This window comes from Podarcis tiliguerta (assembly GCF_965153285.1).
Source record: "Podarcis tiliguerta genome assembly, chromosome: 2".
Classification (NCBI taxonomy): domain Eukaryota; kingdom Metazoa; phylum Chordata; class Lepidosauria; order Squamata; family Lacertidae; genus Podarcis; species Podarcis tiliguerta.
This window is the reverse complement of record NC_139535.1, coordinates 3,373,776-3,443,731: the sequence shown is the minus strand read 5'-3', so window position 1 is coordinate 3,443,731 and position 69,956 is coordinate 3,373,776. Positions and strand designations below refer to the sequence as shown.

Genomic DNA, 69,956 nt, shown 5'->3' with positions numbered 1-69,956 from the left:
CAGAGGGCCTTCTCGGTGGTGGCGCCCGCCCTGTGGAACACCCTCCTATCAGACGTCAAGGAAATAAACAACTATCTGACTTTTAGAAGACATCTGAAGGCAGCCCCGTTTAGGAAAGCTTTTAATATTTGATGAATTATTGTATTTTAATGTTTTGCTGGAAGCCACCTAGTGTGGCTGGGGATATTGGACTCCATTTTTTATGAGCAGTTTTGCAAGTGTCTCCACAGCCTGGGAAGACAGAGCATGAAAGGAATCTGCCTAGAGATAAGGAGACCCAGCAACAGCTCTGTGATTGGCTGAGGTCTCTCAGGCAGCATGACCTATGATACTGCTTGTTAGAGTGGTTAGTGTTGGTGAGTGTTGAGGAGTTGCTGAGAGTGAAGAAGTTGTGTTGTAAATAGTAACTAGTAGATAGATTTGTATTTTTGCTGCTGTATAGACGCGGGTGGCGCTGTGGGTAAAAGCCTCAGCGCCTAGGGCTTGCCGATTGAAAGGTTGGCGGTTCGAATCCCCGTGGCGGGGTGCGCTCCCGTTGCTCGGTCCCAGCGCCTGCCAACCTAGCAGTTCGAAAGCACCCTTAAGTGCAAGTAGATAAATAGGGACCGCTTACTGGCGGGAAGGTAAACGGCGTTTCCGTGTGCTGCGCTGGCTCGCCAGATGCAGCTTTGTCACGCTGGCCACGTGACCCGGAAGTGTCTCCAGACAGCGCTGGCCCCTGGCCTCTTGAGTGAGATGGGCGCACAACCCTAGAGTCTGTCAAGACTGGCCCGTATGGGCAGGGGTACCTTTACCTTTACCTTTATAATAAACTACAAGAATCAAGTTGCTAGTCGTCGGCCTTGTTCCTGATTGTTGTCTTGACTAAGAAATCTCAAGAGTTGCCTAAAAATGCTGCAGTGCTCTGCTATACTCTGCTAATCTGTGCAACAGGCAAAAGCACTTAAAAAGTTCACCAGGGGAAACCCAGCCAGCTGGGAGGGGTATAAATAATATATCATCATCATCATTATTCAATGACAACACCAGTCAGTGAAGCGACATATATTGTATGCCATAGGAGTTTGATTGATCGATTGAGTTTACTTCTGCACTGCTATTTTTCTAGAAAAAGAGGTGTCACCAGTCACCATGAACGCCTCCCTCATTCTCTTATAATGGCAATGGCACCCACTTGAGAGGAGCCATGACTGAGTTCCGGCAAGTTCCGGCTGATAAAAATGCCATGTTTATATGTCATTTTCCCACAATGAGCTGTGCCCAAAGCTGCTTACAGCCAACATTCAAAACATCAAAATACAAATATATACAAAATGCAGAGCATGCCAGCAAATTGAAAAACTGCCAAAAAACTGAAGGATTTTGAAGAGATAAGGGATTTATTAACTGATTGGCAACAATTTCATCAATTAAATGATAATTTCAAGGCAGATAAAAAGAGGGGTTTCAGTCATGAGACCTCAAGATTTAAAAAAGATTTGTTTGGGGGGGGGAATACTGTTAAAAATGTATGAATTGCTTTTGGAATGGCATACAAAGGATGAACAAGTTAAATCTGTAATGGTACACTGAGTAAGGGATTTGGGGACACAATATCCAACTTTCGGATTGGGAAAGGTTATGGAAAACTGATTTGAAATTCTCGGCATGTTGTACACTGAAATAAAACTGTATGAAAATGATGTACAGATGATATTTGACTCCCAGTAAGTTAGGAAAATTGTGTAAGAAAGGTACAAATATCTGTTGGAAATGTAAAGAAAAAGAAGGCACCTTTTTTCATATGTGGGGGTTTTGTGAGGTAATAAAGGCATTCTGGGAAATGATATAGTCCAACCCCTTGCTGTGCAATTTTTACATTTTTAAATTTTTGCTTTGTGTTTTTTAAAGCTGTGAACCAACCTGAGATCTTCAGGCGAAGGCTGGGCATACAAATTTAAGTAAAAGTAACGATGATTATGATGATATTTTGATTTAGGTATTTTGTGGTTTTTGTATATTCTGATTTTAACCTGTGAACCACCTTGAGACCTGCGAGCATAGGGCGGTATATTAATAATAATAATAATAATAATCAACTTTCTGCCAAAAGAGGGGATATTGTTCAGTATTAGGACTAGAAAAAGAGAGAGACCGGGGCACAATTGGGACATACAAAATCAGAACCAGCAGGAATTGCAACAAATCCACCACTGCCCCTTAATTAAAGGTAAAGGTACCCCTGACCGGTAGGTCCAGTCACGGACGACTCTGGGGTTGCGTGCTCATCTCACTCTATAGGCCAAGGGAGCCAGCGTTTGTCTGCAGACAGCTTCCGGGTCATGTGGCCAACATGACTATGCCGCTTCTGGCGAACCAGAGCAGCGCACGGAAACGCTGTTTACCTTCCCACTGGAGTGGTACCTATTTATCTACTTGCACTTTGATGGGCTTTCGAACTGCTACATTGGCAGGAGCTGCGACCAAGCAATGGGAGCTCACCTCGTCGCAGGGATTCGAACCGCCAACCTTCTGATTGGCAAGCCCTAGGTTCTGTGATTTAGACCACAGAGCCACCCGAGTCTCTGCCATTACTTATGCCCCTTAATTACTTACGGGTAATATCTCGTAGAGGGAGTTTTGGAGAACTTGATCGGGAGTAGAATGACATTGGTGGCAGATACAACCCCACTAATGATGTAGTCTGCTGCTCTGTAATAATTCAAGGGGTCTGTCTGGTTGTTTATGAAATTCAAGGGGCATTTTGCCGCCGGCATCTCACAGGTTGTCCGGGAAAAGAGTATCACCATCAGCACAATCTGGATATACCTGCCACAGCTGCCGCCTCTGGGGCTGCTCTCCATGCTCATGAGAAGCAGCCAAGACCCTCGGGCAAGGCTGAGACTGCAATGAATCACAGAGGGAGTCTAGTCATGGCTACAGGGCCACATAGGATGTCTCAACCTGACTCAGCCCCCTGCACCCCACCCCTTCCTAATTGTCACCCGAGGCTCTCGGTGGTGCAAGAGGTATTTATGCCGCAGGGTTGTTGCTGCAAGACGTTTCACCTCCTTGCTGTCAATTCTGATGTTTCTGTTATTGCTCTAAATTGTGGTCTTTGGGAATGCCCTTGAGCATTGGCAAGGCGATGGAAGATAAATCACTACAATTTTGATAACTAGCAGCCTCTGCAGCCGCCTGGACTTTCTGGGCGGGTTCAGTTGTGGAACGGGTTGGGGGGTAGGAATCCTGCCCCCCAGAGGGGCAGGCTGGACCTTTAACCAGGAAATCTTCCAAAATCATCCATCTTCCATCATTATTTCTATGAATTATTATCTTTTTTTTAATAAATATTTTATTGAGTTTTACATAAAAGATGAAATGACAAAAAAGCAAAAAACAACAGCCAAAACAGAAAAAATACATAATTACACGAACACAAAACGACAAAAAAATCAAAGAAAAAAACAAAACAAAAATAAAAACAGTTTTATCTTCATAATATTCCTTGCGTTAACTTATTTCTCCGACTTCCCCAGACCTCCCTTCCCTGTATTCCGTCATATATTCAAACAACAAATCCCTTCCCTCTGTCTTAATTAATTTTTATCTTAATTTGAATATCTTAATATAACTTAATCTTCTTGTATCTTAAAATATTAGATCTTTTAATTTTTAAACTTTTTACTAATAACCTTTTACATTCAATCTGATGTCATTTTAAAATTCATTAATCTTATAGTATTTCTGTAGATAATCTTTAAACTTCCTCCAATCTTCTTTCACCGTCTCTTCTCTTCTTCATCCATCTTCCATCATTATTTCTATGAATTATTATCCATGTCCCAGTGACATTACAAGAAAGGAATGGAATGAAACCTTCCCACTGGCAGAGTCCCTGCCTGCCCCAAATCACAGCCAAAGGTCTCAATGTGCAGTTGGCATTTCAGGCATGTGAAATGGAGTTGCGTCACGCTGCCTCATTTTTGATATTACTGTTATTTGTCTCCAAGTGAAGTTTTGACCAGAAGAAGAGTAACAAACAACTGTGATTTATTTACTTTTAATTATAATTAACAGCTCTGTACTTTCATGGATTCTCCGTGTGGCTCTAGGCGCAGCTGCAAAGTTGGAGGAAAACATGTTGGTGGAAACAAAGATTCTGAGAAGGGTCAGGGAGGGGAAAGGTGAGATTGGGCTGACCTTTAGTGGAGAACCACCATAAGATGATGGCGGTTGTGGTGGTGATTTTATTATGTGTCCCTACCTGTCTGACTGGGTTGCCGCAGCCACTCTGGGCGGCTTCCAGCATACAGTTGTACCTTGGAAGTCAAACGGAATCCATTCTGGAAGTCCGTTCGACTTCCAAAACATTCATAAACCAAAGCGCGGCTTCTGATTGGCTGCAGGAAACTCCTGCAGCCAACCAGAAGCTGGCGAAGCCCCATCGGATGTCGTAGAAATAACGGAGGATGACACAGGAGTTGGATGCATGTGAGTTGTGCAGGATCAAGCAAGCTAGCAAGCTCCAAGCAAGCTGCCGGCTAGCTCTGCCGTGGCTCCTTTTATTAGCAGTGCCAACTGTAGGGGGCCGTGCCCCCTTGCCCCCTAATAAGTTTCTTCTGGGGGGTCAGTCCCCTCAATATTTTCTCCCCCATCACCCACCCACCTACCTGACTTCCCACCTGCTTGCTTCCCTTGGTCTCAAGAGCGCTACCTTGCCACCATGATTAAGGGGGGGCGACGCCACACAACATGCACAAAGATGTGCTCATATCAAGCTTATGTTGCACACTCTGCTCTCGCTGTGAGCACATGTCGTCCAACCTGCTGACGTGTCACTCGAATGCTGCATGGGCTGCTCAATTAAGGTGAGCATGTCACATGGCATGTGCACACACATCCGCTGTGGATTTTGGGGGTGTTCTGGTCCCCTCCTTGAATTTTTTTGGGGGGCCTCAGCAAACACTTCCCCAAAACAATGACTTGGTATCTAAATACCAACTGACTGTTGTGGCGTTTGCCCGTTCTTTTGGAAATGTCTGTACAGGGGGAGAGAAAGGGTTAATAGGTAGACCAATAGAAAAGCCAGAGGCGGAGCCTACCTGGTTATAAAAGGGCTTAGCCCCAGGTTGAACTAGTTGGTTGGTTGGGAAAGGCAGTTGGGAAAGCAGTTGGCAGACAGTTGGAAACAGAGAGACAGGGCAGTTGGTTCTTTTGTGAGGGGAGGTAGAAGAGTTAGAGACAGGATAAAATAAGACTAAGAATATAAAGGGTAACAACGTTTTGAATGCAGTTAATTTGTGTTTGCTTTAAAAAGTCAATCCTTTATTAGGCATAGCAAACCACACATTATCAAACAAACACCGTATACAAATTGTGCAAAATACGAGCGCAGCATAACAAGTTTTGTCCCAGTCAGATCTTTAACTCCAGAGAAAATCAATTTGCATAAATAATACAATATAACACTACCGCATCACCGATCAACTAAGAACCACTAAATCTCTTTATAATGGCCCAATATTTGTGTTTGCAATAAACTACACAAGGGAAAGGAGAATGTTAGCCGCTTTGAGACTCCTTAGGGTAGTGATAAAGCGGGATATCAAATCCAAACTCTTCTTCTTCTCTTCTTCTTTGTTAACTTAAGAACCAAACTGTGACTAAGTGATTTACCGGAGAGCACCTTGCTGGTGGCAGCAGATTAGTGGTGTACGGGTCAATGGTCCGTGAGATGGCCAGGGGCTCCGTATGAACGCCACAACTGTTAACATGCAAAGTCATAAAACGTGTATCTTACAGATACCATTGGTTTTCCAATAGGGGCCATGTAGCACACAGTACACTCTTTTCCTTAACACCAGGGATGTCCAACAGGTCGATAGCGATCTACTGGTAGATCCCCGGGAGGTTTTGGTAGATTACGTTTGATCGCTGGGTCCCTTTTGGAGTGCCAGTGATTTGAAACCCTTAAAAACAGGGCTTTCCTCCTCCCTAAAAAAGGTCAACAACTTTGCCCTGAACCCCCCAAAAACAGGGGTAGATCACTGCCAGTTTTTAATTCTGTAACTGGATTGCAGTCTCCTGGGAGTTGGCCACTCCTCTTTACACCAATCCTCATCATGCCCTGATTTCTGGAAAGAATTGCATTTTGTGAAATAGTTTCTACGTTCACATTTTACTTCTTTATCAGAGGCCAACTATGAATGTCTACTTAGATAAGCGAGACATCTGCAACATACCACACAGTTTTTTGGCATATTTGATACCTACAAAATATTAAAACAATAGAACCTGTGGGCATTCCATGGTCACCATAGCCTCATCTTCATTGGCCATGACCTATAGCCTTTGGTGGGACATTAGTAAAGGGAAGAGAAAATATTTAAAATAGCAGTTCATAATAACCACTCATAAGTGAAAAGGCTTTTTTTATTACTTCTTTACTGACCACAGGTGTGTAAGATGGGGAAATAAATCTACTAAGAATCAGATGCCATCTTTAGTTTTGTTGTCAGATTATCCTTTATATTCAAGTTAGGCCTGAGTATAATAATGTAGCACTTAGGAATGAAGATGCAGCCCAGGAGCCCAGCACTGGAGGCCAACATAGAGAAGACCTGCACGGCTACCATGTATTTCCCCTTGGTGCTCAGGTAAGTAGGCACAAAGGACACCCAAACATTGCAGAAGACCAACATGCTGAAGGTGATCAGCTTGGCTTCATTGAAGGCCCCAGGAAGTTTCCTAGCCAGGAAAGCCACCGTGAAGCAGATGGCAGCCAGAAAACCCATATAGCCAAGGGCAGTATAAAACATGGCAACAGACCCTTCATTGCATTGCAAGATGATCTCTCCAGGCTGAGAGTTCATGTCGGAATCTGGGAATGGGGGAAAGAACCCCAGCCAGATAGTGCTGATGAGAACTTGGACACTGGAACAGGAAATGACGATAGAGTTGGCCAAACTCTTCCCCAGCCATCTCCTCACTCTGTTCCCTGGCTTTGTGGCCAGGAAGGCCAGCACCACAGTGATGGTTTTTGCCAAGACGGAAGAGATGGCAACAGAGAAGATGATGCTGAAGGCCATTTGTTGAAAGAGGCAGGTCTCTTTCCTTGGCCGGCCGATGAAGAGGAAGGAGGTTAAATAGGAGAGAAGGAGAGAGACAAGGAGGATGTAGGAGAGGTCCCTGTTATTGGCTTTGACTATGGGAGTTTCCTTGTATTTAATGAAAACTCCTAACACAAAGAAGGTGGTTAAGCACAAGAATAGGGCAGAGGAAGTCAGGATTATTCCCAAGGGTTTTTCGTAGGCCAGGAAGTTGATAATTTTGGGAACACATTTATCTTGATTCTTGTTTGGATGCTGGTCTTCTGGACATTTGGTGCAATGCTTTGCATCTGAAAAGAAGAACAATGACTTCAGCATCATTCATATGTGCACAATTACTGTTACATTCCACAGAAGACATGTTTTGTTGTGAAAATTTACATTCCAACTACATTTGAAAAATAGGCTGATAGCCTGTTCCAGTCACTGTAAGGCAGATTAATATTTTAATTTAATTGCAAAGGGCTAGTGGATACATCAAAATGGCAACCAATCACATGTAAAACACTTGGGGAAGTGGTAATGGAGATGATACAAAAAATGACATTATGGTGGCTGGGATTTCTGGATCCTTAAACACCCACCAAAACAAGAGTCAGCAAAAACAAGACCTGGAGCTGACTGTGGCTCAGATCATCAGCTTCTTATAGCAAAATTCAAGCTTAAACTGAAGAAAGTAGGAAAAACCACTGGGCCGGTAAGATACAATCTAAACCAAATCCCTTATGAATACACAGTGGAAGTGAGGAACAGGTTTAAGGATTTAGAATTGCTGGACAGAGTGCCTGAAGAACTATGGATGGAGGCTCGAGACATTATACAGGAGGCAGCAACGAAAACCATCCCAATGAAAAAGAAATGCAAGAAAGCAAAGTGGCTGTCCAATGAGGCCTTACAAATAGCGGGGGAGAGAAGGCAAGCAAAATGTGAGGGAGATAGTGAAAGATACAGGAAATTGAATGCAGAATTCCAAAAAATAGCAAGGAGAGACAAGAAGGCCTTCTTAAATGAGCAATGCAAAGAAATAGAGGAAAACAACAGAATGGGAAGAACCAGAGATCTGTTCAAGAAAATTGGAGATATGAAAGGAACATTTCGTTCAAAGATTACCATAATAAAGGACAAAAGTGGTAAGGACCTAACAGAAGCAGAAGACATCAAGAAGAGGTGGCAAGAATACACAGAGGAATTATATCAGAAAGATATGGATGTCTCGTACACCCCAGGTAGTGTGGTTGCTGACCTTGAGCCAGACATCCTGGAGAGTGAAGTCAAATGGGCCTTAGAAAGCATTGCAAATAACAAGGCCAGTGGAAGTGATGGCATTCCAGCTGAACTATTTAAAATTTTAAAAGATGATGCTGTTAAGGTGCTACACTCAATATGCCAGCAAGTTTGGAAAACTCAGCAGTGGCCAGAGGATTGGAGGAGGTCAGTCTACATCCCAATCCCAAAGAAGGGCAGTGCTAAAGAATGCTCCAACTACCGCACAATTGCACTCATTTCACACGCTAGCAAGGTTATGCTTAAAATTCTTCAAGGAAGGCTCAAGCAGTATGTGGACCGAGAACTCCCAGAAGTGCAAGCTGGATTTAGAAGAGGCAGAGGAACCAGAGACCAAATTGCAAACATGTGCTGGATTATGGAGAAAGCTAGAGAGTTCCAGAAAGACATCTACTTCTGCTTCATTGACTATGCAAAAGCCTTTGACTGTGTCGATCATAGCAAACTATGGCAAGTTCTCAAAGAAATGGGAGTGCCTGATCACCTCATCTGTCTCCTGAGAAATCTCTATGTGGGACAAGAAGCTACAGTTAGAACTGGATATGGAACAACTGATTGGTTCAAAATTGGGAAAGGAGTACGACAAGGCTCTATTTTGTCTCCCTGCTTATTTAACTTATATGCAGAATTCATCATGCGAAAGGCTGGGCTGGATGAATCCCTAGCCGGAATTAAGATTGCTGGAAGAAATATCAACAACCTCAGATATGCAGATGACACAACCTTGATGGCAGAAAGTGAGGAGGAATTAAAAAACCTTTTATTGAGGGTGAAAAAGGAGAGCGCAAAATATGGTCTGAAGCTCAACATCAAAAAAACGAAGATCATGGCCACTGGTCCCATCAGCTCCTGGCAAATAGAAGGGGAGGAAATGGAGGCAGTGAGAGATTTTACTTTCTTGGGCTCCATGATCACTGCAGATGGTGACAGCAGCCACGAAATTAAGAGACGCCTTCTTCTTGGGAGGAAAGCAATGGCAAACCTAGACAGCATTTTAAAAAGTAGAGACATCACCTTGCCAACAAAGGTCCGTATAGTAAAAGCTATGGTTTTCCCAGTAGTGATGTATGGAAGTGAGAGCTGGACCATCAAGAAGGCTGATCGCCGAAGAATTGACGCTTTTGAATTATGGTGCTGGAGGAGACTCTCAAGAGTCCCATGGACTGCAAGAAGATCAAATGCATCCATTCTTAAGGAAATCAGCCCTGAGTGCTCACTGGAAGGACAGATCGTGAAGCTGAGGCTCCAATACTTTGGCCACCTCATGAGAAGAGAAGACTCACTGGAAAAGACCCTGATGTTGGGAAAGATGGAGGGCACAAGGAGAAGGGGACAACAGAGGATGAGATGGTTAGACAGTGTTCTCGAAGCTACAAACATGAATCTGACCAAACTGCGGGTGGCAGTGGAAGACAGGAGTGCCTGGCGTGCTCTGGTCCATGGGGTCACGAAGAGTCGGACACGACTGAACGACTAAACAACAACAACAACAAAACACCCACCAGTTCACACATAAGGCCATTTCTTTCAACTCCACAAAAGTCTAATTAATCCAAAAATATTTAAATATAATTTACCCATTCCTTAAAGGCTGCCCTTTCCTGTGTAGACACTTACCTTCTTGGGTAGAGATTGTCCCTTCCTTGCAGGGAGCGCAATCATAGCAGCAAAGCTGCTCTCCTTCCCGGATCACCTTGACAGACCCAGGCTGACAGCTCTTGCTACATCTGGAATGAGGCACCATCTACTCATAGACAAAGGATCGATAGTGAGGGCTATTGCTATCTATGCAAAGTCACTGGAAGTAATAGGAAGGGAAAGTAAGGGGATTGTGGGAGGTATTTTCATCAGGACTGTGGTATCATAAGCAGTTTAGACCTTGATTTTGGCTAATTATATGTACAAAAATGCAGTTTAGTGACTTCTCTGCAAGAGGCTGGTTCATTCAGTTTGCTGTTCTCAGCCTAACCTGCTCCATGGTATTCTGAATCTCCTGACCTCATGGATCCACTATGAGAGCAGATCTTACTCGATCCCTGCCTCGTCTCTGTATTTGTTATTTCCTTCATGTTTGTTAGGAATCTTAAGTAAAACTTAAGGTATTAGAAGATATCTGAAAAATCCATGTTGCTGATATGGAAGCCACACTTTTGCAAAGCTCAAGGGTGACCTTCAAAGGGGTATCCGTGAGACCCTGTTTCTCTCCAGCCTGTAAGCAGGAAAGAAACCCAGTCTGTGTTCTAAACTGAAGCAGATTAACAGTCAAAGAATTTACGATCAGGTTCCTTCTTGAGCATTACCTTTACTGGTCTATTGTATACTTATTTAATAATAAGAATAATTTTATTATTTGTACCCTGTCCATCTGACTGGGATGCCCCAGCCACTCTAGGCAGCTTCCGGCATATGTAAAAACATAATAAAACACTAAACATTAAAAACTTCCCTATACAGTAGAACCTCTACTTACAACTGCATCAGGTTACAAACGCTTCAGGTTACAAACTCTGCCAACCTGGAGGAGTTACCTCGAGTTGAGAACTTTACCCCAGGATAAGAACGGAAATCGTGTGCCAGAGGCGCAGCAGCAGCAAGAGACCCCATTAGTGAAAGAACGCCTCTAGTTAAGAACAGTTTCAGGTTAAGAACGGACCTCCAGAATTAATTAAGTTTGTAACCAGAGGTACCACTGTACGGGGCTGCCATCAAGACCAGTGGGCTTACTTCTGAACACAGCTGCATAGGGAAATCTACTCTGATGTAACCATGGTAAAAAAATGAAGTCAGGCCATTTTTATTCCAGATTTGTTGATCCAGAATTCTTTCATGTTTTGCTCTGCCCACCTTCAGTATTGATTCCACCCTCAGCCCTGCCTGCAGCTTCCTTGAGAGATTCATCCTTCATTTCCTTCTGAGGGAATGTGACCCTTTGGAGAAAAAATGGTTGCCTGCCCATGATTTAACATGTAGCTCAAAACAGAGGAGCTCTGATTTGGAATTGCCATGGTTTTTAGAGAATGAGTGAATATGGAAGAACCTTTCCTGAGTATTTTCAAAGCAATGATAGCTTTCTTTTTTCGAGGTCTAATCAACAATACCAGAAGTATTGTTAGAACTTAACAGATGATCAATAGAATAACATTAATTGAATGGCTCAACCCACCTTGTTAAACCAAGGAGGCCACACAATGGCATCCTGGTCAATGGTGACTTGTACGCCTTGGGATCCCCGTTTCTCCACACGCCCAACTTTCCCTTCATGAAGGGAGTTATTGGGAAGAATCACAAAGTTCACAATATCAAAGTCAGCTGCCAGTTGCCCATTCTCATCCAAATAAACTCCGTCCACAGAAGTATTATAAAATCTGACGTTTCTCAGGAAAGGGTGAAGCTAGAAGGACAGAGAAAATCCTGGCATTTATCGAAGTTGGTTCTTTCCTTTTCTTTCTTTTTTGTTTGAATAAACTTTATTAGAATTTTAAAGAGAGATACAAAGATTATTATCAAATATCACTTGATCCAAACTAAAATGTTAATGTAGCTAAAAAGACAGATCCAGACAAAAAGGAGGGGGGGGAGAAAAAGAAAGAAAGAAAGAAAGAAAGAAAGAGAGAAAGAAAGAGAGAGAGAGAGGGGGGGGTAGATAGAAAAAGGATTAAAATAGACTCATGCTCTAAGAATCATGGCTGTTGTTGAAAATAACTTTTGTAAAAAACCCAGATGCCTTTTTATAAGTTATTTTAAGCCAAGATATACCGAAAGAAAAGAGGACTATTTTCATGTATGCGAGAATGTTGATTGCACAAAACTGGAGGACTGGAGAAATACCAACTAAAGAACAAGAGGAGTTGATGAACTATGCAGAACTGGCAAAAATGACAGACAGATTAAGAGAAAAAGACAACAGTGACTTTGGGAATTTATATTATACTTGCAGAAACAAAGAAAGTCTATAGACTTGATGGCAGGATTTAAATAAACATTCACACTATTAGTGTTAGAAAATGTGTAGAAGATAGAGAAATAATATGGTGTATTCATTGTTATTTTTATGTTTTTAGGTTTGATATTATTGTATAAATATGTTATTAGTAACTTTTTCTTTTAGTAAAGGGTAAAGGTACCCCTGCTCGTACGGGCCAGTCTTGACAGACTCTAGGGTTGTGCGCCCATCTCACTCAAAGAGGCCGGGGGCCAGCGCTGTCCGGAGACACTTCTGGGTCACGTGGCCAGCGTGACATCGCTGCTCTGGCGAGCCAGAGCCGCACACGGAACGCCGTTTACCTTCCCGCTATTAAGCGGTCCCTATTTATCTACTTGCCCCCGGGAGTGCTTTCGAACTGCTAGGTTGGCAGGCGCTGGGACCGAGCAACGGGAGCGCACCCCGCAGCGGGGATTCGAACCGCCGACCTTTCGATCGGCAAGCCCTAGGCACTGAGGCTTTTACCCACAGTGCCACCCGCGTCCCAACTTTTTCTTTTAGGAGGCAGCAAAGTGGGTGAAAGGAGAACCAAACCAGAAGCGGAAGTTGGGGGAAGCCTAGGAGGGGAGGGAGGAAGGAATGCACAGCAAATGTTATCAATATGAGATGTGTGTAATGGATGAAAAAGAAAAATGATTAAAAAAAAAATAAGACTCATGGCTGTTGCACATGGCTTAGGGTCATAGAATCACAGAGCTGAAAGACCCTGAAGATCATCTGGCACCAGCCCTCTGAAATACAGGTATATACAGCTGTCCCTTACGGGGATTGAACCTGCAACCTTGGTGTTATCAGCACCATAGTGGCCACACAAGTTTTTTTTTTTTTTTAAGTGGCCCCAATTTACTTGAGGTCTTGGAAAATGGGGCCCTCTTTCAAGCAGTGGAATCTAGTGGAACGGACTCCTTTGGAAAGTGGTGGAGTCTCCTTCCTTGGATGTTTTTAAACAGAGGTTGGATAGCCATCTGTCATAGATGCTTTAGTTGAGATTCCTGCATTACAGGGAAATGTAGGAAGATGACTCCCAGGGGTCCCTTCTAGCACTACAATTCTATGATTCTAGGTTTCTGTGATAAATAGGCACCAGTAGAAGCTCACATGTTGCAGCCGAGGAGGAGTCGGAGGAATCAATGTGACTTCAGAATAGGTAAAATGTTGCCTCAGTTCTCCTCTAATTCTGAAAGCACCTCAGAGACTGGCTCCAAGATAGTAAGCTGCCTTATACATAAGGAATCTCTTTTCTTAAAACTTGTAGACATTGGTGTGAGTCCTACCCTTCAGAACAGGAGAAAACGAGCTTGTTCCTTCTTCCATGTGACAGCCCTTAAGATATTTGAAGATGGCTCTCATATCTCCTCTCAGTCTCCTCTTTTCCAGGCTAAACATACCCAGTTTCTTCAAGAATTCCTCTACTGCTAATAAGCCCCATGTCCCCAATCTTATATTTGTTCATCTGGTTCTTCCTGCCTAAGTGCAGAACCTTACATTTGTCCCTATAGAAATTCATTTTGTTAGCTTGGGCCCAGTTCTCCAATCTGTTAAGGGCATTTTGATTTCTGATTCTGACTTCTGTGGCATTAGCTACCCTCCCAGTTTGGTATCATCAGCAAATTGGATGAGCACCCCCTCAATTCCTTCATGCAAGTCGTTTCTTAAGACGTTGAACAACAACATTGTTCTTGGAGACCCCAAGGATTGGATCTGTTATATAAGTAAAATAACAATTGCAGAGTGGAAGTGATTGTCAATTCAAGTGGAACCATATACAGCCACGTCACTAGAATAAAAAGGAATACCTGTGATGACTGGATTCTTTCACCTTCCGATCTCTTTCTGCCCACCATCTCCACCCACTTGGCTCTGGATGAGTCTGCAGCATTTAAGGCACGTGCCAGAGATCGGACAGTGTTGTAAATGCTGTAAGTGTCTTGAAAAAGGCTTCTTTCCAGGACATTTTGAGGGTAGCTCTTCAGGTTCTCCTTCGCAATGCATCGGTTCTGGCCTTTCACAGATAACACATGCTTTGAATATAAGCAATGATATCCATTTTCCCATATCGTATTCATATCGAGATTACCATGATATATAACTGGCAGGTTATGCTTCGATTTTTTTTTGGTCTGGATAAATAATGATAAATAACCATAGATGTGCTTGTTCATAAGCATTGTGGGAGATAGGTTGGAGTTGAAGTACGTCAAAGCTATTGTGATCCAAATTTTCCCTGTAATTGGAGTCAGGGTTGCACCCACCACGTCAATTGTTGTTAATACATCTACCAAAGACAGAGACTCCCCATAGTACAGAAATACATGGATTCTCCTGTCCATGGAAAACAAAATCTTGTGCAGGATCTTGTCAAGTAAATCGGGCACAATGAAATCCTCTCGTGAGATTTTTTGTGAGAAGGCAACACAGACACTGCTCCTAATGAGAACGGGGGTCAAGGTGCTCAGAAACCTTTCTCCATTGTCCGTGTCAGGAGCAATGAGCCCGATCCACGTCCACCTGAAATGCAGGAGTAGACGAACAATCCCTTGGCTTGGGGGTTCTTCATTTGGGATCACCCGGTAGATGAAAGGGAACTGTGCTTTGCCAAGAGCATGATTAACGGAAATGTAACTTACCTAGTAAGGAAAGGAGAGATTGAAGGGTTTCTGTTGCTCTCAGGGCAAGCGCTGATATTATCAATCAACTGGGAATACTGCTCAGGAAGGGTCATGATCCTGCACATTTCTCTGTGTGCACGGGGTGCTCCTAAGCAGCTTTTTAATAGATATTTCACATCTTCCGTGTGAGGTCAGTTCTATAGATTTCTTTTCCTGCCCTATATTTATCAGCCTTCAGCATAAGGCCCTACTGCCTGCACTCATTTCACTTTCTGCTTCGCACCTGAGCACTGTGGAGAAACTACCTGGTGCATTGCATTTATATATGCCATTTTGAACTGTGATGATATCTCACAGAGCGATTGGTACTCACAATGGAAAAGGGCTCCATTGGCAATGAGAGAAAGCACCACACTTTTCTGGGTATTTGGAGCAGCTCTGAAGCAGGGATCACAACACTGATAGGTGATTTCGCAAGGGGAAAGTGTAAATGTGCCATCCCTCTACTTCTGCCAAATCAAAAAGGAAGGAAGGAAGGAAGGAAGGAAGGAGAGAGAGGAGAGAGAGGAGAGGAGAGGAGAGGAGAGGAGAGGAGAGGGAAAAGGAAAGGAAAAAGGAAAGGAAAAAGGAAAGGAAAGGAATAGATGCAGCTGGAAGAAGGCAGTAAAGATATAACCTTAATGGATCTGAAGAACTCTTCTCAGAAGATCTACTCCGAAATTATTGGTGCCAGACAGATCCCTAAAAGGTTGCATTTTTATCATGCCCCATTTCCCCTTGTACCTCCCCACTAAGCTACTAAGCAGTGTAGTTCTCATGAGTGTTCTGTTTATAGAAACATGAAATTGTAAGGGATTCCGAGAGTCATCTAGTCCAAACTCCATGCAATGCAGAAATCTCAACGCATGGTCTCCCATCCAATTTGAAACCATACCGGGCCCTGCTTAGCTTTGCAAATGTGCTAGCAATGTTACTGCTGCACCACTAGGATTGTTTCCCTTCTTACAAGGGTGCTCTGGTGAACTCTCCTTCTGGGACTTTTCTTCTCACAGCTGGACAAACCCTCCACTAAGGGGGGGGAGAGCTTCCCTAACCACGTGCCTACTATTTACTGGAACAAGGGTCCAGTTGTGATTCCTCTGGTGGAAAGGGCAGCCTTTACTTCTCTGAACAATTCCTGGCATTTTCTCCAACAAAGCAGTGCTTTCCTGCAGGCTGCCTATGCTGTTGTTTTCATACCTGGGGGATTTTGTAAATTCCCAGCAAACTTGAAATTTGGGCAGAGGTGTCCGAATCAAGCCCTTCAATGAAAACCAGGGGTTTGCTCTGTCTTCCGCAATTGTAGTTTGGAACATTTGCCCTGCCAGGAGAGAGCAGATCTATCATCGTGTCGTAAGTCATTCTTGAATTGTAATAGTTCTCATAGAGGTCGTAGCCCAGGGTGACATTGGGCAAGATCCCAGGATCCTGATTTATCTCATGAATAGCAATCTGCAAGGACAGGAGATACCAGTAGGAGACATCAGTCCTACCATAAAACAGTGTATTATTCTCATGTCATTCTCCATTCACTGAAATCATATTGAATCCCTGCTTTCTTAATCTTCAGCCTCTGGATTTTACTCAAAGAATGACATCACAGCTTTCGCACAGATCTAAGCATGAAGCAAATCGCCATCACGTAATCTGCCATAAGTGTGCTTGATACAAGGCAAACAGCTGCTTGCCCCCGAAGCAGAGACAAAAATCATCAAATTGTAGAGATGGAAAGGACTCCATCCCCCTAAAGTGCAGAAATCTAAACTAAAGCATCCACAACAGATGGCCAATACATTTGGGCACCTGAGCACTGTAAAGAGGGAGTGTGCAATATTCAAACATGTTAAGGAAATGTTTGTGGAATGATGGGGCATTGGATAAAATCATAGCTGAGTTTAACAGCCTTATTCCGACTGCTTTTCTTTCTTTTTTTAATTTAATATTTATTGAATTTTCATGGTATAATATAAACAAAACATAAAGAAACAAAAAAGAAAAGGAAAAAATACAATAGAGGAAAAAAACGCATTAACATATAAAAAAAGAATAAACACACAAAATAACAACAGTTAAAAACAGCTTCATCTTTCAAAAGAAATCTTGCATTAGCTTTTTTCCTGGACTTCCCCGTACCTCCCTCCTTTGTATTCCATTTCCATTGTTCGATCAGCAAATCCTTTCCCTCATTTACTTTCATCTCAACTCTTATCTTAATATTTTGGCTTTACCCTTCCCTCTCTTTTACCATTTTCCCATAAACTTCATAGCTTTTTTACTATAAGCCACTTAAGCTTAAATCCAGCATCGTTCTAGCATTCATTAATTTTACAATATTTCTGTAAATAGTCTTTAAATTTCTTCCAATCTTCTTCCACCTGATCTTCTCCCTGGTCTCGGATTCTGCCGGTCATTTCTGCCAGTTCCATGTAGTCTATCACCTTCATCTGCCATTCTTCGGCAGCACATATACTAAAATTCCGACTGCTTTTCAAGTGCTTACCGTATAACCCCATTTTGTGGGGGCATGCTAAAATTGTACGTTGACAGCATAGATTGCACTGTAGATATGAGCCCGCTTATGATGTGGTCTCCTGGCTTGTAATAGTTCAGCGCATCTGGATAGTCCCTCCTCAAGTTCAACGGGCATTCTGCCTTCAGCATCCCAGAGGCAGCGCTGGGTAGCAGCTGAAGGAACAGCAACAGCAGAAAGAGCATCACTCTGGGTCTGACGGCTGTCGTGGCCGCTATTGTCACTGCTCTTAACTTCATAAGCAGCTAGTGAGAAGAAGCCCAAAGTCTCCAGCAAGACCCCAGTGACATTTCAAAACAGAGGGACGATATGGGAGCTCCACATTGGCAGAGTCCCTGCCTGCCACAAAAGCCCCCAGTGACACATGAGAGACTTAAATACAGACTTGTTGCTTGAAGTTGCCTCATGCTGCTCTCTGCTCGGAGGTTTCTGTTATTCAAAGGTGATGTTTGGCTGGTTGATCCTTTGGGTATTTGCAGGGGAGAGAGGAATAAATCACTGTGATTCTGGTAATTGCGAGGGGGAGCATCACCTCTGCTCTGTCAAGGACTCTCTTGGTGGGGCTGGAGGAACAGGCGCAGAAGGAAAGCATGTTTGCAGGAACTCACCGATGCCACTGCATCTTCTGACAAAGTTCAGGGAGGGGGAAAGTGACCCTGAAAAGTGACCCTTTATTTCAGAATGGCCGTCTGTGTTGAATTGTTTCTTTAAATGTAAAGGTTCATCATTGTTTCACCCGAGGTGTATATCTTTAAGGGGCCAGAGCAAGGGCCAGAGCAAAATAACAAGATCCAGCTTTACAGCTGTGAAACATAGCAGGTGCTGCTGAGTTGCATTGATTAAGCTGTGTCAGGAATTGGGTGTAGTACAGTGGTGCCCCGCAAGACGAATGCCTCGCAAGACGGAAAACCCGCTAGACGAAAGGGTTTTCCGTTTTGGAGGTGCTTCGCAGGACGAATTTCTCTATGGGCTTGCTTCGCAAGACGAAAATGTCTTGCGATTCTTGAGGGGTTTTTTCCGCTCCCCACCCCCTTTTTCTAAGGCGCTAAGCTGCTAATAGCCTTTTAGCAGCTAATCCGCTAATCCCTTAAGCCTTTGATAGCCGCTAATAGCCGCTAATAGCCGCTAATAGCCGCTAATAGCCGCTAAACCGCTAATAGCGCTAATAGTGCTAATCAGCTAATAGGGTTGCTTCGCAAGACGAAAAAACCGCTAGACGAAGAGACTCGCGGAACGGATTAATTTTGTCTTGCGAGGCACCACTGTATATAAGGAGCAGCAACTCCCTCTCCCATTACCCTGGGGGATGGGTTGGTGGTTGGCTCATGGTTGTTTGTTGTTATCTTTAGTGTAAATGGAGTTTTTGTTTTTGTTATTAAAACCTTGTTTAAGTTATTTTTGAGTCCCTTTTTAATGCATGGTCTCCCCAGCAAGCTCTCTGCAGCGCTACCATACTGCAAATAGCCAACAGTCTGATGAGCTGGGATCAAGCTATTCTTTTAGGCTAGGTGTTACCACCACTTTTGAATTCATAGGCCTCTTTGCAAACCAAAGAAACTGTCCCCCCCCCCCCACAACTTGCTACCACATGATGCTTATTTCATTAGGTGAAAGATGAACATTAGAGTTTGCCCCTTATATTCCCAGAAAAATATCTTTAAACGAACCATAAGGGCAGTGGCAACTAAAAATGAGCTATTCTCTATGTACACATCTACATGCGCCCCATTATATTTTAAACTTAGGCCTATGAACATACACCTTATTTTAATGAATTGACTTTTGCACAACTTTGGAAAGCTTTTACATAGTTACGATGAAATACAATAAACTCTGCTTATAGAAATGGGAGACACAGAGGCATACCAATAAATGAACTTATTTGCATTAGGCCGTGTCCTGAAGGTAGAGGACCTTATGCATTATATGAGCCAGTGTGGTGTAGTGGTTAAGAGCGGTAGTCACGTAATCTGGGGAACCGGGTTCGCGTCTCCGCTCCTCCACATGCAGCTGCTGGGTGACCTTGGGCCAGTCACACTTCTCTGAAGTCTCTCAGCCCCACTCACCTCACAGAGTGTTTGTTGTGGGGGAGGAAGGGAAAGGAGAATGTTAGCCGCTTTGAGACTCCTTAAAGGGAGTGAAAGGCGGGATATCAAATCCAAACTCTTCATCTTGCGCTGCCCCTTATATAATAAAGCAAGAGAACGATTACGAGGCACTTGTTTAGCGAATGGCTGTGGGGCAAGTCTTGCCAGGCCACCAGAAAAGTGTTCGTGGTGCAAGGTGTTTTCTTAGCACCAAACCGCAAGCCCCACATACTGGCTCCCTCCAATTTTGGACAAACTGTGACACCCCACCCCTACCAATAGTCGTTAAATACAGTAGTTTCCAATGACAAGACAGGATCAGGCCCTATGTAATTTGAGCTGAGTTCTTTGAGAGCGTTTCCTTCCCCTCCTAATCAAAGCTGCATTCTGCATATCAGAACTGAAGACAGAGCCCCCACAAATCTCTGGTGGTCTTTGTAGCTCTTTTCAGAAATGTAACGCTGTACTGTAGAATCCTCAGACTGATTTTATGACAATACTTTTCAAATGTGAGAGTATTGTAGGCCTTCAAGCTAGGAGACACCTTGATTTTGAGGGAAATAAAAAGACTTTGTTTTTCTGTCTTCTCCATACTGTTTGTCCTATTATGTCTTCTAACATCCCGGCAGTGACTGTGGTTTTCGAATAGAATTTGATATACTTTAATACTTAGTAAATGACAAAAAAATCAACAATTCTGTGGGTATTTCCAACTGGTTAGGTTGATACTATTCTTTGAACCGCTCTGAAAGCCCTGGGTATAGGATGGTATATGTGAGAAGGAGTAATCAATTGTGCCTCAAACCCAGTGGAAATTTACAGAAGACCATGTATGCAGGCAGAGTCAGCAGCTTGAGCGTGCTTCCTGTCAGTTAGACCACAAAGACCACAAGAAGCTTCAAAATGCACAGCTCCCATATTAGGTAAAAACTTAGACAATGAGTGTAGATTGGTCTATGTATTAGAATTGTGTTAAATTGCAATAGGTAGATTGTAAGCCAAGCCTCTAAGGGAGGGGCGGCAGCAATAGGAACAAAAGTCACGACCCGAAGCTTGCTCGGGGCTCTTCGTACTCTTGAGTGCGGGGGCCCGCCTTTGCAAACGCGTTGCAAATAAAAGGGTTATCCTTATATCCAGGTTTCCTTGTCTTGTTTGGTGACCACGTTCAATATACCACAAATTGGCGCCCAACGTGGGGCCCTCGACGAGCTGCGCAGCGACCCCCGGTGAACGGGTAGGCGCCACTCCGATTTTTCGGAGAAGCCCGACCCGGGGCGTTGTCTGTGACGGTCCACGAGGGCTGATTGACGGAAACCTGATATAGGGAACTGAATCCGAGACTGAGAGGGAGAGATATCGTGGTCGGGGACCGTGAGTACCCAGCGGGGACGCCCGCCTGTTCACTAGTCGTGGGAAACGGCGCTGAACTGCATTGGGTGAGTAAGCTTTGGGATTGGAAAGAAGGAGGGGGTGAGTGATTCGTCTCCTGAGTGAAAGAGAGGCTCCATACGGACGCGTGAGTGTGGATCAGGACCTAGTCCTGACGGGAGGATTAGCTTGCGGTTCCGTGGTCCCGCGAGGGAAACGGCCAGGCGAGTCCGCGTGAATCTGTGAGTGAGCGGTTGTGAGACATTGTAACGATGGGCAAGGGACAGAGTACGTATAGAAAAGGGTCTAATGGAGGAAAGCAGGATCCCATCAATCCGAATAGTCCCTTAGGGCAGGTCCTATTGGAATGGAATGAGGATGGGGTGAGACAGTATACTAGGGGCTTGACCAAAGTAAGGATGGTTAAATTCTGCAGGGTGGTTTGGCCCCAATATCCAATAGGACCTGAGGGAGGTTATAATTGGAACCCAGAAGGAGAGACTGATACATATTGGATGAAACAACTGCAGTACTATCTGATTAGGCAGAAGAAAGAGGGTGAGAAACCCTATTTGGAAGTCTGGTTCCACGTTAAGTTTTTTGGACCAGACCCCCCTCCCTTGGCCAAACAATACCCGGTAAGGACAAAGGAGGAGGATTCGGAGGATGAGAAAACAGTACCCTCAGCCCAACCTCCCCCTGCTCCTGCCCCGGCAGCCCCAGTGAACCCGGAAAATCTCTCTTCCCCTCCGGACACGCCAAAGGCGGGACCGGGGGACAGAGAAGTACAAACTGGTAAAGATTCAACAGACCGTACATCTCCTGGGCGTAGGTCGTGTAGGTCGTCCCCTTCGTGGCTGGCCCCTTCGTGGTCGGGAGAGACAGGCGTTTCACTCACTCCGTCTGCTCCATCTCCACCCCCTTATAACGACAACCGTTATTCGCGTTTGAAGAGGGAGGCGGGCCAACTCGTAAAAGATGTGGAAAGTCTGCCCTTCCAGTCAGCTGGGCCAAGAAGGGAAGATAAGACAATTGATAGTTTCCCCCTCCGTGAAACCCCAGGGGGTATTGATGCACAGGGACGTCCAGTTATGGTATACGTGGTGAGTCCCATTAAACCCTCGGAACTTAGGGAACTAAAGCAGACTTTGCCCAAGTTACATGAAAATAGCCAGGAGGTGGCGAACCTCTTACAGATGTGGATGGGACCCCACCTATACACATATACCGAACTAATGTACATTTTAGGACATTTATTTACACCTGAAGAGAAAGCACTAATAAGGAGAGCAGCCATGACTTATTGGGACGAGAGGCAGCTGGCAGACCAGGCGGCAGGGGATAACCAGGTGGCAGTAGTGGCAGGAGAGCAGAAATTCCCTCTGAGGGATCCCCCCTGGAACCCTAATGAGGCAGGCCATCGAACACACTTGAAGGACTTGAAGGACATAATAATAGAAGGAATCAAACGGGCGGTCCCTCAAAGTACTAACCTGACCAAGGCTTTTGAGGTTCATCAACAGAAGGATGAGTCCCCAGGGGACTTCGTCCAGAGGATCAGGGAACACCTGACCAAATATTCAGGTGTAGTCCCGGACTCGGTGGCCTTTGATGGTCTCCTAAAGATGCAATTTGTGACAAAGGCCTGGCCAGATATACAAAAGAAGTTACAAAAGATGAATTGGCAAGAGGCCACCACCTCAGAATTGGTGAGGGCTGCCCAGCAAGTTTATGTCAATAGGGATGCAGTAAAAAGTAAACAAAAGTGCCAAATGATGGCAGCTACCTTGCAGAAGGCCTGGGAGGGTCCCCAGGCAGGCAAGATCGGACAGGGGCAGGCCAGGGGAGGTCTGAACTACAGAGGAAGAGGGGGAAGAGGAGGAGGCTTCCGGCCCACCGGACTCATTTGCTACCGATGCAACAAACCTGGACATTATGCCCGAGAATGTCGTACTCCTAGGGACCAACTTCCGGTGACTCACCCTCCTGAGGGAAGACCAGGCCCACGGACAGGGGATCGGGGGTCAGAAGAGGGTGTGGCTGAGCTTTTCAGCCTATATGACGAATAGGGGTCCTCCGGCTCAGGCCCTAGGACCCGGAATGAGCCACTGGTGAACCTATGTGTGGGTCCTTTTAAGAAGACATTAGTCTTCTTGGTTGATTCGGGGGCCACTCGGTCCTCTGTATGCATGCTACCACAAGGGGTGAACAAAACAGATCACAATTTAAAAGTCGTAGGGGTAAGTGGGAAACCAAAAGAAGTTGTTCAGCTAGACAATACTGAAATCAGAAGGGGAGAAAGAATGGTGGTGGGGTCGCTATTGCTAATACCAGATTCGGGAATAAATTTATTGGGACGGGACCTGATGGTTCAGTTAGGATTCCAATTGATGGATTTAAATGCTGGAACCCCTATGTATATTCTGAGAGAGGAGGATGAAGAACAGATAAACCCCGGGGTATGGGCGGATGGGCGAACTGTTGGAAGATTAGATATAAGTCCCATTAGGATTACTGTCAAACCAGGGATCACCCATTTGTGGACCCCACAATACCCAATGAAGAGAAAAGGGAGATTAGGGTTGCAACCAGTGGTGGAAGGACTGATACAACAGGGCCTTTTGGAATCAACAATGTCCCCTTTTAATTCCCCGATTTTGGCAGTACAAAAGAAAGATGGGAAATATCGGATGGTGGAGGACCTGAGAAATATAAACAGCATAGTAGTGCCCCGTTTCCCGGTGGTCCCGGACCCCTACACCCTGTTGAGCCGAATACCACCCAGCACACGGTGGTACACGGTCATAGACCTAAAAGATGCCTTTTGGACGTGCCCTCTTGATGAAGACAGTAGGGACCTATTTGCTTTTGAGTGGGAGGACGCCCATACTGGGCGGAAACAGCAATATCGATGGACAGTGTTACCCCAGGGATACACCGAGAGCCCTCTTTTGTTTGGCCAAGCGATAGGGGAAAAGCTGGCAGATTTTCAGACCCAGGGTCCCAACCGTCTTTTGCAGTATTTTGATGATTTATTATTGATAGGGGAGAAGGAAAAAGAGGTCAAACAGGACTCGATCAGACTCTTGAACTGGTTGGGAGCACTGGGTGTGAAAGTGTCTAAAGAGAAGCTCCAGTTTACGGAGCGGAAAGTTAAGTATTTAGGCCACATTCTAGAAGGGGGAACCAGGAAATTAGATCCTGAGCGAGTTAAGGGGATTCTAGAATTAAAACCCCCTAAAAGCAAAACCGATGTCAGGAGGATGTTGGGGTTGTTGGGATATTGCAGGCTATGGATAGACCAGTACGCCAAGCTGACACAATTTCTGAATAAGAAACTCATGGGGAAGGAGGAAGTGGAATGGGACAAGGAAGATCAAAAACATTGGGAAGAGATAAAGCGGACTCTGATTGAGGCACCGGTATTAGCCCTACCCAACCTCCAACAGCCATTTCACCTGTATGTCACCACAACTTCCCAAACCGCTGTAGGGGTCTTGGCCCAAAAGAGAGGTGGGCGATATCAACCCGTTGCATACTTGAGCAAGACTTTAGAACCAGTAGTACGGGCCTGGCCCTCATGCATCCAGTCGGTGGCGGCCGCTGCAGAATTAGTGGTTGAGAGCAGGAAATTGACCTTTGGGGGAGCCCTAATAGTACACAGCCCCCATCAGATTAATTCAGTCATGACAGGGGCCGCGTCCACCTGGATGACTGACGGCCGCCTTGTAAAATATGAAGGTATATTGAGAACTGGTTCTGACATCACCATAGGAACAGACAGGAATTTGAACCCCGCTGAGTTCCTGAGGGGAGAAAGGAAGGAGTGGGAATCAGATGAGCATGATTGCCTAAATGACATACAGCTAATGGCAAAAGTCAGGGAAGACCTGATGGAAACACCTCTCCCCGATGGAGAACGGTGGTTTGTAGATGGATCCAGCTATGTGAAAGAGGGAAAGAGGAGGTCAGGATATGCTGTAGTGCTGGAAAATGGAGACACGATAGAAAGTGGGGCCCTCCCAAACACGTGGTCAGCCCAGAAATGTGAAATAATGGCACTGACCCGAGCCTTGGAGTTGGGGATAGGTCTGGAAGTAACCATTTGGACAGATTCACGGTATGCTTGGGGAGTAGTACACACCTTTGGTAGAACATGGAGAGAGAGAGGATATATTAGGGCAGATGGAAAGCAGATAGAACACATGATGCTCCTTGAACGTCTGTTAGATGCCCTATACGGACCCCGAAGGATAGCGGTGGTACATATATCGGCACATACACGCGGGAAAAGCCCGGAAGAGATGGGAAATGCATGGGCGGACCTAAGGGCAAAGGAAGCGGCGGAGGGTACACCAAATGAGGAAATCATCCGACAATGTGCTCTCCGGGTCCCCGTTTTGACCCCATTAGACACGGCCAAATTAGTATTCACCCCCAGAGAAAAAGAATACATGGTCAAAGAAGGATGGAAAGAAAAGGAGGGTGGTTGGGAGACCCCAGAGGGACAAATGGTACTCCCCAAAACAACTATGATGGGAATCTTGGAGAAAGTGCACGAGAGTGGACATTTTGGGACTGAAGGAATGATTAACTTAGTTAAGCCCCTGTATTGGAGCCGTGACATGTGGCCAATGGCTCATGCTATCGCCTGGAAATGTTTAATTTGTCAGAAGGTTAATAAAACGCGGGCAAAGAAGACAGAAAGAGGGGGGAGACCCCTCGCAGTATGGCCTTTTCAACGAGTGCAAGTAGACTTCACTGAATTACCGGAGAGGGGAGGGCAGAAGTACTTATTGGTCTTCAAAGACCACCTGACGGGATGGGTAGAGGCATACCCCAGTAGGAAGGCCACGGCTCAAGTAGTCACCAAAAACATACTAGAAAGCCTCATTCCTAGGTATGGAATGATCGAGACATTGGACTCAGACCGAGGGACTCATTTCACCCAAAAGGTGCTGCAGGAAGTCATGGGGTTGGTAGGAATAAAATGGGACTTTCATACTCCTTGGCACCCCGAAAGCAGCGGGAAGGTGGAGCGTGCAAACGCAGAAATTAAAAAACATTTGACTAAATTATACTTGGAAAATGGACTACCTTGGACGAAGAACCTACCCCTGGCCTTGTTGCGAATGCGGGTGGCTCCTAGGAAAGACACAGGATTGTCCCCTTTTGAAATGATGATGGGACGGCCTTACCTGACAAAGCTGGGGAACCCCCAGATAGTATTCAAAGACTTGTTTCTGAGGAAATATTTGCAGTCACTGTCCCAGTCCTTATTATCTCTCCATAGGCAGGGAGTCTTGGCACAAAGACCCCCGTTGTTGGAACAACAACACCTTTTCCAGCCTGGCGACTTGGTCCTGATCAAAACGTGGAAGGCGGAGAAGCTCAGCCCGAGTTGGGATGGTCCTTTCCAGGTCCTGCTCACCACTGAGTCAGCAGTACGGACCCGAGAACACGGATGGACTCACTATCACCGGGTAAAAAGGGCCCCGCCTGAGAGTTGGACGGCAACACCGAGCCCAGACAATCCGTTGAAGGTGAAACTCACCAGATCAGGGACCAGGAACCAGGGAGGAGATTAAGGACAGTGATTATTCTCCTGATGTGCCTATTTTGTACTTGTAAATGTTTTTATGAATGTTGCTGTTGTGCTCACTGTGAGGGTTGTGTTTGTTGCGTACATTGTACGGAGGAGTGCTCCATTGTATTTATAGAGGATGTAATAGTCCAATATTGTAGGATCACTCTACAAGGGGCCGTTCATTGTGAGTTACTAGAGACCCCCACTGTAGTACAGGCCCTAAGATATTTGAGGAAATGGACACCCCCAGAATGATCCTGAGGGGAAAGTGGGGCCTAGCCCTCCTAGTCCTGGGCGTAGCTCAGGCTAGCAACGACTCATCGTGTATTGAATGCATCCAGACTACCAAAACAGGGAACAAAGTTACCAGAACTTTAATGTATTATAATGTAGCCCCAGAGTGTGTCGCTCAGCTAAGCCCGTGTGTATACAATCAAACCCAATATAATCGGTGCAAAACCAAGGAGAACAAGACGGAGTGTTATGAACCGCTGGTAGTGGGGCCGATCACGTCAGGCATATATGTATATGGATATAAAGGGGGAACTGCAAACAAAGGGGGGGAAAGGAAGAAAATGTTCTCTATAGCCCAAGACAGACAGGGGTACATAGCACACAATGTAACGAGGGGAGGGAAAGCAGTCCACGTATGTTTCGATGCATGCACCGCTATAGCCAAGGGACAAGGCCCGAACAACCAGGCAGGAGTGACATGTGGGTCCCACAGCTGGGAACAGTCATATTTACAGGACAGGAAGTACTTGTTCAAACAGATAAGAGGGACCAATGTGGGAGCAGGGGGTGGAGCATGGAATTATTGGTACACAGAGGGGGTCAATTCGAAGCCCACATATAGAGGACCTGAGGGGATAAACCTCACAAGGAGGGGCGCATCCACAGATTGTAAAAAGGGGGAATGTAATCCTATCTGCTTATGGGCCAGGGAATCGGTGTCCACCACACCGAGACACATATACCTAGGATTGGGAATAGAGGGCACAGGTAAGGACCCCTATGGTTATTTAATCATCCAAGTGCATACTACCAGAGTCACCAAAAAGCCCCTATCAGTCTACGAAGAGTTCGAGGAGGAGATGCAACAACTCAACCATCTCCCTCTTCCACCTAAAGCTCACAACATGTTTCTAAGCTTAGCCGAAACAATTGCAAAAGAACTAACAGTCAGGAATTGTTTTGTATGCGGGGGCACCAACATGGGGGATCAATGGCCCTGGGTAGCCCATGAGGTGAACTATACTGAGGTCTATAAAAGCCAAAAGAACTTTACCTACCACCATTTGGGAAATGAGATATGGCAGATCTCTAATCAGCTGGTGGGAACAGAATGCTTTCTAAGGAATGACACCAATGGAACATGGGTAGGGAATATGCCCTGCCTAGGGCAATGGAATAGTAAAGAATGGTGGAGCTCGGATAATTCCTCCAAAAAGTGGCCCTCACCTTTAGCCAACATGACTAACATGACCTTTCTGCAGGACCCCCAAAATACCACTTTAGAATGGACAACCCCAGATGGATTTTATTGGGCATGTGGGTCCTATGCATATAACCGGCTCCCTTTAAAATGGACAGGATCATGCGTGTTGGCCACCTTGCGGCCTAGCTTTTTCTTGCTCCCCTTAGAAGTAAAATCCAAATTGGGAATGCCTGTCTACGATGAAATAGGGCCCAGGAAAAAGCGGGCTATTCATATAGGGAATTGGAAAGACACCGAATGGCCCCCGGAACGAATAATACAGTATTATGGGCCAGCGACATGGGCTAACGATGGGACTGCAGGGTCATTCGGACGGGATCCTATTTATTTGCTAAACCGAATAATACGCTTACAAGCTGTGGTAGAGATAATTACTAATGAAACTGCTTCTGCTTTAACTAAACTGGCTAAAGAAAGTGCCAAGAGCCGCACTTATATTATGCAAAATAGATTAGCGCTCGATTATTTATTGGCCAAGGAAGGAGGGGTTTGTGGTAAATTTAACCTGACTAATTGTTGTATTGAAATAGATGATAGTGGAAAAGTAGTTAAGGATATAGCAGACCGTATGATTAGGCTAGCACACGTCCCGGTGCAAACATGGGAAGGGTTAAACTTTAAAGATATGTTTGGATCCTGGTTTCCAAAATTGCCCGGGCTACAGGCAATAGTGGCCCTTATTGGACTCATAGCTGCTGGGTGTGTGTTAATTCCATGTGTTTTGCCCATATTTGTAAGGGCAATCAATAATTCTCTTTCTCTACTAGCGCAAAGGCAGGTCCAAACCCAGCTAATGTCCATGCGGTATGCCCCTGTGCCTACGGAGGGCGAAGAAGGAGAACATTGGGAATTGTTATGTGAGTTTGAGGCAGGGTACAACAAGAGGGGGGATTGTGAGAAGGAGTAATCAATTGTGCCTCAAACCCAGTGGAAATTTACAGAAGACCATGTATGCAGGCAGAGTCAGCAGCTTGAGCGTGCTTCCTGTCAGTTAGACCACAAAGACCACAAGAAGCTTCAAAATGCACAGCTCCCATATTAGGTAAAAACTTAGACAATGAGTGTAGATTGGTCTATGTATTAGAATTGTGTTAAATTGCAATAGGTAGATTGTAAGCCAAGCCTCTAAGGGAGGGGCGGCAGCAATAGGAACAAAAGTCACGACCCGAAGCTTGCTCGGGGCTCTTCGTACTCTTGAGTGCGGGGGCCCGCCTTTGCAAACGCGTTGCAAATAAAAGGGTTATCCTTATATCCAGGTTTCCTTGTCTTGTTTGGTGACCACGTTCAATATACCACAGTATATAAACTCAATTAATAATAATAGTAGTAGTAATAATAATAAAGGTAAAGGGACCCCTGGCCATTAGGTCCAGTTGTGACCGACTCTGGGGTTGCGGCGCTCATCTCGCTTTACTGGCCGAGGGAGCCGGTGTTCAGCTTCTGGGTCATGTGGCCAGCATGACTAAGCCGCCTCTGGCGAACCAGAGCAGCGCACAGAAACGCCGTTTACCTTCCTGCCAGAGAGGTACCTATTTATCTACTTGCACTTTGACATGCTTTCGAACTGCTAGGTGGGCAGGAGCAGGTACTGAGCAATGGGAGCTCACCCCGGCGCGGGGATTCGAACCACCAACCTTCTGATCGGCAAGTCCTAGGCTATGTGGTTTACCCCACAGCGCCACCCACATCCCAGTAGTAGTAATACAACCAACTAATTTCACAGAATTGTTGTGAGAAAAAAAATTGAGTGGGGAGAGAACCATTATACCACCTTGAGCTCTTCAAAGGACAGGTGGGATATATGGTAAATGTAATACATGGAAGTAATTAAATAATACCAAAATATCAGTGACCGACTGTGGACCTGATTTATGCTTTCAGGCTGCTAAGATGTCGAGCCAAAAGAAGTGTCCAGACTGTGGCTCCTTGGAAATTGTAGAGGACTCTCATTATGCTCAGAACCAGCTGGTGTGCGCAGACTGTGGCTTCATTCTGACTGAAGGGCTTCTCACAACCACATATGCTGATGAAGAACATTTACAAGGTGAGACAAAGAATAGCAAAATAGCTGACAACTCTGTGTATCTTACAAATACATAGGATTTGAGATACGACTTGCAAGCAGTTCTCAAATATAGACAGGCCCCACACCATTCAACAGTTTAAAAATGGAGGCATGTTTGAGAGCTTGGACCAAAGTTTGGCTGATATCTGTGTTTTTATCTCATAGACGTCACATATTCACGGAGTACTGGTCAGAATGAGCAAACGAGCCGTTGTGTACAGCGAGGTATGTATTCCGCATTACTCTTTTGATGCTTTGTGGAAATTAATGTGCCTGTCATCCACAAGAGCTGCATTGTTTCACTTTCTAAAAGCAAAGAGAAATTTGCATTTTTAAAACAGTCTTACCCATTTGCTGTGGGACCAACATCAAAACAACCCATTTTAGAGTTTTAGAGGTGCATAGAGTCCAGAGTTCAGTTTGATTGCCTGATCAAATCTCAGCTGAATCATTGACAGACTGGTTAACCATGGACCAGTCTGTTTCCATTATCATTAAATGGCCATTATAATTGTGTGTACAGCTGCAAAAAATAAAAATCAATACATAACTAAAAGCCAAATTAAAATCAAATGTGAAGTTGAAACAGCAATGCTAACAGCCATTCTCAATTAGAGCCCCCAAAGACTTTCATTTTAAAAAGTTCTCCATAATATCCCCAAAAAGCCAAAGTAGGCTTGGTTTGGACACTCCAGTTACACTACCACAATTGAAAATATGTTACCCATGATTGCCACCCATCTAACCTTTGAAAGTGGGAGCATGTGAAACAGAGCCTCCACAGATGATCTTAGTATATGGGCAGCTTCATTCAGGCAAAGACCTACCCTGCAGTTAGATTTGCCACTGATAAATGTGTATGTGGAAACATTTCTTAAGTACTGCTGTGATATTTCCCCCCACATGAGTCAAACGTGTTCGAGATCTCTGCAAAGTTCTGCGGCTTCCTTCTCTGTTTGAAGATACAGCCGTGTCCTATTACCAGCAGACAATCAAACGTCCCTGCTTCAGATTAGTCAGCTTGGAGAAGAAGGAGATGCTTGTGGGCTGTTGCTTCTTTGTGACCTGCCGCCAGCACAACTGGCCCCTGACCATGGGCACGGTCTGCCTGCTACTCTATGGAGACAAGGAGTTGTTTGCAAAGACCTATCTACGCTTCCTGAAGGAACTGGCACTGGAGGTGCCTACTCTCAGCTTGATGGATATGGTGAAAACCCACCTCAACAGGTATGTTGAAGTTCTTATTCTCAAAGCTGGTGTACAGTTTCCATCGTTCAGAGACAGAATTTACAAGTATCATACGGACTGTGTGGTATATTGATTGGAAGGCCGATGAAACAGCAAGCTTCTTAAAGTTCAGCAGGGATGGGTGTGGTCAGTGCTTGGATGTAGGAACCCTGTGTGTGCTGTGTGCTTCCATCATGGAAGAAATGGGTATTTTCATATGTGCATGTATACTCCAACTCCCTGATTTCTGAGATTTCATCTGAGGCACTTCAGGCAGTTCCAGGGTTTTCTCTTTAGCCACAGGGGCAGCAAACCTCCTTTTTTAAACAAATAATTCTCAGAATTTTGAATTCTGCTCCTGCTACCAATCCCGTAATTGCTTGGAAATCCTTCCTATTCTTATTAAGGGCAAGAAGCCAACAAACAGAATTCTGTTGAGCACAAGTTAGGAATAGTGTAAATTCAGCCCTGCCCATATAGTGCTGGTTAATGGAAGATGCTTGCCTTTTTGATTCAAGCTGCTCAGCTTGCCTTTTTGGTGTCCTTGGAAAATGCAGGGCCTTCTGCCCTTTGCCCTTTCACAGAATGCTTTATTTAGCTCATGTCCCTCTTTCACCTATTTGTCTTCTCCATCCTGCCACATCTCCCAACCCAGGTCAGTCTATCTAAATGGCTTGTTTCATCTTTCCAGCTTCAAGATTTTCCAGAATTCACTCGGCGTCCTGACCAAGTTTGTGGAAGAAAAGGAGCAGCTGGTGGCAAGGACTATCCAGGTGGTGGAACTTGCCAGCGACACGTGGCTGGTGACCGGCCGGCACCCCATCCCCATAGTGACAGCAGCAGCCTTCCTGGCTTGGCAGTCTCTCTGGCCTGTCGATCGCCTCACTTGCACCCTTTCTCAGTTCTGTAAGCTTGCTGGTATGGATGCTCCCCGGCCAGCCCACCAGAGACTGAAGGAGCTGCATAACATCCTCCTGCAAATGGCTTCTCAGCTGGGCTGGTTGCGAGTGCTGAAAGTGGACCGTCGGAGCGTGGCAAAGTACATGGGTGACCTTCTGCGGCACCGCCGTGTGCTTCTACAGGCTGCCTTCCGCATCGTGGATACTACGGAAGACCGTGACCTGGGAAACTCAGCAGCTGCGCCACTGCAGCTAATCGATGAGAGCGCTGCAACAGTAGAAGAGGCCTCCCTTTCAGGAGAGAAGCAGAAGTTCAGCAAGCGGAAACCTTTGCTCCCACCCTGCGTCTTGAACCCCGCAAAGAGGCTACGAACTCCTGAGCTAAGCCTTGAAGATTCTGCTATCGCTGGGGATGAGCCCATTTTAGACAGTGAGATAGAGCAGTATATCCGGACTCCAGAAGAAAAGGAGATGTTTAGCAAGGCTCAAGCGTGCCTGTGACCTCGAAGCTGCAAGTGATTCAGACAGGCTTGCAAGCAATAGCCTTCTGATACATATTTTGCTCTAGGAGGCTTAGTTTGGTAAGAATAGAGTATACACGTTAATGCTAAATACATTACTTCTGGTAAATGAGCCATCATAACCGCTAGAGGATTGCGAAAATTTGTGTCCTGGGATTTTTAGACTTGTCTACCTATGTACTGTCTGAAGCAAAGGGATTCATTGGTTGCCAGATGTAATTCCCGCCCCCCCCCCCCAGCTCTCCTGTCCCACTAAGAATCTCCCGCATCTTTCAGGCATGGCTCCTTCCACCCTACTGTGGTAATAATTAAAGACAGGTTTGGGTGGCCTGAATAACTTTGGTTACTGGTGGGGACCACTAGTAACCAGTTGGCGAGGTTGTCTGATTATTTTCCTTCAACTCTGACAAGAGGTATAGGAAGTGGCCACATTGCAGTGGTTTGCATGCTGTTTAGGACAACCTTTGGTGTAAAGATTGGCGTATCTCTGGGTGAGAAGTAGTATCCACTCTTGAAGGGTTGGGTGGAGGCAGTCAGCCAGCCTGAGCAACAAGTACCTCTTTGAGTTGGCGTTTGACTTGAATGAATGTTTGTCTGGTCTACTTATGGTCCTCATAATTAGGCATGAGAGAGTGGAAGAGAACTGTGAAACTCTAATTGTAGGTTGTTTCAGACATGCTTGCTTTAAACCTAGATCCAGAAGAAAAAGTTGTGGCTTTGCAAGCATCTCTTTATAGAACATGGTATGGTGGTTCCTGAACATCATACCCGTGTCACAAGATAGGTGGTGAGTCAGTCACTCTGATTAATGGAGCTGCTTATTTAATCTTTGTCCCTACATGCACACGGTGAGGGGATGGCGAGCGAGCGGGGGCCTCCCGCGGAGCTCCCGCTGCCAGGGGCAGTCTGCTTGCTGGGGCGTGGGGCACATGCGCAGAGGGAGGGAGGGAGGGAGAGGGGGCTGGAGCCAGGCGCTGCCTAGAGAGGCCTCCTAAATATGACCCGTTGCATCTGATTTTCGCTCATTCTTTATTTAGGGAGTCATAGCAGGTCTTCTGAAGGAATGCGGATAAGGGTATGCTTTAACTTCGAAGGAGAGAGAGGATATGCGCCAGAGTGTTGTGGTCAGTGTAGGATTAGCCGGGTTCAGTACTTTGTCCAGTTCCAGTTGCTGCATTTTAAGGAGGAGATAGACAAACCTGAGCAGGAATCTTTCTGGCTGTGGGGGGCAAAAAACGTTCGCAATTTAAAATGCGATCTTTATGGCTTGGTGGAATGCAACCTTTGGATAAAACGTTGCTTCTGCATGGAAGCTGTGTGTCACAAAGGCCCCACTCTTTTCCCTGCCTGACTCCCGTATGCTTGGTGCTTTGTATATTTCACTGTACTACTAATACTATGATAATACTATAGTGTAATTGGGATTAAAAAGGTGTTCTATTGAAAAGAGATGTTACTGATAGACAACGTGTTGTTTTCTTTTATAAGCATTTGCTGCTGTTAAAAGGTAAATTATAATATGAAGGGGGTGGTTTGCTGTTATGGAAAAATCTAGGTGTGAGGCTGCTCAGTCACCCAGCTCGTCGGGCAGAGCCCGCGGGTCCCTGCGGAATAAAGGAAGGAGTCCAGCCAACCAGAGCAAATAGCTGTAGACCAAAGTTTATTGCGCAATAGGTTCAAAGAGCAAATTTGAACCCCGAGGATGGGGTGACAAAGACTTTTAAAACTTTCCCACCATATCCCAGAATACAGTTCGTACAGCATCATTGATACATCACTGACATGTCACAAAAGGGGAGGGGTAGACAGGGGTTACACTAGTTCAACCTTGGCAAACATGTCCAGACAAGTCCTTGGTACAAGATTAGCATAAGCAGACATGGCAGGGCAAGACTCAGGTATAAGATTAGCATAGACAAATATGTCTTAAGTACCCACCACCCAAAAGTACAATAGAAGTTCCTTTGCATGTCTGGAGCCTGAGGCGAGTCAGGTGATGAGATTTGGCTTCCTTTGGCTAACAAGGAGCCCAGCAATTGTCACCTCTGAGAACTTCCTGGAGTCCCTTTTCAAGGGGAAAAAAAGCTTTGGAATGGAGGAAACTGGGAAAGGATATGATTTTATTTTATTTTTAAAGCTAGGTAACTTCCCTGAGCTGTCAAGTTGAAAGGATACATTCAGGCATAATATTTGTAATATTTAACTTTAAAGATGTGCCCCCCCCCGTAATTTCCGTAACATTTGCTAAAACCCTACACCTTTCCTATTCACTTAACATGCAGCAACCTTGTTAAAATTGTCTTCAAAATGTTTCTGCCTGTCTTACATTGCATCTGCAACCGACATGCAGATTTTATTTTGTCCCTTTTTACAGACTGGGCGTGTCTTCAGAGAATGAAACCAAAGCCACTTCTGCTATTTCTCCACCTCCTTCCGCTTCCCTTTTTTCTCCTTCCTATCACTCTAATAAAAACAACCCTTTTATCTCTAAATTTGATCCAGAAGAGCAACCTCGGGACACTGATAGGTTTGCTAGTGACAACAATCCGTTCACTACAAAATGGGGACAGAAATCCAAGCAAGATACTGAATGCTTTATAGCTGCTACCTCTTCTGCTTCTGGGAATGAAAATAAACCAATTGCTCCTAAAAGGGAACAAGAATCCCAGATAGAGGATTCTTCAAACTCTGCTAAGTCTCCCTTGCCTGTTCCTCCAACTTCTGTTCTTGAGTTGGATCCTTCTGCTTTTCAGCTTTCTGATATGGATAATCCTCCCGTGTCTAAAGTGGGAGAGGACTCTGAAAGTTTTAACAGACCTCCAGCATCTTTCTCTATTTCCTCCTTATCAGGGAACCATGATGATTCCAAGCACGTTCATGGTGTGCCTTCAGAGAAGCCCCAAAAGGAAGGTTTAACTAATCAGATAGATCCTGGCAATTTGATCCCTGGAGATCTGAATGTAAAACCCACCACCCTTTCTGTTATTCCAGAAGTGGGATTGGATGATGAGCAGCTGAGTGATTATCCCCAGGGTACTGAAAAGAAGCTACAAACATGAGTCTGACCAAACTGCGGGAGGCAGTGGAAGACAGGAGTGCCTGGCGTGCTCTGGTCCATGGGGCCACGAAGAGTCAGACACGACTAAACGACTAAACAACAACAACAAACAACAACTGAAAAGATTGCAGTTTCTGGAGATTTGTCCAGGAGTGGAGATGGTTCCTCAGAGTTACGGTCCTCCATTGAGGGGGGAGAGCTGACAGCAAATAAAAAGGCGACTGGTGAGAGGCAGACTGTATCGCTTCTCATGAAGAAAAGTGCTCCTGATGATGGATTTGAACTAAACAAACCATTGGTTGCACCTTCAGCACTAGCCCTTGAAAATGCAAGCCAAATGGAATACTCAAGATGAAATGGTGAAATCCGCTATGATTGAATAGGCACAAGACGTTGGGCATAACATTATGATGCTGACTGGGAACAGTTATGGACCACAGGTATGAAGTTTATGGCATGTAATGCCTTAAAGGAGAATTTAATGAAAATGATTTACAGGTGGTACATAACACCAGTCAAGCTGGCAAAAATCTATCATCTGCCCGATAATAAATGTTGGAAATGTAAAGAGACGGAAGGTACCTTCTTTCACCTTTGGTGGATGTGCCCAAGGATTAAGACCTTCTCGAAAATGATATATAATGAAATGAAAAAGGTATTTAAGTATACCTTCCTGAAGAAACCAGAGGCCTTTCTCCTGGGCATGGTCAGCCAATTGGTGCCAAAGAAGGATAGAACTTTTTCTATGTATGCCACAATAGCAGCAAGAATACTCATCGCAAAGCACTGGAAGACACAAGATCTACCCACCAGGGAAGAATGGCAGATGAAGCTGATGGACTATATGGAAATGGCGGAAATGACTGGCAGAATCCGAGACCAGGGAGAAGAGTCGATGGAAGAAGATTGGAAAAAAATTAAAGTATATTTACAGAAATACTGCAAAATTAATGAATGTTAGAAGAATATTGGAATGAAGTTATATGGTTTTAGCAGAAGGGTTATTAAGAATTATATAAAAAATGATTGTTAATGGGCTAAAGTGGAAAATTTAAAGTTAAACTGTAAGATAAATTATAGAACAAAAATTGAGAAAGAGGGAAAGGATTTGCTGAATCAGCTAATTTGAACTAGAATACAAAAAAGGGAGGCGTGAGGAAGTCGAGGAAACAAGCATATGAAAGATAAAGAAATGAAATTTGGGTGTGCTTTTAAATGTTTTAGTCTTTTTCTTGTTTTGTTGTATTGTTTTTTCTTTCCAGTTTTGATGTATTATTTGTTAAATTTTTTATTGTTTTTTACCTACTGGCAAATCCTGAAATTCTAGTTTTTGTGAATCTTCAGTAGCTTTTAAGATGCTTTGCTCTGACATCATTCCTGGGATTCCCCAGTAATCCCTGAAACCAGAGGTTTCTATACCTTCCTTCTGATCCTTGCATCAGTGCTTGAATATCAAAATGACTTTAACCTGTTCATTCTTCCTTCCTAAAGAAATATGATCCTTCAGATCCCACCTACGCTTATGGCCAGCTGACACACAGCGAGCTGATCCAGCTGGTCTTGAAGCAGAAAGATGTGATTGCAAAGCGAGATCAGCAGGTGCGTCCTTGCCAAGGATGTTGTTTTTGTTCCAAACATTGCAAATTGTGGATAAAATGGACTGTTTCAAGAAGTGGCAGAGAGATATCTCTAAATTTGTCTGGCAGGGCAAGAAACCTCGAATAAAATTTAGGATATTAACAGATGCTAAAGAAAGAGGTGGATTTGCCCTGTCAGACCTTAAACTTTATTATGAATCAGCCGCTTTTTGCTGGCTGAAAGAATGGATGCGTCTTGAAAACACTGATGTTTTGGACTTGGAAGGTTTTAATAATGTATTTGGTTGGCATGCATACTTGTGGTATGATATATAATTAAATGAATAAGGTATTTAAATATACCTTTCTAAAGAAACCAGAGGCCTTTCTCCTGGGCATGGTCGGCCAATTGGTGTTAAAGAAAGATAGAACTTTTTTTATGTATGCTACAACAGCAGCAAGAATACTCATCGCAAAGTACTGGAAGACACAAGAACTACCCACCCGGGAAGAATGGCAGATGAAACTGATGGACTACATGGAAATGGCGGAAATGACCGGCAGAATCCGAGACCAGGGAGAAGAGTCGATGGAAGAAGATTGGAAAAAATTTAAAGTATATTTACAGAAATATTGCAAAATTAATGAATGTTAGAAGTATATTGGAATGAAGATATATGGTTTTAGCAGAAGGGTTATTAAGAATTATATGAATATTAAGTGTTAATGTGTTAAAGTGGAAAATTTAAAGTTAAATTGTGTTAGGATAAATTATAGAATAAAAATTGAAGAGGAGGGAAAGGATTTGTTGAACCAGATAATTTGAACTAGAATACAAAAAAGGGAGGTGCGAGGAAGTCGAGGAAATAAGCTAATGAAAGATTTAGATATAAAATTTGGATGTATGTTTTTGTGTGTTTTTTTATGTTGTATTGTTGTATTGTTTTTTTCCTCTTTTTATTGTTGATGTATTGTTTGTGGAACTCATGTATTGTTTTTCTTCATTGTTTTTCTTTTTATAATTATAAAATATCTAATAAAACTTTATTAAAAAAAAAAAGAGAGATCAGCAGGTGCGGGAGCTGGAAGACTACACTGATAACTTGCTTGTCAGAGTTATGGAGGAAACCCCTAACATTTTTCGAGCTCAAGCTAATGTGAATATGAAAGCTGGAAAGATGTGAAGGAACCCATTTAACCTAATCAGTGGCTTCCTTACTCAAACTTTGGAAGTAGTGAATGTGGAAAAGCTGCTTGTACCGAAAGAGATTATTATTTACTTGTCTTAGGATAGAGTATGGAAGTGAAAGCTGGACCATAAAGAAGGCAGATCGCCGAAGAATTGATGCTTTTGAATTATGGTGCTGGAGGAGACTCTTGAGAGTCCCATGGACTGCAAGAAGATCAAACGCATCCATTCTTAAGGAAATTAGCCCTGAATGCTCACTGGAAGGACAGATCCTGAAGCTGAGGCTCCAATACTTTGGCCACCTCATGAGAAGAGAAGACTCCCTGGAAAATAACCTGATGCTGGGAAAGATGGAGGGTGCAAGGAGAAGGGGACGGCAGAGGACGAGATGGTGGGACAATGTTCTCGAAGTTACTAACATGAGTTTGACCAAACTGTGGGAGGCAGTGGAAGACAGGAGTGCCTGGCCTGCTCTGGTCCAGGGGGTCACGAAGAGTCAGACACGACTAAACGACTAAACAACAACAAAGGATAGAGTTGACTTACCTTGGAGACTGCCTTATATAATCTACAAAGTCAATAGAGTTAAAAAAACACCTTTTACCTTTTAGTACATTGTACATGTTTTGCTAATCCACAGGTGAAAGCCCTGAAATTATGGGACTGTGGAAGGAGTTGTGAGCCAGATTTTATCTGTGAATAAGCTCCAAGGGGCACATTTTTAAGGGTTTAGTCAAAAAATGGACACTTCTCCGTAGTTTTTCAACTCCTGATTTCTTTACTCTTTTAGGATATTAAGTTTTAGCGCAATATAAGCAATCATATTTACATTACATATACTGGATGAATAAATATTTATGAAGTACCTTGTTTGGATTTGAGTTCCTGGGAAATGAGCACTTCCAACTGAAAGCTGGATGCCTTACAAGCAGCCCAGTCCATTAGGAATTTCTGTTGTTCTAGCTCCACTGAATCAGTAATTATTAAGAAAACAGCTCATTCATTTGAGTGGGGCTTAAGCTGTGCAGGTTTCCTGCCAGTTGTGCAAAATTGCCTGCATTTGCCCTTGGGAAGTGAGGAAGATCCATAGTTAAGAAATAAAAAATGATGGTTGTTCGAGCAAACCCTGCTGGAGTGCCGCGATACCACTATCAAAATGAAATGTCATTTGAGTAAGAGGAGGTTAGCTTCTAAGCACTAAACTGACTTCGGTGTCTTATGGTGGTCAGTACAGGACGTATTAAACTTTTGAAATCAATACTGATTTAAACTAACTCTCCTGTCACCTCCTCTCCTCTCTTGACTCATATGTTGGGCCTCATCACTCCACAGCTTTTTGACCTTTGAATATTTCATTTTATACCTGCAAGTTGCTGCATTTTGTTATTGCCATTCTGCTCAGATCCCTACAATGGAAAAGAATGTACAAAGATTCAGATGGCATCTTTGCTTTTTGTCGTCAGATGCTCCTTTGTATTCAGACCAGGCCTGAGTATAATAATGTAGCACTTGGGAAGGAAGATGCAGCCCAGAAGGCCAGCACTGGAGGCCAACATAGAGAAGACCTGCACAGCTACCATGTATTTCCCCTTGGTGCTCAGGTAGGTGGGCACAAAGGACACCCAAACACTGCAGAAGACCAGCATGCTGAAGGTGATCAGCTTGGCTTCATTGAAGGCCCCAGGCAGTTTCCTGGCTAGGAAAGCCACCACGAAGCAGATAGCAGCCAGGAAGCCCATGTAGGCAAGGGCACCGTAAAACATGGCCACAGACCCTTCATTGCATTGCAGGATAATCTCTGCAGGCTGGGAGTGCATGTCAGTGTCTGGGAATGGGGGAGAGGTACTCAGCCAGATGATGCAGATGAGAACTTGGACACTGGAACAGGAAAGGACAACAGCGTTGGCCAGACTCTTCCCCAGCCATTTCTTCACCCTGTTCCCTGGCTTTGTGGCCAGGAAAGCCAGCACAACAGTAATTGTTTTGGCCAACAAAGAAGAGACAACAACTGAGAAGATGAGGACAAATGCAATTTGTTGGAGAAGACAGGTGGCTTTTCTTGGCTGGCCAATGAAGAGCAAGGAGGACAAAAAGGAGAGCAAGAGGGATACAAGGAGGGTGTAGGAAAGGTCCCTGTTGTTGGCTTTGACTATGGGAGTTCCTGAGTATTTAATGAAAATTCCTAACACTAAGCATGTGATTAAGGAGAATAGCAAGGTAAAGAAAGACAAGAGAATCCCCAAATAGTCTTCATAGGACAGGAAAGTGATAATCTTGGGAACACATTGATTTCGGTCCTTGTTTGAGTGCTGATCTTCCGGACATTTGGTGCAATGGTTTGCATCTGAAAGGAAGATGAGTGATTTCAGTATCCAGGGTCTCAAGCAAGGGACATTGCCAGCCCTGACCTACAGATCCTATGACTTGAATTGGCAATCTTTTGTATGCAAATCAAATCCTGTGCTACTGAACTACAGCCTTTCAACCAGCAGAAGCAGACACATCTGAAGTTTTCCAGGAAAGCCTCTGGCAAGGCTGGTGGAACGGGGTGGGCACCAAGCAGGTGAAAATCCAAACTGTTTCCTAGGAGGAAAGCATGGGTCCCACATGGGTCCCACTTTCAGAGAAACCAGATGTCCTATTTCTAACGATTCTAAGAGAAAACCCAGTTCAAAATCAAACCACAGGGAGTCTATCATCACTACACATGATGATGATGATGATGATGGTGATGATTTATTTATACCCTACCCATCAGATACGCCAACCTTGGGTAAAGGTAATTTTTTATGGGGCGGGCGGGGATAAAATAAAGAAATAGCATTGTGTTGGAGAGGATCACAAAAGTTGTCCCTCGCTGTCAGGGGTTCAGGAGCAGAGTCACTGGAGAGGGAAGAAACAGAGAGCGAGGGGGAGGAGTCGGAAGGAAATGTCAGCGGCGACAGTAGTCCAAGATCTCTGAGTCTCTCCAGTGACTCGGAGGATTCACAGAAAGGGGCCCCCATGGTCAGGGCAAGGGGAGTGCCCAGGGGGACACCTCGGGAAGAAGGGGACTCAGAGAGTAGCAGCTGGAAATCCGGACCAGCGTCCCCCCCAGAGTGCAGTAGGGGGGAGGAGTCCAAGGCATCGGGATCAGGGAGCGCGCAGGCAGAGGGAGAACGTGAGGCAGGAGTGGCCACACCCTCGTCAGGGAGCGAGGAAACGGTCATTCGGAAAGTAAAACGCACGCGCGCGCCAAGTTCAAATGTACAGGAGGGCGGCAAGGTGGGCAGCCCGGGTAAGGAGCCAGGTCCTAAAGCCCGCCGAAGAGAGGGGGAGGAGTCAGAGGGGTCTAGCTCCGCATCGGAAGAGTCCAGGAGGAATGAGACCCCGGGGGGTAGTAAGACCCAGAGGAAGAGAGAGAGAAGGAAGAGGTGGAGTAAGATTAGAGTCTTGAACTGGTGCACGGGGGGTGGAGATCCAGACAGAGCTTCGCCGGTCTAGAGTCCAGACGTAGGGCTGGGACGCTGAGACTTGTAAATGGAGACTATTCTTCAATAAAGACTTTGATACTGTACTATCGGCTAGCGTTGGTCCTTGGTGAGCTGGGACCCGGAGCCAGCCCTGACACTCGCTTTCTGTTTCCGGCAGTGAGAAATGGCTGACTCCCATACGATCGAATCCCAGCCATGCCGGTAATCCAGGGCTGATAGGGGGGTAATTAGCCCTGGCAGACTCCCCAGGGTGGGGGAGGACTGTCTCGTAGACCCATAGATTGCCCGAGATTGTCAGTTTGCATCAAGGTGCAAGCGACAGGAAGCTGGGTCCCAGAGCACGACACGACTGGCGTTCTCCGATGTCACTCTCATAGCCGGAAATATCTGTTTGATAAAATAATTGGATTTGGACAATAAACAGACATGGTCTGGACCGAAGAAGATTAAGAAAAAACCTGCAGAACTCTACAGTCCCTGGTGTCTCATCATGGCGTTTATGGAGGTATTTGGTATGTCTTTTTTCTCTTCTTAACATCTACAATTGGTTTTCTATGCCTCATTAAGAAACCTAATTTTTTTTAAAAAAGAGTACAGATGGGCTTCTATTTATAATTAAGTATTCAACTGTGCAGCTTTACTCAGACTTGAAAGACTTGATAAACATAAAAGAAGAAACAAGATGGCATTTGTTAATATGATGCAGCACGGAAAGGTAAAAATTCCTCCCTTTTTCGAGGGGAGTAGGAAATATTTGCTGGCTGACTGTAATGTCTTGAGATAACAATTTGGGATAACGTATAGTGCAGCTGTTTGCAGAAATTTTTCATTATGAGAGAGAGAGAGAAGGCTGAATGGATGTCCCCCCTCTAGGGCCCGGAGGAGGGAGATTGTGTGGTCTCCAAGAAGGCTGATCGATCGCCAAATGACTTATATCCGTGGAACACTATTCATTTACATTGCAATATTGCAAACAGTCTCCCCAACAATCTATAGTAACAACTCAACAATGTGGAAGACACTGTGTCACTAAATCTCAAAAGAAAGGCTTGGAAGATTGGAATGAAGTCAGGAAAAGCTGCGCTGGTAAATAGACAGTTGAAAAAATATATATTTACAAATAAAGCTGTATTTGATGAATGAAAGGAGATAGGACTTTTGACATGACTGAGAATCGCATAGCCAGGGGCGGAGAACTTTAAAGTGTTAAAAGCAGAAGGCAGAAATATGAAAACAACGAGAAGAGGCAGGACGGAAGATTTGGAGATATGCTTCAGAGGTCCAGACTATGGGGAACCCGGAAAAATTAATAATTACAATTTGGACTATAATTTGGTATTTTTAAATTTTAGTTTCTTGTTTTTAATTGGATTATGATGCGGATATGTTGATTGGCTGTTTTTATTGGAAAATAAATAAAAATGATTTTTAAAACACACATACAGAAGTTTGCCTATTCCTTCAAAGCTGTACTCCTCTCACTTGCCTTCCACAGTGGAGACTGTCCCATTTACACAGGGAGCACAATCATAGCAGCAAAGTGGCTCTCCTTCCCGGATGACCTTGACATCCCCAATATGACAGCTCTCAGCACATCTGGATTGAGGGACGGTCTGCCCATAAAGAAAGATGGCCAGGAGTTAATGGTCTTTCCATCCATGCAATAATAGTGGAGCCAATAGTCCCAGCTCCTGCCAACCTTGCAGTTCTAAAGCTTACTTGTGCAAGTAGATAATTAGGTACTGCTGCTGTGGGAAGGTAAACAGCTTTTCCATGCATTCTGGCACTCGTCACAGTGTCCACTTGCACCAGAAGCAGCTTAGTCATGCTGGCCACATGACCCGAAAAAAGCTGTCTACAGATAAATGCCGGCTTCCTCGACCTGAAAGCAGAGATGAGCGCCACACCCCATAGTTGGATTCGACTGGATTAAATTGGCTTTAACCTTACCTTTACTAAATTGTTCAAGGAATTTTAAACAAAAATAGATTGTGAAGACCTCCAACAGAACCTCTCCAAACCTCAGTGACTGAGCAGTAAATTGGGAAATGTAATTCAAAGCAAACAATAATAATTCGTTATTTATACCCCACCCATCTGGGTTTCCCTAGCCACACTGGGTGGCTGCCAATAAAATATTTAAAAACAATAGTCAATCTGTAGACGGATTAAGCAATAAATTGGGAAATGTAATTCAAAGCAAGCAAGTATGAAGTGATGCAAGTTGAGGCAAAAAATATTACTTTCATAAATATGCTCCTGGGAGTTGAAGTAGGGATGACTCTTCCTACAAAACTAAAATCCCTTTCAATCCAATATCCTCTGTTTTCTTTTTCTTTTTTGGATCATAATCAAATGTATCTGAATGATTTAACCCACCTTATTAAACCAAAGGGGCCACACGGTGGCATCCTGATCAACGGTGACTTTTACGTCTGCGGACCCCTCTCTCTCCATACTCCCAACTTTCCCTACGTGAAGGGAGTCATTGGCCAGCATCACAATGTTCACCACGTCAAATTCAGCTGTCAGGTCCCCATTCTCATCTAAATATGCTCCACCCATAGAAGCATTGTAGAACTGAAAATCACTCAGGAAACGGTGAAACTAGAATGACAGAGAAGATCGCAGCATTTAAGGAAGTTGGCTATTTCAGCCCAGGTGGTTCACATATTATCTAGGCACATAGTGGCCCTAGAGGGTTTTTCTATTTAATGTTCTCAATATACTTGAGGTCTTTCAGAATGGGCTGAGCAGCCTGAGAAATAGGTTGAGTCCAAGAGCCTCTGTGTTGAGGTTGGGGAGGGAATTCCACCTCCTCTCTGAGTCTTGCTCCAAGCTATGGCTGTGGATGTGGTTGTGACAGCTACCAGACAGGCTGCAGACTTGCAGGCCAGGCACTGCGTGAGGCAGGCTTGTGACCCTCAACCAGGGTGAGAGGCTGGTTGAAAGGGAAGCTTTTTTTGGTGGAGTTCCCCCTCTGAATGAGAGGCAGTGGGAGGAAGGTAGTTAGGCCATCTAACATCTACTTCTGACCACATGGAGCATGTCTAGTAATGTGCCTTCGATTACTATTCTGTGGCCTAATCCCCCAATTGTAAACGGGGTGAATGGAAATGCTTTAATACTTTCAGGTGGGCAGGTAGCAGGGCATGGTCAAGATGCTGCCCCAATTCCCGTGGTGATGGGCAGGGGAAAGCATGGCTGGAGTGGGGAAGGGGGCTGGCCACCATCAGGGGTGGAGACCTAGGTGTTTGGTTTCTGTTTCTTCTTCCAGCCCTCTCACACCACCAGAGGTTACTTGTAGCAGATCTACTGAGCCCTCTGGTCTGGTGCTGCTACTACTGAATGTCAGATCAGTCCATATTAAAAACATGCTGTTCCATGATTTGATTGCCCATGAGTGGGCTGATTTGGCTTGCATTACCAAGAGTTTTTTGAAGCTAAGAGCCGCTTGACGTTGGATCTGTGGAACAGTCTCCCTCGGTAGGTTGTGGACGCTCCTTCATTGGAGGTTTTCCAAGAGAGGTTGGATGGCCATCTGTAAAGCATGATTTACTTGAGATTCCTGCGTTGCAGTATGTGGGGCTAGATGATTTTCAGGGTCCCTTCCAACTCTCCAATTCCATGATTCTATGATTTGGGTGACGGAGCTGGGTGGGCCTGACCTTACCTAGCTCTGCCCACCTGAATTTTTGATACTGCACAAGACTAGACTAGGGGGTCAAGGCAGGGGAGTTGCTATTGTCTACAGGGACACCATCTCCTTGACCAGGGAGCCTCTTGACCTTGGAAAGGGTTTGTGGCTTCGAGAACACTGTCCAACCATCTCATCCTCTGCCGTCCCCTTCTCCTTGTGCCCTCCATCTTTCCCAACATCAGGGTCTTTTCCAGGGAGTCTTCTCTTCTCATGAGGTGGCCAAAGTATTGGGGCCTCAGCTTCAGGATCTGTCCTTCCAGTGAGCATTCAGGGCTGATTTCCTTCAGAATGGATGTGTTTGATCTTCTTGCAGTCCATGGGACTCTCAAGAGTCTCCTCCAGCAACATATTCAAAAGCATCAGTTCTTCGGCAATCAGCCATCTTTATGGTCCAGCTTAATTCTTGCTTAATTTCTGTTAATTAAAGGAAATGGACCTACAAATCTGTCATTGAACGAATCGTTATTTAAAATGGAACAATATCCATCCAGATCATTAGAGAAGAAACATGAATACCTGTGATGGTTGGACTTTTTCATCTTCCAACCTGTTCTGTCCCACCATCACTATCCTCTTGGATCTAGAGGAGTACGCAGCATTTAAGGCAAGGGCCAGAGCTCGGACAGTGTTGTAAATGCTGTAAGTGTCCTGAAACAGGCTCCTTTCAAGGACGTCCTGAGGGAAACCCGAAAGATTTTCCTTCACTTTGCATCGCCTCTGGCCTTTCACAGATAACACATGCTTTGAGTATAAGCAATGATAGCCTTCAGGCCAACATGGATGGAAATTACTATAGGGGAAAGAAACTGGCAGATTACCATCATGTTTTGATCTTTTTTTGGTCTGGAAAAATAAAGATAAATATCCATGAATGTGTTTGTTCTCAAGTATTTCCGGAGACATGCTGCAGCTGACATATGAGAAAGCTATTGTGATCCAAACTTTCCCAGTAATGGGTTCCAGGGTTTCACCCACTATTTCTAGCGTACGTGCGGCTTCTAGGGTGGACTGAAAGTCCCCATAGTAAAGAAACACATTGATTCGCCTGTCCATGGAAAGTGAAATCTTCTGCCGGAGCTTTTTGTATGCATCGGCTATAAAAAAGAAGCCTCGTAAAATGGTTTGTGAGAATGCAACACAGACACCGCCCTTAGCAAGCACAGGTGCGAAGGTGTTCAGAAACCTTTTCCCATTGTAAGTGTCAGCAGCTATGAGCCCGATCCAAGTCCACCTGAAATGCAGGAGTAGTCTGATAATCCCTAAGCTTGGGGGTGCTTCATCTGGGGTCATACGGTAGAACAAATGAGATTGCGTTTTGTCAAGCGCATGATGAACTGAAGCATAACTGACCTAGGAAGAAAAGGAACATATAGAGGGTTTTATTGGTCAACTGGAAATTGTGGTCAGGGAGAGCAATATTCTCCAGTGCTACTCTGGAAAGGAGATGTAGGACACTTATAGGAAACAATACACTCTGGCCAGTGACCGAAATAAATAGATTCATTCATTATAGGCAACAATATAACATATCTTCAACATCATTTCCACCCAGAATGCCCCCCTCCCACCGATGTTTGAGACTATGTAGAGTTAAGATTTTCTCCTTTTAACATTTGGTTCGGAGGAAGGGGTCAATTTTTAGCTCAATTGAGTGTTAGTTTCACGAGTTTTGTTCCCTAGATTTGTTTTTCTGCCCAGTATTTATTATTCCTTCATCTTAAAGTCCCAGGGCAACTTACCAAAATAGGCTTGTGTGAAGCCATCCCAGAGATGTCTTCTGGAGGCTGCATTTCTGCCCCACCAGAGTATGATTCATGCCCTGTGTAAATTGCTATTTTCCTAGAAAAAGAGGTGCCAGAACTCACCATGAACCCTTGTCCTCTTATAAAGTGCTGGCTGAAAAAAGAGTCTGTTTCCCCCTTGTAAGTATAAAGTACTTAGTAGCTCACAGTACACATCTTGTGAGCCTCCTGTTGTAGCTTCTGAGAGGCATCTCTCTTTCCAAAAGGCTTGTTCCCCCCCTTAGTCGGCTCTGATGGTGATTCTCTTTTGAAACCCTTCTTCACCCAGCAGGACAAATCCTTCAACATAAGAAGAGCCTCCTGGATCAGGCCAATGGCCCATCTAATCCGATAGTCAACAAGATGCTTGTAAGAAACCAGCAACTGGCACCGAAAAGCATTGCTGCCTCCAACTAGGGATGTAGATCACAGTCTTCATGCCTAGCATTCATCAATAGCCCTTGCCTTCATGAATTGGTTTAATCCTCTCTTAGGACCTTCACTGCCTCCTCTGGGAGTGAGTTTCATAATTTGCTTCCTATTCAAAGAAATGGCTGTTCTCTGCATGTTGCCCATGCTAGTGTGTTCATACCTGGGGGATTTTGTAGGTTCCTAGTATAGTTGAAATCTGGAGTGAGGTGTCATAGTTGACCCCTTCAATGAAAACCAAGGGCTTCTTCTGTCTTCCACAGTGGTAGTTTGGGACATTGGCCCTCCCAGGAGAAAGCAGATCTAGCGTGGCGTCATAGGTCATCCTTGCATTGAAATGGTTCTCATGGATGTCATAGCCCAGGGTGATGTTGGGTAAGATCCTAGGGTCCTGGTTAAACTCATGGATGGCGATCATGAAGGACAGGAGATTCCAGTATGCTCTTGTCCCTCTTTCCCTGTAATAAACATGAAGCCTAATATCAGTCTCTGTTCAGTGAAAAGTGTCAAGTTCCTGTTTTCTAAGTCCTATAAGAAATTGCAGCCACAAGAATGAAGCAAAACAGAACATCCACATCACATAATCAGCCATCTGTGAGTTTGTTGGAATGTGAACGGCTGCTTGCCAGTTAAAGGGAGATAGAAGCATATTTGAGCACTTGAGTGCTGGAAGCAGGGAGTGAATACCACCCTCAAATATAATGAGCAAAAATTTGGAAAAGGACAGGGCACTAGTTCAAGGGGAGTGGTAGGTTGTAAGAGTTTGCTTCCTTATTTTTAAAAAAGGAAGAGGAGATGTAAAATAGAGATCTTTATGTCTTATAATTCCTGCTTCTAATTGTTATTGCTGTTCTTATCCTATTTAGTACCTAACTTTCACCCTAAGATCCCAGGGCAGGTGAACTGTACTGGCTGCCAGTTGATTTCTAGACTCAATTCAACGTGATTATATGTTAATTTTATAAATACATTGTGAGAATTTAATAGTTATAGTTCTGCTCCTTTCAGAGGAGTGCAGATCAGGCCATCTTCACATTTCCCAAGTCAAGAACCTGGGATGCAGATGATCTCTGGATCTTCATGATTCACCATCAATTTGGTGTTTTTTTCCAGTGGAAAAAAGAAAGGAGGGAAGCAATGCACATGCATTTTGTGCCTTCACTGAGCAAGTTCTAGAAAGCAGGACTTGTCCCTGGTATATAAGCATTAGAGGCTTGGGCAGTCACAGCTAAGCACAACAGTATTCAAGAAAATGCTATGTATTAGCCTACTCATTAATCACAATCTTATCTGCTATGCTGAAATTGCAAGGGGAAAGAACAGCTTACCTTACAATGTAATTGCAAGGGGGGATAAGGAAACTGTGTTCAGGATGAACTGTCTGTAATGTAGATATGACCCCGCTTATGAGGTGGTCTCCTGGCTTGTAATAATTCGTTGCATCGGGATGGTCCCTTCTCAAGTTCAATGGGCATTTTCCTTTCCGCATCCTAGAAGCTGCACAGGGAAGCAGCAGCAGCAACAACAACATCAATAAGAGCCTCACTCTGGCTCTGCCTCCTGTCATTAAATCTGCTCTCAACTTAGCAAGAAGCGAATTAGATGAAGCCCAAAGTCTCCAACAAGACCGAAGCCCCAGAGAAAATGTGAGGAAAGGGAGGATACGAAGCTTTCACACTGGCAGAATCCCTGCCTGCCTGGAAGATAAGTCAAAGCCCTCGATGGCACAAGAGGTCTTTAAATATGCAGCAGGCATTTCAAGCTTTCATTTCTGAAATATCTGTTCTTTGTGTCAAAAGTGGGTACATTGCTTAAGTTTTGCCAAGGAATAAATCACCATGATTATGATAGGTATGTGGGGAATAATCCTCTCTGGAATCACTGTGGAGCTTGGGCAGCAGCTGCAGAGCTGGAAGAAAACATCACAATCTTTTTTCTGGTGCTCTGGAGGGTAGGACTTGAATCAATGGCTTCAAGTTAAAAGAAAGGAGACTCTAACTAAACTTCAGGAAAAAGTTTCTGACAACAAGAGCTGCTTGAATAGTCCCCCTTGGGAGGTTGTGGACTTTCCTTCCTTGGAGGTTTTTAATCAGAGTTGGGATGACCATCTGTCATGAATGCTTGGTTGAGATTCCTGCATTGCAGAGGGTTGACCTTCATGCCCCTTGGGAATCCTCTTCAAACTCTACACTTCCATAATTCTATGATTCTATGTTCACCAGATAAGCCAGCATCAAGCTATTTTTTCAGGACATTTTGGGGCCTGATATGATGAACCTCTGCTGCCTGATGGACTTTTTTTATGCATGGGGGGGGGGACTTGAAGCCTCCTGTGCCAGTCGAATATTTTATTTCAGAGTATTTGTATCTCTCCACATCACCTCAGATCCTCTCCTGACAAAGTTTTTTGGCATTTGAATATTTCATTTTATACCTGCAAGTGGCTGGATTTTGTTATTGCCTTTCTGTTCACAGATCCCTACAATGGAAAAGAATGTACAAAGAATCAGATGGCATCTTTACTTCTTGTTGTCAGATGCTCCTTTGTATTCAGATCAGGCCTGAGTAATATAATGTAGCACTTGGGCATGAAGATGCAGCCCAGAAGCCCAGCACTGGAGGCCAACATAGAGAAGACCTGCACGGCTACCATGTATTTCCCCTTGGTGCTCAGGTAGGTGGGCACAAAGGACACCCAAACACTGCAGAAGACCAGCATGCTGAAGGTGATCAGCTTGGCTTCATTGAAGGCCCCAGGCAGCTTCCTGGCTAGGAAAGCCACCGTGAAGCAGATGGCAGCCAGGAAGCCCATGTAGCCAAGGGCACCATAAAACATGGCAGCAGACCCTACATTACATTGCAGGATAATCTCTGCAGGTTGGGAGTGCATGTCTGAGTCTGGGAATGGGGGAGAGGTACTCAGCCAGGTGGTGCAGATGACAACTTGGACACTGGAACAGGAAAGGACAACAGCGTTGGCCAGAGTCTTCCCCAGCCATTTCTTCACCCTGTTCCCTGGCTTTGTGGCCAGGAAAGCCAGCACAACGGTAATGGTTTTGGCCAACAAAGAAGAGACAGCAACTGAGAAGATGAGGAGAAATGCAATTTGTTGGAGAAGACAGGTGGCTTTTCTTGGCTGGCCAATGAAGAGCAAGGAGGACAAAAAGGAGAGCAAGAGGGATACAAGGAGGGTGTAGGAAAGGTCCCTGTTGTTGGCTTTGACTATGGGAGTTCCTGAGTATTTAATGAAAATTCCTAACACCAAGCATGTGATTAAGGAGAATAACAAGGTAAAGGAAGACAAGAGAATCCCCAAATAGTCTTCATAGGACAGGAAAGTGATAATCTTGGGAACACATTGATTTCGGTCCTTGTTTGAGTGCTGATCTTCTGGACATTTGGTGCAGATGTTTGCATCTGAAAGGAAGATGAGTCATTTCAGTACCCAGGGTCTCAAGCATGGGACATTCCCAGCTCCAGCGGGAGAAACTATGACTTGAATCGGCAATCTGTTGCGTGAAAAGCACATGCCCCAACCTTGGGTAAAGGTTTTATGGGGGGGGGGGATAAAATGATACTGTTTTGGACAAGATTTTAAAAGTTGCCCTGTTCCTTCTCTCACTTGCCTTCCACAGTGGAGATGGTCCCTTTTACACAGGGAGCACAAGCATAGCAGCAATGTGGCTCTCCTTCCCGGATGACCTTGACATCCCCAATATGACAGCTCCCAGCACATCTGGATTGAGGGACAGTCTGCCCATAAAGAAAGATGGTCAGGAGTTAGTGGTATGGTGGGATGTAAAGGTGCAGTCAAGTGCAACATTCCGACAGAGGACTAACGGCCTCCAGGTTCTAACCGGTTGCTGTGACAACCAGTTTGGCGGTTGCTGGTAGCTTTGAAAGATAACTGCTGAGTTGCAGTCACCTCAGGACCAACTTCCCTCTGGTATAGTTCGTTTGCTTTTTATGTAACCTAAACCTGCCTTCAGGTACGCTTCTGTAAACCTGAATGAATTTAGAGTAAATTGGTTTTATATTACATGAATCAGATTTGTGTGTGTATTATTTAAGCGGGATTCAAAGGGATTTTTAACCAGGAAGGCCTATTTATTAGTAGAACGCAGACAAGTCCATGTCCAGAGAAGCGGACACGGAGCAATGGATCCAAACTACAAGAAAGAAGATTCCACCTAAACATTAGGAAGAACTTCCTGACAGTAAGAGCTGTTTGACAGTGGAATTTGCTGCCAAGGAGTGTGGTGGAGTCTCCTTCTTTGGAGGTCTTTAAGCAGAGGCTTGACAACCATATGTCAGGAGTGCTCTGATGGTGTTTCCTGCTTGGCAGGGGGTTGGACTCGATGGCCCTTGTGGTCTCTTCCAACTCTATGATTCTATGATTCCATGATTCTATGATTCTAAGTCAGCAAGAAGCTGCATAAACTTATACAGGGGATTGTTTAACTCTACTAAAGTAAACCTTCCCACAGGTATGTCTATCTATGCAATAATACTGGAGCCAATACTCCCAGCTCCTGCCACCTAGCAGTTTGAAAGCATACTAGTTCAAGTAGATAAATAGATACTGCTGCTGTGGGAAGGTAAATGGCATTTCCCTACGCTCTGGTGTCCTGTTGCGCCAGAAGCGGTTTAGTCATTCTGGCCAAATGAGCCAGAAAATCTGTCTACAGACAAATGCCAGCTCCCTCGGCCTGAAAGCAGAAATGAGTGCCACACCCCATAGTTGGATTTGACTGGATTGAACTGGATTGAACTTTAAATTTACTAAATTGTTCAGCGAATTTTAAACAAAAATAGTTTGTGAAGACCTCCAACAGAACCTCTCCAAACTTGAGTGATTAATAATAATAATAATAATAATTCTTCATTATTTATACCCCACCCATCTGGGTTTCCCTAGCCACACTGGGTGGCTGCCAATAAAATATTAAAAAACAATAGTCAATCTGTAGACGGATTAAGCAATAAATTGGGAAATGTAATTCAAAGCAAACAAGTGTGAAGTGATGCAGGTTGAGGCAAAAAATATTACTTTCATAAATATGCTCCTGGGAGTTGAAGTGGGGGTGACTCCTCGCCCAGCTTGTCCGGAGTTTTGGGCTGGGCTGCCATCAGTATGCCGATGACACCCAACTCTATCTGTTGATGGATGGCCATCCTGACTCGGCCCCAGACACACTGACCAGATGCCTGGAAGCTGTGGCTGGATGGTTTCGTGGGAGCCGGTTGAAGTTAAATCCTTCGAAGACAGAGGTCCTCTGGCTGGGATGGGGCGATATGGGATTGAGGTGGCAACTCCCATCTCTTGCGGGGGTGCAACTAGTGCCAGCATCGTCCGTTAAGAGTTTGGGTGTAATCTTCGATACCTCCGTCTCTATGGAGGCGCAGATTACAGCTATAACAAAGGCGGCATTTTTTCATCTCCGCCAAGCTAAGCAGTTGGCTCCTTATCTCTCTCGCCCTGACCTAGCCACTGTGATCCACGCGACGGTCACCTCCAGACTGGATTATTGTAACTCGCTCTACGTGGGGCTGCCCTTGAGACTGACCCAGAAACTCCAGCGGGTGCAGAAGGCCGCAGCGAGACTCCTTATGGGGTCGTCACTGTGAGATCACATTCATCCAGTACTATACCAGCTGCACTGGCTCCCGGTGGAGTACAGGATCAGGTTTAAGGTGCTGGTTTTAACCTTTAAAGCCCTATACGGCCTAGGATCCTCGTACCTGCGGGACCGCCTCTCCTGGTATGCCCCACAGAGAAACCTACGGTCTGCAAATAAAAACATCCTGAAGGTCCCAGGCCTCAGAGAGGTTAGGCTGGCCTCAACTAGAGCCAGAGCTTTCTCGGCTGTGGCACCAATCTGGTGGAACGCTCTGACACAAGAGACTAGGGCCCTGCGGGACTTGACATCTTTCCGCAGGGCCTGTAAGACAGAGCTGTTCCACCAGGCCTTTGATCAGGGCGCAGCCTGACCCCCTCCTCTGGCAATCTGCACAGGGTCTTGCTTGCTGGTTGCCATCAATTTGTTTTTGATTGATTTTATGGTGGAAAGTTTTTAGAATGTTGGATTGTTTTTATTGTTGTTAGCCGCCCTGAGCCCAGCTTTGGCTGGGGAGGGCGGGGTATAAATAAAATTTATTTTTATTATTATTATTACAAAACTAAAATCCCTTTCAATCCAATATCCTCTGTTTTCTTTTTCTTTTTTGGATCATAGTCAAATGTATCTGAATGATTTAACCCACCTTATTAAACCAAAGGGGCCACACGATGGCATCCTGATCAATGGTGAATTTTACGTCTGCGGACCCCTCTCTCTCCATACTCCCAACTTTCCCTGTGTGAAGGGAGTCATTGGCCAGCATCACAATGTTCACCACGTCAAATTCAGCTGTCAGGTCCCCATTCTCATCTAAATATGCTCCACCCATAGAAGCATTGTAGAACTGAAAATCACTTAGGAAACGGTGAAACTAGAATGACAGAGAAGATCGCAGCATTTAAGAAAGTTGGCTGTTTCAGCCCAGGTGGTTCACATATTATCTAGGCACCTAGTGGCCATGGAGGGGTTTTCTATTTAATGTTCCCAATATACTTCTTTTTTAAAAAAATTATTTTCAATGCAAAGTTACAACAAAAATTACAAAGATAAAATCCTTAAAAAAGAACGAACCAACAAAAACAAATCAAAGCAAACAGAAACAAAAAAAAGAAAAAACCCACACCTAAAAAAACCCCATACCCTGCCATCATACTAATCTTTACGTACATATACACATATTGACTTCCTTTCTCTGTTTTGAGACCTCAAAATTTTTAATCTTTTTGAATTGTTGTGTCTAATGTAAATTGCCGTATTTTGAGTTAAGTACCATTGGACGGGGGTGGCGCTGTGGGTAAAAGCCTCAGTGCCTAGGGCTTGCTGATCGAAAGGTCGGCGGTTCGAATCCCCGCGGCGGGGTGCGCTCCCGTTGTTCGGTCCCAGCGCCTGCCAACCTAGCAGTTCGAAAGCACCCCCAGGTGCAAGTAGATAAATAGGGACTGCTTACTAGCGGGAAGGTAAACGGCGTTTCCGTGTGCTGCACTGGCTCGCCAGATGCGGCTTTGTCACGCTGGCCACGTGACCCGGAAGTGTCTCTGGACAGCGCTGGCCCCCGGCCTATAGAGTGAGATGTGCGCACAACCCTAGAGTCTGTCAAGACTGGCCCGTACAGGCAGGGGTACCTTTACCTTTACCTTTACCATTGGTATATCATTTTCCCAATATACTTGAGGTCTTTCAGAATGTGTTCTTCCATCAGTTGAGCAGCCTAAGAAATAGGTTCTTTTCAAGATTTGACTGAACGCGAGTGGACTGATGTGTCTCGCATTACCAAGAACATTCTGAGGCTAAGAGCTGTAAGACAGAGGAACTGTCTCCCTCAGGAGGTTGTGGACTCTCCTTCATTGTAGGTTTTTCAATAGAGGTTGGACGGCCATTTGGCAAGGATGATTTATTCGAGATTCCTGCATTGCAGTATGTGGGACTAGATGACTTTCAGGGTTCCTTCCAATTCTACAATTCCATGATTCTATGATTCAGGTGAGGGAGCCTGACCTTACCTAGCTGTGCCCACCTGAGATTATGATACTGCACGTGGCTAGACTAGGGGGTGAAGGCAGGTGTGTTGCTCTTGTCTATAGAGACACCATCTCCTAGACCAGTGAACCATTTGGCCTTGGAATGGGTTTGTGGAGAAACTTTGGAAATTAAAATTTATTGAACTTCTTACATGCAGTACAATGCTATCTTGCTATTATGATGGCATCCCTAGGAATGTATATGAATGGAGATTTAATATGAATGTCATTTCCTTTTAAGGAATCTTTGGTCTTCTCTTTGAAAGGGTCACATGATCATTGCTAGCAGTCCATAGTCTTGCAGATCAAGGTAACTATTGAAGGGTCTATTAATTCTGTATCAATCATTTTGACTCAGGTAGGTTGCTGTGTTGGTCTGGCGTAGTAGATACACACACACACACACACACACACACACACACAATTTTTAATATTCTCTAGTAGCACCTTAGAGACCTACTAAGTTTGTTCTTGGTAGGTATGAGCTTTGTGTGCATGCACACTTCTTCAGATACCATGTGCATGCACACAAAGCTCATACCAAGAACAAACTTAGTTGGTCTCTAAGGTGCTACTGGACAATTCATTTATTTTTTTAATCATTTTGATGTACAGTATTTTATAACCTCATTTCTCTCCTTTTTTAAATGCTTGGTTAATTTCTGTCAATTAAAGGTAATGGACCTACAAATCTGCCATTGAACCGGTCGTTATTTAAAATGGAACAAAATCCATCCAGATCATTAGAGAAGGAAAATGAATACCTGTGATGCTTGGACTTTTTCATCTTCCACCCTGTTCTGACCCATCATCACCACCCTCTTGGATCTAGAGGAGTATGCATCATTTAAGGCATAGGCCAGAGCTCGGACTGTGTTGTAAATGCTGTATGTATCCTGAAACAGGCTCCTTTCAAGGATGTTCTGAGGGAACCCTGAAAGGTTCTCCTTCACTTTGCATCGCTTCTGGCCTTTCACAGAAAACACATGCTTTGAATAGAAGCAATTATAGCCTTGAGGCCAACATGGATGGTAATTACTGTAGGCAGAGGAAACTGGCAGATTACCATCATGTTTTGATCTTTTTTTGGTCTGGATAAAGAAAGATAGATATCCATGAATGTGCTTGTTCTCAAGTATTTTGGGAGACATGTTGGAGCTGGCATATGAGAGAGCTATGGTGATCCAAACTTTCCCAGTAATGGGTTCCAGGGTTTCACTCACTATTTCTATCGTATTTGCAGCTTCTGAGGGGGACTGAGAGTCCCCATAGTAAAGAAACACATTGATTCTCCTGTCCATGGAAAGTGAAATCTTCTTCATGAGCTTCATGAGCTGGCTTCATGAGAGCCAGTGTGGTGTAGTGGTTAAGAGCAGTAGTCACGTAATCTGGGTAACCGGGTTCGCGTCTCTGCTCCTCCACATGCAGCTGCTGGGTGACCTTGGGCCAGTCACAGTCTCTCAGCCCCACTCACCTCACAGAGTGTTTGTTGTGGGGGAGGAAGGGAAAGGAGAATGTTAGCCGCTTTGAGACTCCTTAAAGGGAGTGAAAGGCGGGATATCAAATCCAAACTCTTCTTCTTCTTCTTCTTTGTGTACTCATCTCCTTTATACAGAATGTCTCGAGGAATGGTTTGTGAGAAAGCAAGGCAGACACTGTCCTTAGCAAGCGCAGATGCCAGAGTGCTCAGAAACCTTTCTCCATTGTCAGAGTCAGGAGCTATGAGCCCGATCCAAGTCCACCTGAAATGCAGGAGTAGCCTGACAATCCCTGAGCCTGGGGGTTCTTCCTTTGGGGTCATTCGGTAGAGCAAAGGAGATTGTGTTTTGTCAAGGGCATGATGAACAGAAGCATAACTGACCTAGGAAGAAAAGGAAGATATACAGGGTTTTATTGGTCAACTGGAAATTGTGGTGTGATGTCCTGCTTCCTCCACAACTCTTTAAGAAAACGTGGAGCAACATTGCTAGATTTAGACCCTAGATCTTATCTGCTGTCCTTTTAAAGTTGCACCATTAGAACAGCAACAACCCACATTCATAAGAACAAGTAATGAAAAACAGCAGAATCTGTTTTAAGAGAGATGGCTTCTGTTGGTGTCAGGAAAGTGCCATCAGGACAGGGGCGGGAAACAGAGGGGCAGTTGTGTTGCAGGGAGCCTCTGAAAATATTGCGAAGCAGTTCTCATTCCGGTGATGAGGAAAGCCCCACCTCCAGTGGGGAAGAGGTGAAAGGACCAGAGGATGCTGGTGGGAGCCTCAGCACCACTGCTGGCAAAGCTGGCCAGGAGGGAAGCACGCACCCTCCATCGCCCACCCTGTGCAGAAATCTAAGGCGCAAAGAGGGGAGGAAGAGGCGGGGCGTAACGAGGCTTTTATGCTGGAGGAGGTCCAGGAAACAGGCACTCCCGGATTCTGCTAGCGATTGAGGCAGACATGAACTTTGGGCTTCTGCACTTAAATAGTTTGCATCTAAATAAAACCTGTAAAAGACAGGTCGGAGTCATAGAATCATAGAATCATAGAATCATAGAGTTGGAAGAGACCACAAGGGCCATCGAGTCCAACCCCCTGCCAAGCAGGAAACACCATCAGAGCACTCCTGACATATGGTTGTCAAGCCTCTGCTTAAAGACCTCCAAAGAAGGAGTCCTGCCTGGTTACTCGTGAACAATCACCCTTGCCATCTGACAGTTGGGGCTGTTCTGGGATTAAGAAGTTTTAGGGCAGTACTCAACCAGTGACTAGTGGTGTGGGAATCTGTCCCGATTTTCCTATACTGTTTTCCAGTTTTAAAATTCCCACCCATTTCACAAAGCTGTTTGCTCTTTGAGAGGAAACATTCATTTACCATATAGGCCAGGTTCCCAAAGTGATGCCCTCCAGATGATATTCACCTCCAACTCCCATGAGCCAATGTTCACCCCTTAGACTGCTCTGAGGGTGACCCTTTGTGTGAAACCCTTCTTCACCCAGCAGGGCAAATCCTTCAACATAAGAAGAGGCTCCTGGATCAGGCCAAAGGCTCATCTAGCCCAGCATCCTGTTCACTCAGTGGCCAGCCAGGTGATTGTAGGAAACCAGCAGGCACAGCATGAGCACAAATGCACTCTGCCCTCATGTGATTCCCAGCAACTCAGCACCCAGAAGTTGGTGCCTCCAACTAGGGATGTAGATCACAGCCATCATGCCTAGCAGCCATTAATAGCCTTTGCCTTCAGGAATTGGTTTAATCCTCTCTTAAAACCTTCACTGCCTCCTCTGGGAGTGAGTTTCATAGTTTGTTTCCTGTTAAGGGAGGTTGCTGTTCTCTGTACGTTGTCTAGGCTAGTGTGTTCATACCTGGGGGATTTTGTAGGTTCCCAGCATAGTTGAAATCTGGAGTGAAGTGTCAGGGTTGAACCCTTCAATAAAAACCAAGGGCTTCTTCTCTCTTCCGCAGAGGTAGTTTGGGACATTGGCCCCCCCCAGGAGAGAGCAGATCTAGCGTGGCGTCATAGGTAATCCTTGCACTGAAATAATCGTCATAGATGTCATAGCCCAGGGTGATGTTGGGTAAGATCCCGGGGTCCTGGTTAATCTCATGGATGGCAATCATGCAGGACAGGAGATACCAGAATGGTACTGTAAATCCTTGCCTGCAACAAAGCATGAAGCCTGATGTCAGTCTCCGTTCAGTGAAAAGTGTCAAGTCCCTGCTTTCTTAACCCTATAAGAAATTGCAGCCACAAGAATGAAGCAAAACAGAACATCCACATCACATAATCAGCCATCTGTGAGTTTGTTGGAAGCTGAACGGCTGCTTGCCAGTTAAAGGGAGACAGAAGCATATTTGAGCACTTAAGTGCTGGAAGCAGGGAGTGAATACCACCCTCAAATATAATGAGCAAAAGTTTGTAAAAGGACAGGGCACTAGTTCAAGGGGAGTGGTAGGTTGTAAGAGTTTGTTTCTTTATTTTTTAAAAAAGAAGAGATGTAAAATAGAGATCTTTACCAGTCATATAATTCCTGCATCTAATTGTTATTGCTGTTCTTATCCTATTTAGTACCAACCTTGCACCCTAATGTCCCAGGGCAGGTGAACTGTACTGGCTGCCAGTTGATTCTAGACTCAATTCAACGTGATTGTATGTTAACTTGATAGATAGATTGTGACAATTTAATAGTTATAGTCCTGCTCCTTTCAGAGGAGTGCAGATCAGGCCATCTTCACATTTCCCAAGTCAAAAACTTGGGATGCAGATGATCTCTGGATCTTCATGATTCACCATCAATTTGTTTGTTTTTTCCAGTGGAAAAAAGAAAGGAGGGAAGCAATGCACATACATTTTGTGTCTTCAATGGGCAAACTCTAGAAAGCAGGACTTGTCCCTGGCATATAAGCATTACAGGCTTGGGCAGTCACAGCTAATCGCAACCGTATTAAAGAATATGCTATGTATATATGCCTACCCATCAATCACAATTTTGTCTGCTGTGCAGAAATTGCATGGGGAAATGCAGCGTACCTTATACGGTAAATGAAAGGGGTGGCGAGGAAATGGTGTCCAATATGAACAATTTGTAATGTAGATATGACCCCGCTTATGAGGTGGTCTCCTGGCCCGTAATAATTCATTGCATCTGGATGGTCCCTTCTCAAGTTCAATGGGCATTTTGCTTTCGGCATCCTAGAAGCTGCACAGGGAAGCAGCAGCAGCAGCAGCAACAACAACAACAACAGCATGAATAAGAGCATCACTCTGAGTCTGCCTCCTGTCATTACGTCTGTTGTCACTGCTCTCAACTTAGCAAGAAGCGAATTAGATGAAGCCCAAAGTCTCCAACAAGACCGAAGCCCCAGAGAAAATGTGAGGAAAGAGAGGATACGAACTTTCACACTGGCAGAATCCCTGCCTGCCTGGAAGATAAGTCTAAGCCCTCGATGGCACAAGAGGTCTTTAAATATGCAGCAAGCATTTCAAGCTCTGATTTCTGAAATACCTGTTCTTTGTGTCAAAAGTGGGTACATTGCTTGAGTTTTGCCAAGGAATAAATCGCTATGATTATGATAGGTATGTGGGGAATAATCCTCTGTGGAATCACTGTGGAGCATGGGCAGCAGTTGCAGAGCTGGAAGAAAATATCACAATCTGATTTCTCTTTGCTCTAGAGGGTAGGACTCGAACCAATGGCTTCAAGTTAAAGTAATGGAGACTGCAACTAAAAATCAGGGAAACTTTCTGAGAGTAAAAGCTGTTTGAAAGTGGAGTGGTCCCCCTTGGGAGGTTGTGGGCTTTCCTTCCTTAGAGGTTTTTAAGCAGAGTTTGAATGGCCATCTGTCATGAATGCGTTAGTTGATATTCCTGCAATGCACGGGGTTGGACTGGATGCCCCTTGGCGTCCCAGCCAACTCTGCGCTTCCATAATGCTATGATTATGTGTTCAAAATATCTAACTGATGTGGTGAAATGTGATCCTAGAATGACAATTATTTAAAATACATCACCAGATAAGCCGGGCTCAAACTATTCTTTCAGGACATGTTGGGGAACTTCTGTTGCCTGGTGGACAACATATGAAAAAACAACCATAGAAGCCCCCTGTGCCAATCAAATGTTTTATTTCAAAGTATTTGTAACTCTCCCCATCACCTCAAATCCTCTCCTGACGCATATGTTGGGCCTAGTCACTCCACAGCTTTTTGACATTTGAATATTTCATTTTATATCTGCAAGTTGCTGGGTTTTTTTATTGCCTTTCTGTTCACAGATCCCTACAATGGAAAAAATAGTTGCAAGAGCAGCTCATAATAAACACCTGAAAGGGAAATAGCTTCTTTTCATAAGTATTGTGCTGCATGCAGATTCCCTTGGTGGGGAAAGTGCATTAAGAATCAAATGCCATCTTTACTTTTTGTCGTCAGATGCTCCTTTGTATTCAGACCAGGCCTGAGTAATATAATGTAGCACTTGGGAATGAAGATGCAGCCCAGAAGCCCAGCACTGGAGGCCAACATAGAGAAGACCTGCACAGCTACCATGTATTTCCCCTTGGTGCTCTGATAGGCGGGAACAAAGGACACCCAAACACTGCAGAAGACCAGCATGCTGAAGGTGATCAGCTTGGTTTCATTGAAGGCCCCAGGCAGCTTCCTGGCTAGGAAAGCCACCGTGAAGCAGATGGCAGCCAGGAAGCCCATGTAGCCAAGGGCACCATAAAACATGGCAGCAGACCCTACATTACATTGCAGGATAATTTCTGCAGGTTGGGAGTGCATGTCTGAGTCTGGGAATGGGGGAGAGGTACTCAGCCAGGTGATGCAGATGACAACTTGGACACTGGAACAGGAAAGGACAACAGCGTTGGCCAGAGTCTTCCCCAGCCATTTCTTCACCCTGTTCCCTGGCTTTGTGGCCAGGAAAGCCAGCACAACGGTAATTGTTTTGGCCAACAAAGAAGAGACAGCAACTGAGAAGATGAGGACAAATGCAATTTGTTGGAGAAGACAGGTGGCTTTTCTTGGCTGGCCAATGAAGAGCAAGGAGGACAAAAAGGAGAGCAAGAGGGATACAAGGAGGATGTAGGAAAGGTCCCTGTTGTTGGCTTTGACTATGGGAGTTCCTGAGTATTTAATGAAAATTCCTAACACCAAGCATGTGATTAAGGAGAATAACAAGGTAAAGAAAGACAAGAGAATCCCCAAATAGTCTTCATAGGACAGGAAAGTGATAATCTTGGGAACACACTGATCTCGGTCCTTGTTTGAGTGCTGATCTTCTGGACATTTGATGCAGACGTTTGCATCTGAAAGAAAGATGAGTCATTTCAGCACCCAGGGTTTCAAGCAAGGGACATTCCCAGCCCCAGCAGGAGATACTATGACTTGAATTGGCAATCTGTTGTGTGAAAAGCAGATGCCCCAACCTTGGGTAAAGGTTTTATGGGGGGGGGGATAAAATGATACTTTTTGGACAAGATTACAAAAGTTGCCCTTCTCTCACTTGCCTTCCACAGTGGAGATGGTCCCTTTTACACAGGGAGCACAAGCATAGCAGCAAAGTGGCTCTCCTTCCCGGATGACCTTGACATCCCCAATATGACAGCTCTCAGCACATCTGGAATGAGGGACAGTCTGCCCATAAAAAAAGATGGCCAGGAGTTAGTGGTATGGTGGGATGTAAAGGTGCAGTCAAGTGCAACATTCCGACAGAGGACTAACGGCCTCCAGGTTCTAACCGGTTGCTGGGACAACCAGTTTGTCGGTTGCTGGTAGCTTTGAAAGATAACTGCTGAGTTGCAGTCACCTTAGGACCAACTTCCCTCTGGTAGAGTTCATTTGCTTGTTATGTAACCTAAACCTGCCTTCAGGTACGCTTCTGTAAACCTGAATGAATCTGAGAGTAAAATAGTTTTATATTACATGAATCAGATTTGTGTGTGTATTATTTAAACGGGATTCAAAGGGATTTTTAACCAGGAAGGCATATTTATTAGTAGAACGCAGACAAGTCCGTATCCAGAGAAGCGGACACGGAGCAATGGATCCAAACTACAAGAAAGAAGATTCCACCTAAACATTAGGAAGAACTTCCTGACAGTAAGAGCTGTTCGACAGTGGAATTTGCTGCCAAGGAGTGTGGTGGAGTCTCCTTCTTTGGAGGTCTTTAAGCAGAGGCTTGACAACCATATGTCAGGAGGGCTCTGATGGTGTTTCCTGCTTGGCAGGGGGTTGGACTCGATGGCCCTTGTGGTCTCTTCCAACTCTATGATTCTATGATTCCATGATTCTATGATTCTAAGTCAGTAAGAAGCTGCATAAACTTATAAAGGGGATTGTTTAACTCTACTAAAGTAAACCTTCCCACAGGTATGTCTATCTATGCAATAATACTGGAGCCAATACTCCCAGCTCCTGCCACCTAGCAGTTTGAAAGCATACTAGTTCAAGTAGATAGATAGATACTGCTGCTGTGGGAAGGTAAATGGCATTTCCGTACGCTCTGGTGTCCTGCTGCGCCAGAAGCGGTTTAGTCAGTCTGGCCAAATGAGCCAGAAAATCTGTCTACAGACAAATGCCAGCTCCCTTGGCCTGAAAGCAGAGATGAGTGCCACACCCCATAGTTGGATTTGACTGGATTGAACTGGATTGAACTTTAAATTTACTAAATTGTTCAGCAAATTTTAAACAAAAATAGATTGTAAAGACCTCCAACAGAACCTCTCCAAACTTGAGTGATTAATAATAATAATAATAATAATAATAATAATTCATTATTTATACCCCACCCATCTGGGTTTCCCTAGCCACACTGGGTGGCTGCCAATAAAACATTAAAAAACAATAGTCAATCTGTAGACGGATTAAGCAATAAATTGGGAAATGTAATTCAAAGCAAACAAGTGTGAAGTGATGCAGGTTGAGGCAAAAAATATTAATTTCATAAATATGCTCCTGGGAGTTAAAGTGGCGGTGACTGTTCCTACAAAACTGAAATCCCTTTCAATCCAATATCCTCTGTTTTCTTTTTCTTTTTTGGATCATAGTCAAATGTATCTGAATGATTTAACCCACCTTATTAAACCAAAGGGGCCACACGATGGCATCCTGATCAATGGTGAATTTTACGTCTGCGGACCCCTCTCTCTCCATACTCCCAACTTTCCCTGTGTGAAGGGACTTATTGGCAAGCATCACAATGTTCACCACATCAAAATCAGCTGTCACGTCCCCATTCTCATCTAAATATGCTCCACCCATAGAAGCATTGTAGAACTGAAAATCACTCAGGAAACGGGGAAACTAGAATGACAGAGAAGATCGCAGCATTTAAGAAAGTTGGCTGTTTCCGCCCCGGTGGTTCACATATTGTGGTTCGAGGACCCGACCCCCGCGCGGTGGAAATGAGCACACAGGGACACGTGATTATGGTTTATGGGCATGGAAAAGGCCACAACTTTATTGGTTACAGCAGTGAAAAGGTATTGGCTTAGGCATTGGATGTCCACCACAGGGGTTGAATCACCAGTGGGCGGAGCCTGTTGATGATAATACAACTATAGGCCCCCCACTGACGTCACCGGGGGTCGTGCCATGGCCTCCCGCCAAGCAGGCATCGGACGGAATACACGACCGCCGGATTCCTTTAACGGAATACCCAAAATTGAAGGCTTAGGCGATGGCCACACCTAGCCTTCCAACACACCATACCGCAATAATCCAATGCCTAACCTACCCACCAATACCACGAAAGTTGTGACGATTGCTATGAGGCAGGCGAAAAAACCCCATGGCCTAATGCCATGTGGAAAAACTCCTACCAGGCCCCCCGCCTAACCAGGGCGACCAACCTAAGGTCCATAGCAAGGCCAAGAAACCTAAGCTAAAGGGAGTGGCGGGTGGGTGATCCGCGGCGAGACGAGGAAGACGAAGCAGGAAAGAGGCCGGGGAGAGGGCTGGCGCCTGAATTTAAGTCAGCTGGGTTACGCCCCCAGCGGCACCTGATTGGGTGCCGGCTGGTGGGCGGGCGCCAGCCAGGTAAGCCAGGTGAGCAGGGGGCGGAGGCCCCCTGCTAGGGGCGGAGCTCGGGCTCCCGCCCACAACCACTCCCCTCTCTTTCAGGAGGAGAGTCCTTGTGGTTCGAGGACCCGACCCCCGCGCGGTGGAAATGAGCACACAGGGACACGTGATTATGGTTTATGGGCATGGAAAAGGCCACAACTTTATTGGTTACAGCAGTGAAAAGGTATTGGCTTAGGCATTGGATGTCCACCACAGGGGTTGAATCACCAGTGGGCGGAGCCTGTTGATGATAATACAACTATAGGCCCCCCACTGACGTCACCGGGGGTCGTGCCATGGCCTCCCGCCAAGCAGGCATCGGACGGAATACACGACCGCCGGATTCCTTTAACGGAATACCCAAAATTGAAGGCTTAGGCGATGGCCACACCTAGCCTTCCAACACACCATACCGCAATAATCCAATGCCTAACCGCCACCCGAGCCGAAGGCTCGCCGCCAATACCCTCACAGCTGCAACCAATCCCTAACACTACTGATAACGCTGTCAAGCCACAAATCATTTCCTTGGTCAGATAGATGGACCCCATCATTCCGGTACAAGGACTCGTTGCCAATCCGAATACGGTCATGCTTGATAACCTGGCCATTCAAGTATCGCACCCGACGGGACACGGCCCGGTTCAATGTCTTTCTGGTTCTCTCAACAGCCATACAACTCTGTGCCCCACGCCAAACAATTCTTTTAAGGAGGGAAGACCAAAACACAGTAGTTCCGGGGCACAAAAGCGCAATCTCGCCCAAGTCAGTCCTTATGTTCCATGACAAGTCCGCTGTTCCTCTGGTAACAAGGTCATTCTCCCCAAGCTGGATAACCAGGATGTCTGGGGGGCCAAATAAGGCCACTTTATCGCGTAATAACGGCATAAGTTCCTGCCAGCGCATGCCTCTTCTGGAGAACCAGAAACAACGGATTCCCGGGTGCAAGCCAAGGTTGGGGGTGAGGCCGGAACTGCACGCCCTTGCTCGGGCCCAATGGACAATGCTATGTCCGCAAATCCACACGATCTTTCTGGTAGCGGCTGAGGATGAAAAGAAGAAGAGGCCAGGGTAAGTCGGGGTCATGAGGGTAACACCATCTAACGGATATAAGCCTTATATGCATCTGACTTCCAACGACCCATTTCCTTAATCCTGTCAACCGGCAAGCCCAAATGAGCAGCTGTTGTAGCTGCGCCAATCCGGAAGGAGTGTGCAGCATAATCCTGGGAGGGCAACCCACACGCGTCAATAGCCTTACGGAGCACCCTGGTAAATTGATGTCTTAGCAATGGAGACCCATCCTTATGTACAAGAAGCGGCCCCGGGCAGGTAGGCCGGAGGAAAAGGAACCGTCCGGTGTCCTTTACCGGGCATGGCCCAGACTCCTTTGAGGCTACTAATTTGATGAACGTCCCCCTACCCGCCTGATCAGTTTTTGACTGGCGTATCCTGATTGTTATGGACGCTTCGGCTAGTTGCACGTCCTCCAGTAAAAGGCCGCGTGTTGACCCGTTAGCACAAACTTCGGCCACCACCTCGCCCACGCGCAGGGCGCCAAAAAACGCTATTGCATAGGCGGCGGAGAACATGCGGGCCTCGTACTTGGACCAACAGATGGACCTCAACTTTGTGCGAATCCTAGCCAGTAACCCATACGAAATCGGCTTACGACCCTCGACCCTTGGGGGCTGCATCCTACGCCAACCCTCAATTGCCCTGCGCACTAAGAAGTCGCTACATGGGTCGGATGAGAAAGTGGCCTTACAGAAGAAACTAATGGCGGCCACATGGATCTTTAAGGTTTTGGAAGCCCGACCCAAGTCATCAAGGTGTGATAGATAACTTAAAACGTCATCCGTGGACGGTGGCACACTAGGGGCAAGTCCCGAACACCCTGACCTGAAACCCATAAAATCACACCAGGCCTTCTTATACGATCTAAGTGTGGATGGCGCGACGGAGGACAATACTCCCTGTATCACTTTGCGTCTCCAACGCTCCACAGGTGCTCCGGAAAGGGTTCGGGCAATGGTTGCGCTCCAGGTGCCAGCGACCGGAAGCGTGACGTCTGAAAACGAGACAAGGCATCCGCGATGTTATTATTGACTCCAGGAACAAATTTGGCGGAAAAGATTATATTATACTCGAGGCACCGGAGGACGAATGACCGCAGGAGGGCCGCAACCCTTGAAGATCGGGAAGACTGCCTTTCCAGAATTTTCACCACTGCCTGGTTGTCAGTTTTGAAGCACACCCGACGGTTTTGAAATTCCTTCGTCCAAAGATGCACCGCTACTACAATTGGGAAGAACTCGAGAAAGGTCAGATCCCGCGTGATGCCCTCCTCCTTCCAACCCCCTGGCCAGTGCTGGGCGCACCAGCGCCCTCTGAAATACACCCCAAAGCCTAGCGACCCAGAAGCATCCGATTGGACCTGGAAGTCCGAAGTTAGGTTCAGTACATCCTGCCATAGCGAGACTCCGTTATAGTTAGTTAAAAAACTCGCCCAAACTTCCAAATCAGCCTTGACAGATTTAGGAATTCTAACCCTATGATGCGGATGTTTGAGGCCTGCCGAAAGTCTGGCAAGGCGGGCGCAGAAGGGGCGTCCTGGGGAGACCACCCTGCAAGCAAAGTTAAAATGTCCTAACAAGGCCTGAATCTGTCTGAGGGTGATCTTTCTCAGTATAAGGGTTGCCTGAATTAAATCCTTAAGGATGTCTATTTTTTCTTTGGGCAAGCGGGAGGACTGGGCAACTGTGTCCAGTTCGATCCCCAAGTATGTGAGGCAAGTGGCGGGGCCTTCGGTTTTTTGTGCCGCTAGGGGAACGCCCAGGTCCTTTGCTAAGGCCGAAAAGGCCTCCAGTAACGAGATGCACTCAGCGGAGCCAGACCTCCCCACGAAAAGAAAGTCATCTAAATAGTGCGTGACCCCATTGGTATTTGTCTTAAATTTTATGGCCCAATCCAGAAATGTGCTAAATGTTTCAAAAGCCGAACAGGCAACCGAGCAGCCCATTGGCATAGCCCTATCCACATAATATTTACCCTGAAATTTGAAACCCAAGAGCCAAAAATCCTCAGGATGGACCGGCAAAAGGCGGAAAGCAGATTCGATATCACACTTTGCCAAAAGCGCCCCTGGACCGAAACCCCTGATTAATTTTACCGCTTGGTCGAAAGTGGCATACTTGACTGAGCATAACTCCGAAGGAATGGCGTCATTTACTGAGCCTCCTCTCGGATAAGACAGGTTATGAATGAGCCTAAATTCCCCTGGAGTCTTCTTTGGTACTATACCCAATGGTGAGATGTGAAGGTTCGGGAGGGGGGGTTCGGCAAAGGGGCCCGCGACCCGGCCTGCGCGTACTTCTTTGGCAATTTTCTTCTCTGCGATATCTGGTCTTTCCCTAACGGATTTTTGGTTGGGGGAATTCCTAGCTATTAGGGGACCAGCTACCGGGATGCGAAAACCGCTAGAGAAACCCTCCCTAAGATATGATGCTGCCCTCTTATCGGGATAAAGGGACAATAACTCGCAGAGAGGAATTAATCTGATTGGCGTGGTAGCCATTGGCAAATGTAGTTCACCTCCTGTTGGCCCCTCCGGGGGCTCCCCTGGAGCTAGTGTGATGGAACCCCCGGCCTCCTCGAAAGGGCTGTTTACTTCCTTTGAAGCATGTTGCTACCGGATGGGCCCCAGCACACCTCTCACACTCGTGAGAGTATTTACACGCTGCCCTCAGGCAAGTCCCTTTATTGTACTCCCAACAAACTCTGCGCTTGAATTCCCTCCTCGGATCAAGCCTGGCTACGCGATAGGGATCCACTTGCTTTTTCTCCACATAAGGGCCTACAGCTACCGACCAGATGCCATTCTCTATCTGATCCCAGCGTGCCGACGGTATCCTAGAAGCCTTTCTCCGGAACTTTTTATCATAGTCTATGGCTGCAAGCTCTCCCGCGAGGGCGTGAGCGGTCCGAATGTGTGAAAGGTAGGCGACTAAGTGGACTGCCCTCTTAGGATAAGCAGCCACTATCGTCCCCATGAAGGCCTGGAAGCCGTCCAGCCACTTCTCGAATGTCCTAGGAACCTGTGGATATTTGCTCTTTCGTTTTCCGTGGGATGACCTCCTCTCCCCCCGGCCTAGTTCCTCCGCTGGCGGAACTAATTTGAACATGTCAACGAATTCACCATTCAAGATTTTGGAGCGCAACTTGGGAGAGAGGTGATCCCCTGGAATCACATCAGAGGTTGAGTAGGAAGATACTGTAGGCTCCTTAACCAGAGCCCCATCTTTCCACTCCTGGGCCCCGCCAAACTTCCTACGGTGTGCATAAGCCCTCCTATTCAAAGCCCAGTCTGGGAGACCGGAAATCTCCTCCCCCCTACCCCAGTATGACCCCAGGGACGCGTCGCTATCATATTCCGACGATGAGCTACCTGAGTCATCTGAATCGCTCTTTCTTGATTTGCTCCTCCTGCAAGTATGCTTCTTCTTTTCGCGCCTCTTCCCTGAAGGTTTTTCCTGTGGCGCCACGATGGGAGATTCCTCTGACTCAAGCTCCTCCGCCTCATCTGCCGACGATGGCGACGACTCCGGAAGCTGCACCCGCTTGTCCTGTGCGCGTTTGGAAGAACTGGGTGCAACAGTGTTATTAGACCGGGCTGACTTAGAGGTTGCCTTACCCCCTTTCCCACGAGATGTGGATGCGGCAGATCGCGACCTAGTGCGCACTGGCTCCAACCTTCCGCTAGATCCTGACCCACCGCTCCTGG

The 69,956-nt window shown here is 45.3% G+C and overlaps 6 protein-coding genes across 8 annotated transcripts; 1 reads left to right on the top strand and 5 right to left on the bottom strand.

Moving 5' to 3' along the window:
* Positions 1–6,400: 6,400 nt before the first annotated feature.
* Positions 6,401–15,113, bottom strand: LOC310670270 (vomeronasal type-2 receptor 26-like). 2 transcript variants are annotated; one of them, XM_083425339.1, is made up of 5 exons: positions 14,985–15,113; positions 14,154–14,865; positions 11,539–11,766; positions 9,993–10,119; positions 6,401–7,381 (listed from the first exon to the last, which is right to left on the bottom strand). In XM_083425339.1, the coding sequence occupies exons 1-5, from the start codon at positions 15,089–15,091 to the stop codon at positions 6,465–6,467; spliced, it is 2,091 nt and encodes a 696-aa protein (XP_083281465.1). In that variant the 5' UTR covers positions 15,092–15,113; the 3' UTR covers positions 6,401–6,464. The 2 variants fall into 2 exon arrangements, with proteins under 2 accessions (XP_083281465.1, XP_083281466.1); XM_083425340.1 differs by having other exon boundaries at positions 14,177–14,359.
* Positions 15,114–29,605: 14,492 nt separating this feature from the next.
* On the top strand, positions 29,606–33,653 carry LOC310671001 (transcription factor IIIB 50 kDa subunit-like). The gene is made up of 4 exons (XM_083426898.1): positions 29,606–30,119; positions 30,306–30,365; positions 31,049–31,367; positions 32,059–33,653. Exons 1-4 carry the CDS (start codon positions 29,966–29,968, stop codon positions 32,765–32,767), a joined length of 1,242 nt encoding a protein of 413 aa, XP_083283024.1. The 5' UTR covers positions 29,606–29,965; the 3' UTR covers positions 32,768–33,653.
* A 4,843-nt stretch (positions 33,654–38,496) lies between these two features.
* Positions 38,497–42,281, bottom strand: LOC310672890 (vomeronasal type-2 receptor 26-like; the record flags this gene model as incomplete). Its single annotated transcript, XM_083430543.1, has 3 exons — positions 38,497–38,701; positions 39,132–41,014; positions 42,265–42,281. The coding sequence occupies 2 exons, from the start codon at positions 42,279–42,281 to the stop codon at positions 40,045–40,047; spliced, it is 987 nt and encodes a 328-aa protein (XP_083286669.1). The 3' UTR covers positions 38,497–38,701; positions 39,132–40,044.
* An 855-nt stretch (positions 42,282–43,136) lies between these two features.
* LOC310670394 (vomeronasal type-2 receptor 26-like) lies at positions 43,137–49,871 on the bottom strand. Of its 2 annotated transcripts, XM_083425669.1 has the most exons (5): positions 49,323–49,871; positions 48,158–48,452; positions 46,301–47,134; positions 44,464–44,691; positions 43,137–43,697 (listed from the first exon to the last, which is right to left on the bottom strand). In XM_083425669.1, exons 1-5 carry the CDS (start codon positions 49,559–49,561, stop codon positions 43,563–43,565), a joined length of 1,731 nt encoding a protein of 576 aa, XP_083281795.1. In that variant the 5' UTR covers positions 49,562–49,871; the 3' UTR covers positions 43,137–43,562. The 2 variants fall into 2 exon arrangements, with proteins under 2 accessions (XP_083281795.1, XP_083281796.1); XM_083425670.1 differs by lacking the exon at positions 49,323–49,871 and having other exon boundaries at positions 48,158–48,796.
* A 527-nt stretch (positions 49,872–50,398) lies between these two features.
* Positions 50,399–51,427, bottom strand: LOC310672888 (vomeronasal type-2 receptor 26-like; the record flags this gene model as incomplete). Its single annotated transcript, XM_083430540.1, has 1 exon — positions 50,399–51,427. A coding segment is annotated over one exon (927 nt), but the record flags the coding sequence as incomplete, so codon positions are not given.
* Positions 51,428–61,507: 10,080 nt separating this feature from the next.
* Positions 61,508–62,422, bottom strand: LOC310672887 (vomeronasal type-2 receptor 26-like; the record flags this gene model as incomplete). Its single annotated transcript, XM_083430539.1, has 1 exon — positions 61,508–62,422. A coding segment is annotated over one exon (915 nt), but the record flags the coding sequence as incomplete, so codon positions are not given.
* Positions 62,423–69,956: the final 7,534 nt, after the last annotated feature.

Excerpts from the sequence above, each read along its gene's own strand:
- LOC310670270 (XM_083425339.1), bottom strand. The coding sequence starts at position 15,091 with ATGTGCAGGATCATGACCCTTCCTGAGCAGTATTCCCAGTTGATTGAT. Across the intron at positions 14,866-14,984 it reads ATCTCTCCTTTCCTTACTAG|GTGGACGTGGATCGGGCTCA; the intron begins GTAAGTTACATT and ends CCTGCATTTCAG. Across the intron at positions 10,120-11,538 it reads GGCCTCCTTGGTTTAACAAG|ATGGTGCCTCATTCCAGATG; the intron begins GTGGGTTGAGCC and ends GTCTATGAGTAG.
- LOC310671001 (XM_083426898.1), top strand. The coding sequence starts at position 29,966 with ATGTCGAGCCAAAAGAAGTGTCCAGACTGTGGCTCCTTGGAAATTGTA. Across the intron at positions 30,120-30,305 it reads TGATGAAGAACATTTACAAG|ACGTCACATATTCACGGAGT; the intron begins GTGAGACAAAGA and ends TTTATCTCATAG. Across the intron at positions 30,366-31,048 it reads GAGCCGTTGTGTACAGCGAG|TCAAACGTGTTCGAGATCTC; the intron begins GTATGTATTCCG and ends CCCCCACATGAG.
- LOC310670394 (XM_083425669.1), bottom strand. The coding sequence starts at position 49,561 with ATGACAGGAGGCAGAGCCAGAGTGAGGCTCTTATTGATGTTGTTGTTG. Across the intron at positions 47,135-48,157 it reads GAACCTACAAAATCCCCCAG|GTCAGTTATGCTTCAGTTCA; the intron begins GTATGAACACAC and ends TTTTCTTCCTAG. Across the intron at positions 43,698-44,463 it reads GGCCCCTTTGGTTTAATAAG|ACCGTCCCTCAATCCAGATG; the intron begins GTGGGTTAAATC and ends CTTTATGGGCAG.